Source organism: Anabrus simplex, chromosome 5, assembly GCF_040414725.1.
Source record: "Anabrus simplex isolate iqAnaSimp1 chromosome 5, ASM4041472v1, whole genome shotgun sequence".
Classification (NCBI taxonomy): Eukaryota; Metazoa; Arthropoda; class Insecta; order Orthoptera; family Tettigoniidae; genus Anabrus; species Anabrus simplex.
In genome coordinates, this window is record NC_090269.1 from 406,428,680 (window position 1) to 406,500,768 (window position 72,089).

Consider the following 72,089-nt stretch of genomic DNA (forward strand, 5'->3'; position numbering starts at 1 on the left):
TGCGATCAACAGTGTTCTGTAAGGAGGAAGTCAGCTCCCGGACGAAACTAGCTTTACATCGGTCTGTTTTCAGACCAACTTTGCTTTACGGGAGTGAAAGCTGGGTGGACTCAGTATATCTTGTTTATAAGTAAGAAGTAACAGACATGAAAGTAGCGAGAATGATTGGTGGTACCAACGGTTGGGAACGATAGCAGTAGGGTACTCGGAAAGAGGAGATAAAGGCTAAGTTAGGAATGAACTCGATGGATGAAGCCGGCTTCGGTGGTGGAGTCATGTGCGACGATGGAGGAGGAATGGTTACCTAGGAGAATAATGGACTCTGTTATGGAGAGTAAGAGGAGTAGGGGGAGACAAAGACGACGATGGTTAAACTCAGTTTCTAACGATTTAAAGATAAGAGGTATAGAATTAAATGAGGCCACAGCACTAGTTGCAAATAGAGGTTTGTGGCGATGTTTAGTAAATTCACAGAGGCTTGCAGACTGAACGCTGAAAGGCGTAAGGGTCCATAATCATTATATTATTATTATTATTAATATTATTATTATTATTATTATTATTATTATTATTATTATTCAGATGCATCTGTGGAACTGCAGAGGTGAAAGAAGGTGCGGGCTGGAATAGGTCTCAACTACAAAATTAAAGTTAATTTAAAATTTAACAAAGGTTATATTTTCTTTTCAAAATCAACAAATAACAACAACAGAGTAACAGTTACCAAGTAGCAGGAAAACAAGTTAAGAAATTACATTTGCTGGGGTTCAAGCCCCGGGTGAATAATTAATGAGCTCCAAGCTCCACTTTACCAATATGCAACCAGACTACCTGGGGCAGAATTCCCTTGAAATCAAAGAGCACTTGCTCTCACCTAACACATTCCGGCCTTCTAGAGGCACTCAAAACCTAATTCGAAACGAGCGAACCGGCTCTCAGTTATTCACGGCTATTTAAGGCATCCTCGACTTATCACTTGCCTGCAGGCGCAACTTACAAATTTACACAGGGGCATCATGCACCCAACCTACTGGGCCTACTCAGAAAAGGAACAGGTGAATTACATGGCCCAAAATACCAAATTGACTGGAGACGTAGCTTGCACTCCTAATACACTTTTAAAACCTACTTGGCACTAGGCCGCTTACGCAAGGGCTAATCCCATACTAAGGAGGTGACTCGTATAAGAAAACTTCATTACATTAAGAAAAGAAGAAAATCGGTTATGAAAACGTAGTCACCTCAAAACAATATGAGTGGGAGCTCGAGAGGGTTTGGCACTCTCTATCCCTATTTGTACTTAAAGAGACGGAATTTATACCAAATGTCTTTTACATTTTAAAGGTAGGTTACATGAGAAAAGCTTCGAACCTGCCCCGTGGGTTAAACTGCTGAGCTAGCAAGAAATAAAGTTACTAAACGGCCATTACCTAGTTGATGAACTGCTGCCCGAAGAAAGAGGCGCTTCCCGCGCCCTGCTACATATTCACACACTAAGCAAGATGTCGATGGAGAGGCACCGAGACAAGAAAATCAGCAGTTTTTATACCCTCGTAGAAAATTCGAGACTTTTCATGAATGATAAGAACCCGCCCACAAACTTTTATTGGCTAACAGCAAAAACTAATACACAAGACGAGGAAGAAACACCTTATTGGTGGAAAATTAATTACAGAAATTCATGTTTGGCTACATTCAAAACAGGCGGAAAGAAAGGATTTATATTGCTAACCCTCAAACCACAGAACAAGATTTAGTAAAAACAAAACTTAGGAATACAATATTTCTTCAGGAGAATACATTACTTTACCCCAGAGTGCGTTATTATAGTTTTGGTAGAGACATCTGTTAGAGAATGTCCAAACTTCTTGATACGGAGCAAACAAACACAAATCGAAATGGACACTGTTACGGAGATATCCGTGGTAGTTAGAGGTGAATGAAGGTGCGGGCTGGAATAGGTCTCAACTACAAAATTAAAATTAATTTAAAACTTTAACAAAGGTTATATTTTCTTTTCAAAATTCACAAATAACAAAGTATAACAGGTACCAAGTAGCAGATCAACAAATTAAGAATGTACAATTAAAGTTCCTTTCGAAATTTGGGCTTCGAGCCCCACACTCACAAACCTTGAGCTATGAGCCCAACTTTACCTATGTACCAAGTTCAAAAAAGGGGCAGAAAACTCCAATCATGCCAAGGAGCACTTGCTCCCGATTACCATGTTAAGCCTCCTGGAGGCACACAGAAATCAAATTTAAGAAAGAGCAAACCCGCTCTCAAAGTTCAAGCCTATCAAAGGCACAACAAACTATACCGCAATCTGCCCTCAAGGCACACCAAGAACAGGGGTAATAAATACCCAACCTACTGGGCCTATTCAGTAAAGAAACAGGTTAATTACATGGCCCAAAATACCAACTTGACTGGAGGCGTAACTTGCACTCCTAATACACTTTTAAAACCCTACTTGGCACTAGGCCGCATACACAAGGGCTAATCCCATACTAAGGAGGTGACTTGTATAAGAAAACTTTATTACATTAAGAAAGAAGGGAACGGTTGCGAAAACAAATTCACCTCAAAACAATAGGAGTGGGAGCTCGAGAGGGTTTGGCACTCTCTATCCCAATTTGTACTTAAAGAGACGGAATTTTTTACCAAATGTCTTTTACATTTTAAAGGTAGGTTACATGAGAAAGGTTTCGGACCTGCCCCGCGGGTTAAACTACTGAGCTAGCGAGAAATTAAGTTATTAAATGGCCATTACCTTGTAGATGAACTGCTGCCCGAAGAAAGAGGCGCTTCCCGCCCCCTGCTACATATTCACACTAGGAGAGATGTTACTGAAGTGGCCCCGAGACAAGAAAATCAGCAGTTTATATACCCTCGTGGAAAATTCGAGACCTTTCAGGAATGAGTAGACACACCCACAGCAGTTTATTGGTTACGGAACACAGTTACAGAGCAGGTTGGGGAAGAAAGCCCCTATTGGCCGAAAATTAATTCAAGAAATTCGGGATTGGCTAATTTCGAAACTGGGGGAAAGAAAGGATTAACATTGCCAACTCTCAAACCACAGAACAAAATTTAGTAAAAACAAACTTATGAATGTTAAATTTCTTCAGGACAGTTCATTCCTTTACACCAGAGTGCGTTATCAAAGTTTTGGTAGGGACCTCTGTTAGGGAATGTCCAAACTTCTTGATACGGAGCAAACAAACACAAATCAAAATAGACACAGTTCAGAACACTTCAAAATTTCCAAATTTACAGTAATGACATCTTCTGAATAACCGTTGAATTAATATAGTTTGTTAAAGTTCAGGCGTTCTCCTGTAGAGGAGTTTCAACTGGCGCAATATTTGAATTAGCGGCGTGGAGGTGTACCGCCCGGTACAGACACAGTTCAGAACACTTCAAAATTACCAAATTTACAGTAGTGACATCTTCCGAGAAACCGTTGAGTTAATACAGTTGTTAAAGTTCAGGCGTTCTCCTGTAGAGGAGTTTCAACTGGCGCAATATTTGAACAAGCGGCGTGAAGGTGTACCGCCCGGTACAATTATTATTATTATTATTATTATTATTATTATTATTATTATTATTATTATTATTATTATTATTATTGTCTGAAGTTTCCTCTTCCTCCATTACTCCTTCATATGCTGTTTCTTCTGTTCATCTGTCCAGGTTTTTCCCGTCCTAGCAGTTCTTTCGACTTGAAACGCTTCCAAATTTTGAATCACGGTCCGAAATGTTTTCCTGCCCTATATCTGAACTTCCTGGACGATGGACGTCTCTAGATCTTTATGAACTTTCTTAATCCATGCCGTCGTTGTATTCGGTAGTCGAATAACTTTTAGGTTAGTCTCTGGTTTTGTTCATTCTGTACAAATGTCCGAGAAATGATATCCTCCTCCTTTTCATGGTCTCCGAAATTTTCTCCACATTTTTGTAGACTTCATAGTTGTTCCGAAGTTTACAGCTGGCTTCAGTTTGGATAGGGCTCAAAATTTCCCGTATTCTTCTTCTTTCTAGGATCTCCAGCTTCTCCATCTTGTAATTGGCGGGCATACAGACATTCTGTTTTTACTACAGTGTTGTAATGCTTTATTTGGGCATTCCGTGAGGTGCATTTGTTGTTTGAGATATTTTAGTCAGTCTATAAGCTCTCTCCATTTTATTATTATTATTATTATTATTATTATTATTATTATTATTATTATTATTATTATTATTATTATTATTATTATTATTATTATTATTATTATTATTATTATTATTATTATTGTACCGGGCGGTACACCTCCACGCCGCTAATTCAAAAGGTGCGCCAGTTGAAACTCCTCTGCTGGAGGAAGTCTGAACTTTATTGACGGTATTAATTTTCTACTTTCTCAGAAGATGTCACTACCTGTAAATTTTGGAGTTTTAGAACTGTGTCATTTTTGATGTGTTTTTGTTTTGCTTGAAGTAAGAAGTGTGAACTTTCTCTTCTAGAGGACACTACTGAAGAACTACAATAGTGCACCCTAGTGCGAAGAAAAAGAACTGTTCTTTGGAGAAAATTTTATTTCAAAAGTTTGTTCTTTGTTAAATTTCTTTCAGTCATTGGTTAAGTTGGCAATATTACCCCTTTCTTTCCCCTTGTTTTAAATCTAGCCAATCCCGAATTTCTTAAATTAATTTTCCACCAATAATGTGTTTCTTCTTCATCTTGTGTAGGGGTTTCTCTTTATTCTCCAATAAAGTGATTGTGGGCGGGTGTTCTCATTCCCCTAACGCCTAGAACCTTCCGCGAGAGTATATAAACTACTGATTTTAGGGTCTCTGCGCCACTTCTGTTCCATCTGTTAGTGTGTAAAGTACATAGCAGGGGGCGAGAAGCGCCTCTTTCTTCGGCAGCGGCCAACAACAAGGTAATGGCCAATTAATAACTTCTTTCTTTGCTAGCTCAGCAGTTTAACTCTCGGGGCGGGTCCGAAGCTTTTTCCATTATGTAACCTTCCTTAAAATGTAAAGAAACTTGTATCTATTCCATCTTTTAAACTGCATATCGGGATAGAGAGTGCTTAACCCTCTCGAGCTCCCAATCATATTGTTTTGAGGTGAACTTATTTTTCTCAACCTATTCTTCGTTAATATAATGTAAATTGTTCTTTTCTGAAGTCACCTCTGTAGTATGGGATTAGCCCTTACATTAACGGCCTAGTGCCAAGTAGGTTTTAAATTAAGTGTATTAGGAGTGCGGAGAGCCTCCTTTTAAGTTGGTATTTTAGAGGCCATATAATTAACCTTTTCTCACGTAATAGGCCTCAGTAGATTGGGTATTTTACCCCTGTGTTTATGTCCGTTGAGGACAGCTTGAAGGTGGAGTTTGGTGTGGCCTGGGAGAGGCTTAAATTTGAGAGCGAGTGGCTCTTTTCCGGAAACTGAGTCTTGTATGCCTCGAGGAGGCTTTACGGTGTAATTTGGAGCAAGTGCTCCAGGGTTTGATTGGGGGTCTTCTGCCCCGTTGTTGAAATTTGTACATCGTAAAGTTGGGATAGTTGCTCAAGAATTGTGTTTTCAGGGCTCGAAGCCCAAATCATGTAAATACTGTAATTGTACTTTGTTGTCTTGCTACTCCGTACCTGCCATTCTTGTTATTTCTGAATTTCGGAAAGAAAATATAACCTTGTTAAATTTTACATTTAACTTTAATTCCGTAGTTGGAGACCTATTCACACCCGCACCTTCTTTCACCTCTACCTACCACGGAAATCTCCGTAACAAGTGGTAGCAGAGCGTGGTTGAATGGGACTCATTTTAGCCCCTTTTGACGGCTAAATACTGTTCTGTTCCGAACTCTAACCATTTTCTCAGTTGCTGGAATTTTTGAGGTTTTCAAAATTGTTCTGTCACCATGCCCGGCCCTCGCGATGTTCTCCATCTTAACTATTTGCGCAAGGAGGAGTTGATCTATGAGTTAACTATCAGAAATGTACAATCTGGAGGCACGGTTGCAGTAGACACAAACAAGCTTAGAGAGTCCCTAGATTTGCCCATTTCCATCCCCAATTTGGGAGAGAAAGAAATTGACGACTCTCTTTCCACGATCACGGAGAATACTACTGGGCTAGCTTATGTAGTTAGTTTTTTTGATGAAAATGATCCTTCTCCTAATCAAATTAAGCGTGTGCAAGCTAGGCTGTTTCATTTTTCAAATAGAGTTAACGATCTGTTGTCTCTAAAGTTGAATGACGTTCAGAAGAAGGAAGCTAGTACGCTGCTTGAAAATATTTCTGAATTATCTAGCAAGGTCACTCAATTGTTAACTGGGGAAGTTCCTCCCAAAACTGATCAACCCGCCACGATGAATGCTGGGAGCGAGGAAGGGCCTCCTAAGGGAGAAGTCAATAGGATAACCGTTGCTGCTCAAACACTCTCTGCCCCATTAGACAACGAGTCTGAACGCCGTAACTCATTGAATAATGTACGTTCTGAATTAACTTCTTTGCCACTTAAACCTTTACCGATTATGTCACCTGGGTTCAGTAGTTTGCCCCATCCATTGGCAATGTTGCTCAGGGGTATCTCTAAGTTTTCAGTTAATACCACCAGTGAAGTAATTTCATTTTTAAGATTTCTAGTTGAATTTCAGGATCATGCCCTTGTGTTTTCTCTGTCCCCATGTCAGATTTTGCAAATCATCTATCCCTATGCAATAGGTATTCTCTCAGACAAAATACTTAGAGCCATTGCCGAGCAATCATCAATTGAAGACTTCCACGCCCACTTGCTAGCTAACTTCATCCCGCTTAGGGCAAGGTCCTCCCTTATTCAGAAGTACTATTATCGTGTACAGCGTTTGGATGAAAACTTGGCTGACTTGATCCAAGATATTAAATTCTATACTAGGGTGTTTGCTCTTCACTTTCCGGAGGACCAGACTGTACAAGCCATTGTGGAAGGCATTTCACCATCCTATAAGTCATATTTGTGTTCGCGGCGTGCCCGCAAACCTTCCTTGAACTTGAGGCATTGGCCGTCTCAGCGGAAGGAGTTAGATACGCCGATTCATTGCGTGTCGCGAAAGAACCCCCGCCTTCTTTTAGTAATACTCGGCCTCCACCTCGCCGATCAGTCACACCTCGTAAATGCTACGCTTGCGGGTCGCCCGACCACCTTCGGAACAAGTGCCCATTGCTCAAATTTAGTGTGACAAGGAATGGAGCTGGTTCATCACAAGGCTGTTTTAAATGTGGGGCTTTCTCACTTATTGCCAAGAATTGTCCCAATTCGAATAGCACCCCCTCCTGCTCAACTTCTGGTGCAACTTCCAACAACAATATAAAGTGACTAGTGCCTTCGGCTGAGTCGATTAATCCATCTTCCCGAGACTCAGCCCCGGGTAAACAGATCGAAAAATCAGGGAAATTTCAATCTTCAAATCCATCCCTTGAATGCCCCAAGGAGTGTCTTAGGATTGCGGCGGATACCCCCGCACCGGTTCCTTTTCTTAAGATTGAGTTAAATAATGAACCTGTAACAGCTCTCTTAGATTCAGGCAGTGTTTGTTCGATTATTTCGGCTGAATGGTATTCTAAATTGAAATCTGTTTGTAAACTACCTGACTATGTCTCATCTCCTGTTCAATATGTTTCGGCTAATTCATCTCCATTAGAAATTCTAGGTTCCGTACAGGTCAAAATTCGTATTTTTAAATTTACATGGAAAACCAAACTGTTTGTGGCTAAGCATTTGTCTTGACCCATCATTCTGGGAGCGGACTTTATTTCTCACACTGGTCTTGTGCTCGATCTTCAGAGTAAGTCGTGCACATTCAAATTTGCGTTCAATTGTAAAATTCCCTTGTTAAAGTGTAATTCTGTATCATGCTCATCTATTTCGCCTACCCAGGATGAGATGTTGTTAGACCTTATACATCTACCTGAGGAGCAGGCTCATAGTATTCGTAAATTATGTCAGTCATTTCCAGAGGTGTTCTCTGATACTCTTGGTGTTACTGACCTTATTGAATACAAAATCGAGGTCACGGATTCGATTCCTGTCCGTTTTCCACCTTATAGGCTTTCTCCACCTAAAATGAAGGCTCTGAAAGAAATCATCGATCAGATGTTGAAGGACGGTATTATTAGGCCTTCTAAGTCGGCGTATTCGTCACCTATTTTTCTAGTCCCGAAACCCCAAGGAGGCTTCAGGCCTGTCATTGATTATAGGGCTCTCAATCGGAAGGTGGTGTTACAATCTGTGCCCCTTCCTGACCTTCATTCTTGTTTTTCATGGTTTCGTAAGGCCAAGTTCTTTACTATCTTGGACTTGAATCAGGCCTATAATCAAATTCCCCTTGCCGAAGAGTCTAAACATCTTACAGCGTTTGCCACGGATTGGAATTTGTATGAATACAACCGCGTGCCTTTCGGGCTCCCCACGGGAGCAGCTGTACTCACTAGGCTACTAGATAGGGTCTTCTCCGACATCAAATTTGAGTACTTATATCACTACTTGGATGATGTCGTCGTATTTTCAGAAACTTTTGAAGAACATCTGGATCATCTGCGAGAAGTTCTCGATCGCCTTCGTAAGGCTGGGTTAACTGTCAAGTTGTCCAAGGTTGCCTTTGCTAAGCCCTCTATGTCATTCCTAGGGCATATTGTGTCACCTGATGGTGTAGCAGTCGATCATTCTAGAACACAGGCCATCCGTGATTTTAAACCTCCCAAGGACATTAAAGGTATCGCCAGGTTCATTGGTATGGTGAATTTCTTCAGGAAGTTTATTCCTAACTTCGCTAATAGAGCGGCGCCCTTGAACCTTCTTCGTAGGAAAGGCATCAAATTCGAGTGGGGACCTTCTCAACAAGCCGCTTTTGAAGATCTGAAATTAGCTCTCTGTAATGCCCCTGTCCTTGCTATGCCTGATTTCTCAAAGAAATTCATCGTCCAAACGGACGCGTCGTCGTCAGCAGTAGCTGCAGTCCTTCTTCAAGAGACTGAACTAGGGAGGCGACCCATCGCCTATGCATCTAGGACTCTATCGGCTCAAGAAGCAAAATACTCCATATATGAGCTCGAAGGTTTGGCAGTCTTATTCGCCTTAGAGAAGTTCCGTCTCTATCTGGAACATGTCAAATTCGACCTGGAGACAGATAATCAAGCCTTAAGTTGGGTCTTAGGTAGGCCGCGTCGTACTGGTCGTATAGCCCGTTGGGCTATCCGTATTTCTGCCTTCCAATTCGATGTCAGGCATATCCGAGGTACCGAAAATATTGTCGCTGATGGACTCAGCCGTATGTTTTCCAACGACATTGAGAACCATGAACCGGTCGATAGTTCATCTCCTCCCGAGTCCATGTTATCTGATGTTAATGCCATCTTAACAGATGCCCCCATGCTTTTTAGGGATATCGAGAAATACCAACGTGAAGATCCGACGCTGGCTCCGATAATGGAAACCCTTTCTTCTGGGGAACGTGTGGTCCCTTATGTTCTGAGGAATGGTGTTCTATGTTGCCCTTCGAGGCAGGATAAGATGATGAAATTTGTCGTTCCAGCTGTTCTTGTACCTATGATCTTCAAGTACTATCATGAGACCCCATTAGGGGGGCATCTTGGAATCTTTAAAACTCGTGAAAAGATTCGTGAAAGGTTCATCTGGAAGGGTATGGACGGTGAAATCCGTGAACTAGTAAAAGCTTGTAAACCTTGTTTGCTTAGTAAACCAACCATGTCCACCAAGGTAGGCCTTCTGTCTTCGCATCAAGCGTCGCGCCCCATGGAACGCCTGTATATTGATTATGTAGGACCCTTCCCCCAGTCAAAGGGAAATGCCAACAAGTTCAGTGTGCGTAGATGGTTTTACAAGATTTTCCTGGTTATTTCCGACTAAGCTGGCTACCGCTCAGTCCACCATTACTTGCCTAAATTCTATTTTTGCTTCTTTTGGTCCGTGCCAATATGTTGTGTCTGATAATGCTAAGGCGTTCACATCAAACCTTTTTCGTAAATTCTGTTTTGACTTGTCTATCTCTCATGTAACTACTTCTGCTTATTACCCTCAACCATCTCTGGCTGAACGGGTTAACCGTAATCTCAGGTCCGCGCTTATTGCCTATCATCATGAAGATCATTCCAGGTGGGACACGTCCTTGCATTGGTTAGCTTTTGCTTTGAATTCGGCGGTTCATGAATCACATAAGTTTACTCCAGCCTCTTTGATGTTCAAGTTTGTTCCCAACACGCCGCTCTCTAACCTCTGGTCTCTGAGTGACATTCTACCCGAGACAATAGATCCGGACAACATCAAAGATCTTTGGAAGAAGGCTAAAGCCAATCTTAAAGTCTCTCATGAAAAGGTTAGGGAAAGGTATGATCGTGGACGGAGACCCACCCCTTTGAAGGTAGGTGACCAAGTTATGGTCAAGAATTTTGTTCCCGCGGGCAAGCTTGCCCCCAGATTCCATGGGCCTTGTATCATTCTCGATTTCCTTACGCCGGTCACATTATTATTAAGTAATCCAGCCACCGAGAGGATATTTAGGGTTCACCTGTCCCAGGTGAAACCAGTGTAAATTTTGTGTTAACTTGCTTCATATAATTTGAAAGGAATATGAAGGTTATATTTTTTTGAGTTTTCACTTTTAAGGCATTCTGCCCCTTCTATAATATTTTCTATATTTAAGCATTTTTGTAAACCTCCCCCGATTCGTTAAACTGCCATTCTGTCCTTACCACGGCCATTACCACGCTCCCGTCTCCTGCTATACACACTGTGGCTTGCTTATATTAAATGCCATGGATATCTGCACGCCGCTGGCCCCTCAACCTCTCCACAAAGTCTGTGCCCTCAAAAAGATGATGGTCCAACAATATTCTGCCGCCTAGCTTTAATGTTTCAGTGCCCCCGCAGCCGCGCGGCGCTGTGCCGCGACTGGGTTTGAGGATGGGCCCCCTCGACCCCAGCGAGGACGACATGTGCACGGCGAGCCGGAGCTCTCCTCCCGGCCAAGGCTGATGTGCGGCGCACGACCTGCTACTTGCCCGCAGCCTGTATATCTTCACCGCGGGCGCGGCGTGTTTCAACACCACTGCTCCCCTCATGGTGCCGGCGAGCGGTATCTCAGGGTACTTGAGGGGTCCGAGCGGCCTCTCCTGGACGCAAGCGGCAACGGCCGATCTGGCCATTCAACTTAGTCTACATCAACTACATGGACATTCCAGTTCGACATTACTACCTTCTCTTGGATTTTTCTGCAATACCTGGTGGACTTAGAAATTTTTTTTCTCAACTTTAAAAACTAAAGTTTATCTTCTGAATTCAATTTCTACAAGCATAAAGACTTTACTTCACCTGCAACAACAAAAATTTTGAAACTGAATCAAACCATATTAAGAAAATCTTAAAAATACTTCTGCAATTAATCTCCACATCTACATCAAAACTTGGACCTAGTTTTCAAACAAATTTCATGTGTCACCCCTGGAGGAACATTTGGGGGGGGGGGAGGTCTGTACCGGGCGGTACACCTCCACGCCGCTAATTCAAAAGGTGCGCCAGTTGAAACTCCTCTGCTGGAGGAAGTCTGAACTTTATTGACGGTATTAATTTTCTACTTTCTCAGAAGATGTCACTACCTGTAAATTTTGGAGTTTTAGAACTGTGTCATTTTTGATGTGTTTTTGTTTTGCTTGAAGTAAGAAGTGTGAACTTTCTCTTCTAGAGGACACTACTGAAGAACTACAATAGTGCACCCTAGTGCGAAGAAAAAGAACTGTTCTTTGGAGAAAATTTTATTTCAAAAGTTTGTTCTTTGTTAAATTTCTTTCAGTCATTGGTTAAGTTGGCAATATTACCCCTTTCTTTCCCCTTGTTTTAAATCTAGCCAATCCCGAATTTCTGAAATTAATTTTCCACCAATAATGTGTTTCTTCTTCATCTTGTGTAGGGGTTTCTCTTTATTCTCCAATAAAGTGATTGTGGGCGGGTGTTCTCATTCCCCTAACGCCTAGAACCTTCCGCGAGAGTATATAAACTGCTGATTTTAGGGTCTCTGCGCCACTTCTGTTCCATCTGTTAGTGTGTAAAGTACATAGCAGGGGGCGGGAAGCGCCTCTTTCTTCGGCAGCGGTCAACAACAAGGTAATGGCCAATTAATAACTTCTTTCTTTGCTAGCTCAGCAGTTTAACTCTCGGGGCGGGTCCGAAGCTTTTTCCATTATATAACCTTCCTTAAAATGTAAAGAAACTTGTATCTATTCCATCTTTTAAACTGCATATCGGGATAGAGAGTGCTTAACCCTCTCGAGCTCCCAATCATATTGTTTTGAGGTGAACTTATTTTTCTCAACCTATTCTTCGTTAATATAATGTAAATTGTTCTTTTCTGAAGTCACCTCTGTAGTATGGGATTAGCCCTTGCATTAATGGCCTAGTGCCAAGTAGGTTTTAAATTAAGTGTATTAGGAGTGCGGAGAGCCTCCTTTTAAGTTGGTATTTTAGAGGCCATATAATTAACCTTTTCTCACGTAATAGGCCTCAGTAGATTGGGTATTTTACCCCTGTGTTTATGTCCGTTGAGGACAGCTTGAAGGTGGAGTTTGGTGTGGCCTGGGAGAGGCTTAAATTTGAGAGCGAGTGGCTCTTTTCCGGAAACTGAGTCTTGTATGCCTCGAGGAGGCTTTACGGTGTAATTTGGAGCAAGTGCTCCAGGGTTTGATTGGGGTCTTCTGCCCCGTTGTTGAAATTTGTATATCGTAAAGTTGGGCTAGTTGCTCAAGAATTGTGTTTTCAGGGCTCGAAGCCCAAATCCTGTAAATACTGTAATTGTACTTTGTTGTCTTGCTACTCCGTACCTGCCATTCTTGTTATTTCTGAATTTTGGAAAGAAAATATAACCTTGTTAAATTTTACATTTAACTTTAATTCCGTAGTTGGAGACCTATTCACACCCGCACCTTCTTTCACCTCTACCTACCACGGAAATCTCCGTAACAATTATTATTATTAAATTGGGCTTATGGGTTCCGGGAAATAACCAGTGTGGTACTGTTCATGTGACGCAAAAAGTGCTTAGTTGAAAAAGTATTTCATATACAGATATGGTTAATAAATAACTTTGAAGCTGAAGTATGAAAACACAAGACGTCATCGCGGTTGCTGACGTCATCACAGGTTACTGCGCGATGTACTTTGGTGTGTAAAGTTGACGCAGAGATGATGATGATGACAATAATAATAATAATAATAATAATAATAATAATAATAATAATAATAATAATAATATCGGTATTGTTTTTTACGTCCTACTGATTGCTTTTACGGATTTCGGAGACGTCGAGGTGCCGGAACTTTGCACAGGAAGTCTTTTACGTGCTTGTAAATCTACCGACATGAGGCTGATGTATTTGAGCACCTTCAAATACCATCGGACTGAGGCCCCGAGGGCAGCAGCTTATAGTAGTAACGTTATGCAGGTGGACAATAAGTCCTGTAAAAGCCTATAGAAAACGTAATGCTATACACTTAAAAGAAAATATCGCCGTCCTATTCTCTTTTCTTAATGGTCCATCACTGTTGCCAATTTGATTAGTTACATATTGAGATTACGAGACCACAACAATCGAAAATGGCAAATGCGTGTTTTGAAAATGACACTGATTTCGAATCCACCACCGAAAATTGTGGCATAAGTGTTGAACGTTACTAACTATTTACTGTGGCAAATGTCAAGAAAAATGTATGAAAATCTATATTCGTAGTTCACGGACTGGAGAAAAATTGAATTAATTCACTTCGTTTGTAAATGCCTTACATTAAGGTTAAAATCTCGAGAATAACTGCGCTGGTCCGTGGAGGCCATCTGTTGAACTAGTCGGGGTCACTCATGGTCAGTATATATCATGCCTGCCATCTGCAGCAATAATTGAGAATATTACCGCCGAGCAGCACGGTTCTGGAGCCGATCTCTGCATTCGGGAGGATTCGGCTGTCCTGAGAATGGTTTTCTATGGTTATCCATTCTCACTTAAGGCAAATACCGGGGCAGTTCCTATTAGAGATCACAGCCGATCACTTCCCACCCTTCATCGCGTCTCAAATCACCACCATACTCATCCTGGCCAGAGAGGACAGTGCCTTCTAAGTGGCCCACATTACCCTTTCAGTGTAAGGAATGAAAACAAAAGAAGAAAAACCTTATTCGAAGCTGGAAACTGAACTGACCAGTGTGGCTGGATTCGTATATTTTTCAATCTATATTTCACTTTGCTGGATCATTTAGTAATTTCTCATAAAACCATTAAATATATTCTGTGAATATAAATATTTTAATTTAATTGATGTAGGCCTATATCTTGTTACGAGGTATTCCTTGTTGTAAACAGTGTTCGTTTTTAGATTTTATGAAAATATTCCTTGATGGTACTGTACCCTTCCAAATGGTACCTTATAGGAATGAATGGAGATTTGCTTTAATTTGCTTGAATTTTAATGCATACGCATGGATCAGGTATCAGCTGATAGACAGGCCGTCCCGTTGCGAGCCAGGAGCCGGAACTGGGTCGAGCGGTCAAGGACACCTGAGTTACGTCACAGCGGAGCGCTCGTAATGCAGCGGAAAGTTGAAGAAGGGGTGAGAGAATTCGGGAATAATCCGTACACTTGCAAGAGAGGACGAATCACATTTAAGAATTATTTTCGACCAATAAAAATCATAATCTGTAGATTACGTCACTTTTTACTCGTTCCTTCGTCGAGGGATGAACATTACAGTGTGTGAAGGAGTGAAAAGTCAGTAAGTTAAGTTGAGTTAGTGCAGTGTGAGAGAGTACACAGAGTATTCCTGTTACCTCAAAAACAGTCGCATATTCTAGTACTTTCTAGAGAAGAAGATGTCAAGGGACAAACTTGATCTTTTGAGAGAGTGTACATGATACGACTTCGTCCGAAAGAATATAACTGGAAACTTCGAGTACATTTTATGTAATCTTGTGGACTTAGCTTGAAATTACCGTAATGAGTTCGTACTTTGACTTTGAATTCGAGAATTATTCAACGATTTCATACGGACTATGTTATTCCGATGTACACTTGTAACAATTTAAGCCGTCAACAAGAGAACATTTTACCGAGTGAACTTGTGAAGACGTACGATATAGAAGACTACAGGGTGTGAGAATGAGTGACAACTTGAGTAGTTCACGACGTGTTGAGCCAGTGTAGGACATCTAATAAAATGATGAATGAAAGGTAGATGTATGGTACATCTATGGTACTAACGAAATTAGACATCAAGTGTTGTACAGCGTTGTATCGAGTGTTGGACAAGTTAAGTATGATAGTACACAACTTAGTGAGACAATACAAGTGGAGCAAACTTCTAATTTAATTTCATTTCAGCCCGACTACAATGGCTACGTCGGATGACTTCATCGAGAACTTTAAGGAATTATCACCGCAACTTCATATTGCCTGACTGCGCCGTCATCATGGACTTCTAAGCTGAAATTGTGGGAGTCAGCACAATGAATATATACGATCCGCTGTAATCGAGAGGAGACCTGTCTTCATGTCTACATCCCAGATGAATTTGTCCACATCGAAACCATGAGTACCATTTAAACTATATTCTTCCTTTCTGTAGATTCTTTGTAAGATTGTGTTCTTGACTGATCAATTTCTTCTATTAGTTAGAGTTGAATTTCTTTCATTGCGGTGTTGGTTGAGTAGAACATGTGTTTCATTAGTTCATGGATGGTGTATGAGCTACTTAAGATCTTCAAAGATTGTCATTGGTATATTGACGCAATAATAATAATAATAATAATAATAATAATAATAATAATAATAATAATAATAATAATAATAATAATAATAATAATAATAACGATGACGTATTAAATTTAAAATCGGGATAGTAATAATAAAAGTTTCAGTAGCCGACCTTAAAGCAATGATCTAAACTAGAATATTTACAGAAATGGAGATGTATTCTGATTATTTAAATCTGATCATGAAATGTATCTAATTCATTTGGCAGCCACGGGATTTACTTCTTCGGAATATTTCATGATCGAGAATAATAATCATGGAATTAAAAGTAATGATTAGGCCGGAAGAATTAATAATGTTGTTGAGATATAAATTTTGTTGGAAGTGATAGTTGTACTGCCGAAGACGCCCGATTCGACTGCGATGATGATAGAATTGAATCCATCCGGCGAACACGGTGCATGGTGGCTTATTGAAATGAGGAGCGTATTAACAACGTTGTGACCACGTTAGTCATGGTCATTGTTATTAGGGATAATATTAATTTGTTGGAATAACTCAACAACTAAATTTGAAATGTGTTGCTATGATTTAGGATTTGATTTCGTGATAGTGAGCATGTGTTATCCGATGTATCGTGATTCTAAGCGAGAGAGATTGTTAAACTTCATCTGATCGTGATCATTTGCCGTCTCATTATATTTCTATTCATAGCTATGAGTCGTGTATACCATTATTGTAGGGTCACCTACAGAATCCGATGGCTCGTGAATAATAATAATAATAATAATAATAATAATAATAATAATAATAATAATAATAATAATAATAATAATAAAATTATTGTCGAACTAAAGGACCTTTGTTGGTGATATTAATGCTCTATTTTTCCAATTAAAGATTTAATTTTGTAGATGTAAAGGTTATTGGTGATTAACTAGGGGAATACACTCAAGCAAGATCTGAGGAAGGAGAGAATAAGCCAACAAATCTGAGAATAATATTTAAATTATCGAAACCTGATATGTAAGAATCTGAAACATATAAAATTTAAGAGAAATGTGAGAATCTTAAGTGTATGAATTGAAGTGAGCTATTGGGTAACCTGAATAATTAGTTATTGATTCATGAGTGAATTATGGTATAAATTGAGCTATAGGGATAATAATCGTAATCCCATTTAATTTATTGAAGTGAATAGGACAAAGTTTCGTAATAAATTTAAACAATACAAAGAGTAGGGTTAAAATGGTAACATAAAATGAGAATAGGAGAAAAATTGCCCATAATTAGCTAGGAACTAGACAGGCTAACCTAGGACTTAAAAAGAAACATAGTTAAGAAGCTAATATAAAGCTTATGCATTTAAATCATTACTGATTTAACTCAAACTTTGTAAAAATGTATAGTAATAGTAAAAGCATGGTTTAGAATAGGAATCAAGATAAATTTAAATTAAAAATAAATTTAAATTAAAAAATTAAATTAAATTAATGACAACGATATTGAAATGGAACTATACTTGGTAAAGTGAACTGCTATAAAGGTAGAATGTTCAATTTCAGAAGTAATATGTCAGTGGCAACAAATGGATTCTGTGTGAATACACTATTATTAACTGAGTAATACGCATTTTCACTAAAGTCTATTTTTGATTTACAGTCTTAGCTTTCAAAATCGAAACCAGAAGTGGAGTATTCGAGAATAATGAGTTCAAAATATGTTCAGAATGTAATTCATGGAAAATCAAGAAGCACATACTTGTAAATGAGATTTTTCTTATACTCAGTGGATTGAATTCAGAAGTTCATTTTTAAGTAGATGTCCATATTTTTATATTATTAATAAATGTTCATTATTGTTTTGTTGTGCCTTTCATTGAACTAACTGTCACCTATCATGTCACCAATGCCCTGCGAAAATTATTTAAGAGAATGTCACAATATAGCAAATTCGGGTCTAGCAAATTGGGAATCTAGTGCAGCCGGCTGAGCGACGCCGGTAAAGGGGACAGTATACACTCGGTGTTACACATTAAGGTACATATTGAACTGTAACCAGCATTTTCCAGTCGGTATCATTTTATCAGCCAGCACATTTCAAATATAGCCCTATGTAGAGCCCAAACCATACATTAAGAGGAGGCGATCCCATAGCGCAAGTTAGAGACCGTACGATTGCTTGAGAAGACCCCGGACAGGAAGGAACGTTTATTTTAAATTTACTGGTAAACACCACGGAGATAGCGTCATCCAGCCACGGAGAGAGAGAAAGGAGATAGAGCTACGGTGACAAAGAGTAACCTCGAGACCGCTTGCCTAAATCAGAATGCCTAGAACAAAGTGAAAATATAGTCTTTATTAGAATGTAACCAGCCCACCCGAGCAGATACTGTGAATTGACAATAAATGGATTACATCGAGTTCGTAATTTTTAGTACAGTATTCGCAGGATATTTGACTAATGAACTTGTCTGTGACCGGTTTGTGACCGTAATAGGCTCCACTTGTAACGGGAATGACTAACTTAGAAGTAGGATATTAGCAAATCGATCTCGCCTAGGTCACAGCATTGTGCCCAGTTACGTACGAGGCTGTAACATTATTACATTAACAAAAATATTATTGAAAATCAGACTCTCCTCTAAAAACCGGTGTCTACTAAATTATATGTCTGGACGGCACATCTAACTTAAAATTCTGATGTGGATTGGACATTGTCAACATTTTCTTCTGCTCATTTTAAATGAGTCTATATTGGGATTTCATCGTCGTGTTTATTATGAAAGATCCATTCGTGGCAGCACGCATATGCTGTGTGTGGACTCTGAGGCTACCTGTCAGTGAATTAACTTGCTACTCTTTCGTACGGACTCTCCCACCAGAGCGCACATTTATTCGCCCGACACTAACGGCGGTACGGTCAACTTCTGAAAGAGATTGTCTGCCATTAGACTGAGGCGTGTGTAGACGCATGAAGCTATGCCTCCGCTCTCATCTGCTAAGATGAAGCCCAATAAAACAGCGGTCGAATAAAGACTTAAATTTTATCCCATTTTGCGATATAGATCATCAGGAATGTTATTCTTATATGTATTTTAAATATGTAAATTAGTTTAGTTATTAATTTGTGTCGGTGATTACCAGTGCCTGGGTCAGGACCGGTAAGTAGCGATTGCAATTCCTCACCACTCTTGTAATTGCTTCTTTCTATATTTGTTTGGGTCATGTAATTTGTTTTATTATACGTAAATCGTATTTCGTGGAGTTATATGGTGAGATTTTTATTTCGGTTCTCTTTTACGCCGTTTGAGCACCATTTTGGTGATATTTAATCACATGTCCATTGTTTGACCGATAAGTTTGAAATTCATATTGCTTATCCTAATTTTATTTTCCCTCTCTGATTATTATTTCTTCGTCTCGTGTATTGTGTTTTCTTGCTTTATTTCGTTTGGCGCGTGTCTTAGTTCTATTCATTTTGTAACGGTTCAAATCCCGTTACAAGGTAATATCTGTATTTTATAATTATCATTGCATCTGTGATATTATTATTATTATTGTATTATTATTATTATGATTATGATTATTATTATTATTATTAGTATTATTATTATGTCCGTATTATTATGATTTTATCTGTGAGATTACTATTATTTTGTTATAATTATTATTCAATTCCATAATACAATGCTTGTCGCTTGCGTATTTGTAATTGAGTGTATGCATATATACGTATATGTAGATTAACATTAAATACCTGTACAGTGAGAGTTTCGATGTATCAGATGTGGATGTGACGTCGTTATATTGCTATACTACTGGCGATTCTGCCAAGTCATCGCCACGTCATGGCTACGTCATCGTATTTAGTTAGCACTGAGCTCACTTTCTTTGAGAAGCCCAGCGAGCCGGCGGCGGTTTCACAACTGTATGTAATATTTGCCGCGTTGTGGGAGTATGTCATTGTTATTTCTGGAGATTACGTAGCTGTGTCAACCAACGTCTATAAAAGGTGGATGCATATTGTAGCGTCAGTCATTAGTTAAACGGAAGCTGAACAGTGAAGAAGTCTACTAGATGAAGAGGCCTCAGTCGGTCAGTCAACGAGTGTGAACGAGAGATGGAGAATACTCAGTGAGCCATTAATCATTGGTCATTGAGAGAGTGAGGCCAAAGTTGGTCCGTCACTTAGTTGAAGACACGGACGCAAGGGCTTACCATGGAGTCAGAGAGGGCAACCCTGGACCTGCCATGAGGTGATAAGATATTGACTTACAAAGAAGTCAGATGATATGGAGAAGAAGCAGTCACAAGGATGTATCACTAAGTTAGGCGTGACACATCTACAGTAAACACCAGATCAAAGGAATACGTCGTAATTACACTAAAAGTGTTGAAGGTACAGTCAAGTGAATCAGTGAGGGAAATATTTCGTGTAAATTGTTAAATGTTCGGTCAAGAAGAATTCAAATTCATGCCTAGTTTCTTTCAGTTGCAATGTCATAATTTCATATTCTCATCTGTTTTATCGCAACAAGACTCACTACTTTTTATATATTATTTAAAGAATATATTTTGTTCTATCAAACGAATTCGTAGTTTTATTTCAATGACAGTAAAATATCTTAACCTCAAAATTAATGGGGAAACCGAACGCCAATCTCCTTTTCCCATAACTTATATGGTATGTTGTCAAAAGTAAGCTTATTACCCCACACCCTAGAGATAGTCAAGATTCTCATTCTATTATTGCTGCACTGAGTGGTAGCTGGCGTCCTTCAAATAACGTATGTGTAAGTAAGCAGGTAACAAGTAAGTGTGAGTACAAGGTTCGACGATTGTGTATTTTATTTAATGAATGTTAATTTTCATAATTTTCATGTTAAATGCGGATATTCAGAGTTTTCAATATAAATTCAGATTAATATGTTTCAAAAGTTAGTCAGCGACTTAGGAAAGTCTCATTTTGGCCCCGCAACGTGGTGCACGAATAAATTCAGAACTTGGTCTGAATGACAGCATATCATAGGTTCATTTTGGGAACAGTATGCACATTTAAGCCAACGAAAATTATTACCGGTAAATGTCAATAGTGTAATTTTGTGATACATATTTGTATTTTGGGGATATGTCAAAGGATCTGAAGAGGGAAATTAATTTGAGATCGCGTACTATCACTAGTGAACCAAAGATGGACAAGGAAGACAATAACAAGTCATGTGACGACGAGGCCATTGCTTCTGCGGACATCCAAGGTGAAATTCAGAGTAGGGAGCAGGTGAATACGATGGGAGCTTCTGAGGAAATTCAGGAAAGTGCAAAAATTGAAAAGCACACTGAAACTGAAAAGGAAATCGCGGACGGAATGAACCAAGATTTTAAATTTATTCATGGCCAGAATGACCGAGCTCAGTGAAAATAGTCAGGAAAGATTGGAGGAAAAGATTGATATTAGTAGCGAAAATAGTAATAAACTAATGGAACAAATAATTAGTAGTAACGAAAATAGTAAGGAAGAGATGAAAGAATTAATTAGTACTAATAATGAAGATAATAAGAGATGAAAGAGATGAAAGAATTTTTTAGTAGTAGTAGTAGTAGTGAAAATAATAAAGAGATGAAAGAATTAACTAGTACAAATAATGAAAATTGTAATAAACAGATTAACTCTCTAAGTAGTAAAATTGAAGAATTGATTAATGGTAACAGTGCGATCATTAGTAATATAGATTCTAAGATAATAGAGGTAACAGAGCAAACATGTAAGTTAGAAAGTAAGTCAAATGCGTTGAAATTGAAGATGAAATGAAGTTGAATCGGAGCGATCTTCTCACTCAAATTGAGCATGTCAAAGGAACATGTACAGAGAATATCAAAGAGTTAAGTAATAACATTTCTAGTAATCTAGACGAAATTTATGAGGGAGTGGAGGAAAGATTGGATAAGATTTACAATGAAGTTGGGGAAGATACGAGGGAACAGATTAGTAGTAATGAACAAATTGAAAGCAAACTTGTGGAGGTCACTGAACTACGAAACGAACAGGAAACGCTATCACAGCAGGTGAGAGAGAGAGAGGAAGAATTGCAGGAAGAAGTGAGAATAGAGGAAGAGAAGGCTGAGAGAGAAGCGGAAGAAGAAATTTTGAGTTGCCAGGAAGTGATACGGCAGGAAGGTACAGGTGAGTCGGCGGGTGAGGTGATAGTAGCGAGTGGTTTGTTCAGTAGGGATCGTGATTTAACCAAGTTTTCTGGAAAACAGTGTAATCCTATAGAATTTGTAGAAGTAGTTGAGAAACGATTTGCAAGTACGTTGAATAATAACGTTATTGAAAGGGAATACGTGCCGGAAATTTTGTCGAATGTTTTTATTGGTGAAAGTAAAATATGGTTTCGAGTGTACTGGGATAATATGTCTAATTTGGGAGAATTTAGAGAAAATTTCATTGACAGGCTTTGGAAGGAATGTGTGGAGGGGCGCGCGCGAGAGAGAGAGCGAATGTATGGGGAAAGTAGTATAGTAGAGAGAGGGGGAAAAATGTTAGCCGTGTATCAGAGGAGAGGGGGTGATCATGATCCGCAGAGGATTAAGAGTTATGTTGATGGTGATAGGGGTCAGAAGAGTAATCAGAGAGAATCGGAAGATGGGAGGCGTACGGATTTGAGTTATCAGAGAAACTATGATAGTCTGAATATGAATGTTATCCAGCTGTCTTTAGCGAGCCAGATTATTTCAGATTCACAGGGAATCGGGTAAGTTAAGTAGACAGGCTGAAGGTAGTAGATGAACAGGTATGTAGTATAAGTAGTTATGTAGTGAAAGTAGATTTAAGAGTAGTGTGAGTGTGACCTAAGTAATGTTAAGTGAGATATTTAAGTAATGACGTAGTCGTAGATCATGAAGTAATTAATGGTAGTAGTAAGGTAGACGTAAGAAGTGTTCTGTTAAGTGATGTAAGTACTTATAATACTGAGAATATGATGTAAGTAGTGAGATAGTAACTCCGATGATGGAAATTGTGGTATGAAGAAGGTAAGTGAAGGTTCTATTAGATAATATAACAGCGGTTGGGTAAGTCACAGTGAGTAAATAAGATGGTAGTGGTACCAATCATAATTGAAGATAATTGTAAGTTTCAGCCACGCCTTGTTGTACCAAAACTTGTGTATTCAGTTATTTTACCGGCTGACTTGGCTGCAAATCATGGAAGTAGAGTAGACTTTAATTTCGGTAGTGTGTGTTTGTTCTGTGAGGAAACTAGCAAAGAAGTACGTGTTAATTATGATGGTCTGAGGTAAGTGTTTGGTAACGTGTGTTCTTTGAAATATATGAGAGGTAAGTGAAGTTGTTCCTAGTGAGAGGAAATGTTAAGGTGTGTTACGTGTCTATAACGACCAGTATCCGCGGGATATTCGGTATGAGGCAGTGACGTGAGGTAATTTGAGTGTATTACAGGAGGAGTAATTGTGTTCGATGTTGGGTAAGCATCGACGTGTATTTAGTGGTAAGTGAGAAAGAACACGTATATGAACATAAATTTGTAGTAAATGACCATTGATCGTTTGTGGGAGGTAAGTACCCCATTCAACTTAAAAATGCTAGTGACGTCTAAGAACAAATAAACATTATGCTGGATTACGGAATAATTGAACCATCTTGTAGCCATAGTATTGATTCTTTAATTATTGTTGCCAAGTAGGATGTGATTTGTTGAGATATGTAAATTAATTAGGGCAAAATTATTTCAGTTTGAGTGACGGAGTGCTACTCAGAGTTCCATTTCATCATCTGCAGAGGCGGGAAATATCTTGAATTCTTTCTTTTGTATCAGGGGTATTTCACTATTGTGAACCATATCGGGAATTGTGCATATTCCTTAAAAGATCAGGAAGGGAAGATTGTCGGTACTTACAACATTAAGAATTTAAAGAAATACGTCACGTGAGATTTGTTGATATAATAATAAGATGATTAACTTTGTGAGAAACTGGCAAAATAAAACTAACATATATGAATTTGCGTGTGAACCAAGTGTCGTATTGGTGTATTGGAAGAATAAGTGCTACATTGTCATGTGTTGTGTGGCAAAACGGAGAACAGGACATTGTACAGTTATCTGCGATAACAATATGCGAGAAAAGTTCTCATATAAGTGAATTTTCACAAAATGTTTTGATATTTAAAAAAAAGAAGATTGTAGTATAATCAATTAAAATTATTTGTATGTGTTAAATTGAGTGCTGTACTCATGTGATTTGTATGAGAGAAAAAGAGAATGGGACACTGAACAGTTATCTACGATGTCAATGTGCGAGAAAAATTCTCATATTTGTGATATTTTATAAAATGTAAGGATGTTGAAAAATAAAATTATTGTTGTATACTCATTTAAAGTGTTTATCTGTGTCAGTGTTATATATATAATTTTGTTCATAAATCAATCGATTCTTTGTTCTTCGATTTATTTATGAGGGAGGCGAATTGTAACGGTTCAAATCCCGTTACAAGGTAATATCTGTATTTTATTATTATTATTATTATTATTATTATTATTATTGCATCTGTGATATTATTATTATTATTATTGTATTATTATTATTATTATTATTATGTCCGTATTATTATTATTTTATCTGTGAGATTACTATTATTTTGTTATAATTATTATTCAATTCCATAATACAATGCTTGTCGCTTGCGTATTTGTATTTGAGTATATGCATATATACGTATATGTAGATTAACATTAAATACCTGTACAGTGAGAGTTTCGATGTATCAGATGTGGATGTGACGTCGTTATATTGCTATACTACTGGCGATTCTGCCAAGTCATCGCCACGTCATGGCTACGTCATCGTATTTAGTTAGCACTGAGTTCACTTTCTTTGAGAAGCCCAGCGAGCCGGCGGCGGTTTCACAACTGTATGTAATATTTGCCGCGTTGTGGGAGTATGTCATTGTTATTTCTGGAGATTACGTAGCTGTGTCAACCAACGTCTATAAAAGGTGGATGCATATTGTAGCGTCAGTCATTAGTTAAACGGAAGCTAAACAGTGAAAAAGTCTACTAGATGAAGAGGCCTCAGTCGGTCAGTCAACGAGTGTGAACGAGAGATGGAGAATACTCAGTGAGCCATTAATCATTGGTCATTGAGAGAGTGAGGCCAAAGTTGGTCCGTCACTTAGTTGAAGACACGGACGCAAGGGCTTACCATGGAGTCAGAGAGGGCAACCCTGGACCTGCCATGAGGTGATAAGATATTGACTTACAAAGAAGTCAGATGATATGGAGAAGAAGCAGTCACAAGGATGTATCACTAAGTTAGGCGTGACACATCTACAGTAAACACCAGATCAAAGGAATACGTCGTAATTACACTAAAAGTGTTGAAGGTACAGTCAAGTGAATCAGTGAGGGAAATATTTCGTATAAATTGTTAAATGTTCGGTCAAGAAGAATTCAAATTCATGCCTAGTTTCTTTCAGTTGCAATGTCATAATTTCATATTCTCATCTGTTTTATCGCAACAAGACTCACTACTTTTTATATATTATTTAAAGAATATATTTTGTTCTATCAAACGAATTCATAGTTTTATTTCAATGACAGTAAAATATCTTAACCTCAAAATTAATGGGGAAACCGAACGCCAATCTCCTTTTCCCATAACTTATATGGTATGTTGTCAAATGTAAGCTTATTACCCCACACCCTAGAGATAGTCAAGATTCTCAATCTATTATTGCTGCACTGAATGGTAGCTGGCACCCTTCAAATAACGTATGTGTAAGTAAGCAGGTAACAAGTAAGTGTGAGTACAAGGTTCGACGATTGTGTATTTTATTTAATGAATGTTAATTTTCATAATTTTCATGTTAAATGCAGATATTCAGAGTTTTCAATATAAATTCAGATTAATGTGTTTCAAAAGTTAGTCAGCGACTTAGGAAAGTCTCAATTTTCTTGAGTCTTGTAGTATGGTATTCCTTGCCCCGGTTCTACGGGGTTTTATTTTCTCATTTCGTTTTGGTTCATTAATACTTTTTGTGTTTTTGAGTCAGTAATTACCTCGTGTTGGCTTATACTCTGTGTAAATCACAATATTCATTTACCTTTTTCTTCTTAGGTTATTATTATTATTACTATTATTATTATTATTATTATTATTATTATTATTATTATTATTATTATCATTATTATTATTATTATTATTATTATTATTATTATACTTGTTTCGTTAATGTTATTTTCTCTTGGATATTTCGTCTCCAAGTTACTTAATATTTATTATTATTATTTATTAGTTCAGGTTTGGTATAATTTAATTTCCCTTTGTTATTTTCAAACCTTTCCTTTACCTATATGTACTGTATATGTCATTTTAAAAATATGTCTACGTATTGTTCATTTATCACTGGGCGTCCCAAATATTTGAAATATGCACTATTTCAAGCTTATGTTTTAACTGTAATATTCAAAAGAGTGGTGGTTAACTTAATATCCATTATTTGGTGGGGGTTTATGCGTTCCATAGTGGAGTGTTTCAAGCGTTTAAAATCCGTTTCCTAACTTCTCATTTCAGCTGTTATTTTGCCTCCACTTTGTCCCATTACGTGATGTTGTCATTGTTGTCTGATCTTGCTCATCTTTCTCTCGTTTTCGCGTGAAGACGCTGATTTGTTATTGTTTTGATCTTGGCGTTAGATCGTCGTTGATACTCAGGGTGTGTGTGGACGCCTTGAGTTACCGAGCCTGTTATGATTTCTATTCTATTGTCCATGGGATTTAATTCAATCGGTTTCCTAATCAATTTAATTTTATTTTGCGATCTAGTTTGGTTTATCTGTGATTGATATATTTTTCTTCATGAATTTTAGGCTTGTTGTGTGTTTAAATATTTTTCTTCTGGGTTTTCCATACGTTCTCATGTCATTTTACCGTGGATGAACCTATGCCTTAGCTCATATTTTGGATGGGTGATACCTCCACTAGGAATTGTCATTAACTCTTCACCTTTGTTCACCCTAGGTGTTCGTCCCGGAATTTAATTTTATTAACTTTGAGAATGTTAAAATGTTGTTTAAAAATTGATGTAATTTATGGTTCATCATTTCTAGTTTTTATTAGTTGGAAAAATTATTTTAAATTCCTATATTTATTTTAATTTCATTGATTTATTTATTTTGCAGAAATTTTATTATCACTAACTTGATCCTAATATTTTCAAATTTGTATTTATTTAAACATTTTCCCTTGGGTATAATATGTTCTTATAATTTATTATATGTTAAACTAAAAGTATACCAGTGTTGTTCTTTAGTAATTTTGCTCAGTATTATCCCGGGATCCCGAGATCTTTATTTTGATGGTGTGGGTTTTCAGCACAGATTCCATTGCTTCCGCTTGTGTCTGGGTAAGCTAATTTATTTAGGGGTGTGTGTTGAATATTTTCTTGAGCTCCTTTCCATTTCCGCTGTTAACGTAACCCTATGACAATTGTTGAGCGTAACGTCATTCCTTTTCTCCTTGAGGTTACGATACAAGGCAGTAAAGAAGAGTAATTTGCAGCAGCCAGTTTCCAGGACGAGCAGAGGACAAGAAAGAAGGAGAAGGCAGCAATGATGTCGTTCCCAGGAATCGAGTGCCAGGATTCCAGATTTAATAATAATAATGCTATTTGCTTTACGTCCCACTAACTACTTTTACGGTCTTCAGAGACGCTGAGGTGCCGGAATTAATTCCCGCAGGAGTTCTTTTACGGGCCAGTAAATCTACCGAGACGGGGCTGTCGTATTTGAGCACCTTCAAATACCACCGGACTGAGCCAGAATCGAACCTGCCAAGTTGGGGTTAAAAGGCCAGCACCTTAACCGTCTGAGCCACTCAGCCTGGCGATTCCAGATTTGACGTCCACAGAACCATGATGGCTTCACTCTACCACGAGACCCAGATGGTAGCCGGAGTAAATGGCGGTGGATATCAGATGAGTTAAACTGCAATTTTTAAGCATGACATATGACATAGGTTCGTCTCAGGCCCTCTTTCTCTTTTGATTACATTTTTATATATTTCATTATGTAAGTGCACTACCTTAGGCATAGTCTCTTCTAGTTACTGTAATTAATGTAACTTGGGGCTGACGATCCACGCTAGCCATGTGTTTTATTACCATTGTTTAAGAGGTTATGAGGTTATGAGTGGTTATTAAGTGTTTTGTTTTATTTTTGTTCCTTTAGCGCCACTTTTTGGTGCCAAGATTGGGTATGTCACTGTCGTCAGTTATATTCGGAGCTAGGATGACCTCTAGTGTTTCGTGTGGGGAATACGGGACCTAATACCATGAAGTTAAGGTGGGGATGTGCATGAGTTCCATGAAGCATTCTTTCAGCTTGGAGCCAGACCCGTGAAATAAATTCCACCGTTGTGAACAGCGAGGATCTTTTAGATTAATATGCAACAGACCGATCCGTAGCCTAGGGTGAGATCTGAACCCAGAGGGGTAGATTGTGAGGCCGGAATGAGCTGATATATTTATGTGTACTACCGCCGCGAGATCGAAGTGGATTAGCTGTGTGAATGCCTAGCTGACAGAGTGAGCCGAGATTCTAACCTGTATGTTCGAGATATGAGACGCCAGAAGCGTTAATAAGTATATATGTACGGGCTACTGTGCGCCCTGACGTGGCGTTTTTTATTATGCAAATGTCTGAATGATGAGGTCTTATTATTGTCGCTTTTCTGCCGAGATGGCAGTTGAAGCTTGGTTTTGTAAGCCACAAGGACAAGCATTTGTGTGGAATGCGGGTAGTCTCAATGGTAGCGAGCCAAGACGTGGTAGTTGAGTGTACAAACAGTACCGTGATTTTTGAGACCGAGGCGAGTGGAGCTCCGTCTGCAATTAAAGCTAAAATTCCGCTGCTCATTCACTTCCGCAGCACGGCTGGTAATGTTAGCTTCGTCGACTAAGACTTGCCGTGTGGGCAGGATACAGCTGATGATATGCCCAGTGCGCGACCAGCATGAGACGACATCAAGTGTATTTTTGTGTTTCCTTTTACAGGATGTGTATTCAGTGCAATGTTTTTCTTGTGTGTGTATTTCGTTTTTTATAATTTGTTAACTTTGTGTGCGGCGTTGTTTAACGAGTATACAGCACAAGCTACATTTATGGTTGCGTGGTTCTGACCTCTCCAATTTATCCGGGCGGTTCCCTTCATGTTAAATTCAGTGGTCTATTGGGTCAGTCCCAAGACAGTGTTTTTATTTATTGTGTTTACCGTCTTATTTGTTAATATGGGACGAGGCATGCGAGTCTTTTCTTGTATGTCAACTGCAGTTTACTGTAACCATTCAATACCCGGCTAATAGGCATTCCATGTGGCCCAACAAGAATGAAATGCCGTTTTTTGCGTCATTCTACGACATATTTGTTCGTAATACGCATTTTTCGCCCGGTCCGGGATACGAGTGGCGCTGCGCTCGCTCGGAGGTCAAGGCTCTAATTACGCGCGAAGAGGGAAAGAGAGCTCAGTACAACGAAACCTTGAAATGACACTCTCTATTTCTCAAGCGAGATGGATATAGCACGCCACGCGCAGAGAACTCCTGGGTCAAGGGGTGGAGTTTGTTTTGCATAATTTTTACTTGAGAGCTGGAGATTCTCAGCGATTTCCCTGTATATTCATGGACTCCAATTCACTATCTTCAAGCGTCAAGAATTTTTGGTACAAGCTTTAGAAAATTTCCACTAAGGATTCGTTGGAGTCAGCATAATTTACGCTATTAAATGATGTCAGAAGATGTACTACTTGATGAAAGTATTGGCAATAACACACATTAGACAGATGTCCATAATGACAACCAGATGTCGGGCGCTCATATCGTGACGGAAAGGAGGGAGTTCCCAGCTTATACTGGCTTGTGCGTAAATTCCTAACAGGATGTTTCTAAGATTACCAGAGATTCAGCGATTCGATTGACATGAAATTAGATCAGTGAAAAGAAGAGTTTAAGATCTACAAAATGAATATTCTCAAGACTCTGAAAGATCATTGCTAACGGAGCGATTTGTCACCTGTGGGCGGAGTTTACCCTCTCTCCAGCCGGCGACCCGGCTTTACGATAAAGGGAACGCAGACTAGCCTTATGTATTCAATTCTTCACTCATTCGTTGATGAGACCGTCAGTGTTGCTCAACGAATACTCTAGCGTTTAAAATTGTGTTGGAGAAGAGGTCTGTTCCAAGTCAGGCCGATAAACGTATAACGTTATCAGATATTTCTTGTGTGAAAAGAATTGTGGTGTTTGAATATAGATTCATCTAATTCCAATATCTATTAAGGGGATGCAGACTAGTAAAGTTAGTATCGGCTCAAACGATTAATATTCAAAGAACGAGTGAGATTCCAATGATTGCCAAGGCGCTAGTGAGTTAGTTACTATATTCTACCAATAATTGTTTTGCCGTAATTGAGGCATGCGCAGTGTTTGTGTTTGAGTGAAGCATTGTTAAGGGTGGAATTGATACTGCAGCAGCCTTCATCATTTATTCCAAGTTTGATTATTTGTGATGGATCTTCATAAGTTTCCAAACGTACATTATTTCAATACTTCACGACTTAATGCATGTGTTCAGCTATCCCACTTTTAAATCTTAAGGGTGCTGACACCTGGAAGAAAGAGATGATGGCTGGAGGTGCAATCGTGATTTTTATAGTTACGCGAGTGAATGCTAATTAAATTACCCGTCGGTTTAGTCACCTTAATGCGTATATAACATGAGTATGAGATACACGTGTGTGAAGTTAAGGATGGAACGAGATGTGTGATAGTGTTTAAGATGACAGTGTGAAATATAATAATAATTGCGATGAGAAGAATAAGGCTGAAAATGGTCCGAATATTGATAAAAGATATTAAATAACAGATATTAGAAGTCAGCCAGGTATGATTATTTGTCAGGAGAAAGGCGAGAGGATTAAAAGGGAATTACGTACGTATATCTGGGTACGACGTGAAAGTCTTCTCCCAGCTGACGAGGACAGGCAGCTCCTTAGAGAAAGATTCATGTCCCTCAAAATGAAAGGAATGTCAGGCGTAAGCGGTTAGTCGTGTTGTCTGTCAATGTTCGTAACATTCACATAAGAAGTCTCCCTCAATTTAGCACCGTATTGATTGTTCATAAGCCAATAATTCCTTACCATCAGCGTTGTATGTTCTATGAACCGATAGGTTACGTAATCCTCCCACCTTTATGTTCACGTGATGTCAGAATAGGCTTTTCAGCTGCACCTCGAGGACTAACTGACACGGGTTCGATACCGTGTAGTATCGACGGCTTTAGATCGACACCAAGTGACCTGTAAAGGATCACAATTTCGGAAGGCATATAAGAGTGTGAATTATATCGTATGTTGTTGTATTTACAGGTGATTGCTTCACTTTTCATGTGTCCGTATTTACGCGTGATATCATTGTATGGTGATTTATGGTGACCTTATACCAGCGTTGCATGGGTTCGCTTTGTAAAATAGTAGGATAAGATCGTACCCCGGAGAGACGCGTATACGCGATAGGATGATATATAATTTGCGTAATTAAGTAGAATTCATTTGTGGCGAGCGACGACATGATTTTCATGGTTATGGATTTGTAGCTTATAAAAAGATCTCAAGACCATGATGAATGTTGTTACTTAATATTGTTGCTTCGCGAGAAATCCCATCTCTGTGTGTAATAAAGTATGTGTGATTAGGTATTAACATAAAGGATACCAGCGGGTACCGATATTAGGCAAAGGGATATACCCCTATTTTATTATGAAGTGCAGGATATGTGTCTCCAGTGTTAACATAAGATGATTAGGGAATGACAAAATGATATTCAGAAAACAGACTGGTATTGACGTTATCGGCATTTCCCATAAAATTGATTTCTTCCTGTGTTTAATAATATGTCATTGTCTCGTGTGTATCGATTTATCTGTGACTCAGTCAGTTTATTAAAATTTCTGTTTTATTGGGAACAAACATCCATCTTATTCCATAGTATAGTTTGTTCCTCCCTATTATAGAACACCCTACTTTCAATATATTAGATTAAATGCCCACTTAGTTTCGAACAGACAATTGACCCGTATGCTCTTGAGCTTACCCGTTGTGCCAATGAAAGTAGAGGGGATGGGACTTCGACGCCCGGGATTGACTTCCAAAGTTCCTCATCCAGAATATTTCCATCCAGATATTTTATTTGTAAATTTAAGTTCTATAATCAGTGCCCTGCCAAGCACGGGACAGGTACAGTGCAGTTAACTTGCGACTTCGTACCATCCGTAGATTAACTCATCTGAATACTCCGCGTAAATACATGATTCCACCGTAATTTTTCAATTACGATGTTTTGATTTGGTTTCGGGACCCACATTGCGACTCACATTCGTGAAGTCGAGTTTCCATGTGTAAATTTGTAAACTTGATATGTTTTAAATTTTATTTTTTATGATTATCTTATTTCTCATGCGTTTTTGTAATTAAATTGGTTCCACACTTTATTTCACGACTTCTCGTTTACTAAAATGTGTAGCCTTGATCCTGTCCTATTCGATTAAAGTAAATTTTCGTTAGAATTTAAGACCCACTTTCCAACCGAACGTTCCACGCACTCACGATAGCGCGTTTCCTCGCTGTCTCACGGCGATTCTCAGTCCACAGAATTACACGAGCAGTCAGTACAGCCTACCGTTCTGTCGCCTCCAGTTACACATTCAGACCTCGGTGGGACACTAGCGACGGCCAACATCTCTGTCGCCCTCAGCCCAACACAACACACAACACACCGATTCTCTCACGGAGTCCAACACTGACTCTGAGTCCAAAATTGACTGCGAGTACCTCACTGGCTGATTGTCCGCGACTAGCCTGCCTTTTTTATAGCTCACTTGATTTGACGCAGAAATTTCACGATGTCACTACAAGCGTAACATTCTCGTTGAATCTCCAAGGAACTCACAGGTAAGCCGGCCGCCGAGAACAATACACGAAAAGGCCGGTCCCACTCTACAGGCCGCGTGGGAGATTCCAGTTCGTCTGAGTCAACAGCCCCTTCCTGGAAGTACCGAAAGGAGCTACCATTGGGCTGGCATGTAACATGAAAATAAGAAAACACCACGCACATTTTTGTCGAGAAAGGCGCCATGATTTCGAGGTACAAACAACAATACTCTGGAGTATTATTGTAATAATTCAGACATTGTACGAAGCAGGAGTGGGGGATATACACCCATGGGTCGTCAACGACCGGGCGGGCATATATGGTTAAGAGTGACAGTTACGTTGTTATCTGAATACCAACAATGTAAGTTAGGCGGTTTTCAGCTTGCGATGAAGGGCTGCAGCAAAGCTCATCTATTAAATTAGCAGCCAGAAGAAGAGTGAGAAGGCCACGATTGCTCAGGACCTACGAGGCTTCATTCCTAAACCTGAGGTGGAAAGCGATCGCTCACTGTGTTAGTAGATAGCATGTTACACACCTCTGCTCTTACTGAACTCTCGAAGCAGAATGCTTACGCAGAGCGTAGGCCTACTACAAGGTAAATATATTCCAGCGGCATTATAGAAATGATAATCCGAAGGAACTTTGAATCCAATTTTGTCTGGCATTGTGAGATGAAGGGGCGCCTGCTTGCTCTATACAGAGTGGTCGGAGACAACGTGAACCGGGTGTATGATCGTTACAGCGATTGTTATACTGATAAATAATTGGAAAATAATAAGTAGATACCCCGCACCGTTGCCATTTTATCAGCTGCTGAATTTAGCCAATCAGATTGCTTCGCGAACGACTTCAGGTAGGCTTTCCCAGGCAGTATTTCTGAATTTGCACGTAGCTATGACTGGCTTGAGAGCACCAAGAGAAGAAATTAACTTCTCCAGGGCAGGGACTTGAACAAGGACCTACCTGCTGATAGGCTGGGCCCATAGCAAGCACGCTACGGTGCAATTGGCTGAAGCTCACGGGGGTGTTAGGGTTTGATGCTCATTTCTCGGCATGGCTCGCAACTCCAACGAAGCTTCGTGCAGATTTAGCTACACCGCCTCGTAAAGCCCATTTGAATTCAACCGCGAAGCCTCCTGACTGGCTAACTTCAGCAGCAGATAGAAAGACAACAGCTCAAGATAACGACGTAACTAGTATTACCAACACTCTAACGCTCATATGCTCGGATCACGTTGTTTCCGGGCACTCTGTATACGCCGTAGGGCTACCCTCTGAATCCGGCATTTAGAGCTTTTTAAATAGGGAAAAACTGATCAGGTGATTTGAAAAAAGAAACAATTGGGGGAATTTTGTAGGCTAAAATGGAAAATTCTATTTTTTGCTGAAAAATCACAACATTTCAATCATGGCTCCCCTTAAACACTAACCATCATTCCTACCAATCTTGAATTTCTGGCAGTATTGGGAATAAAACCTGGCCCCGGTGGACGGAATTATTACCTCTAGCTGTTATCGTACGGAAGTTACCACACAACCGTGTAACATTTGCTCGATCCTTCCTCTCCCTTATCACTGATCAATACATCAAGGTATCATGGGAGATCATTTGAGTATCACAATCGTATTGCCAGAAGCAAGTGAACCGACATTTGAACGCCACTGGTTTGTGTTAGCACACAGGCATTTTTTTTCTTCACTCTTCCGGTCTTTTCAGTTGTAGGTTAGTGTCGGGTGTCACGCCTAACCTGTTGATTATTGAATGCGCTCTTGAGTGACAAGAGAAACGGTATAACACTCTGAACATCTAAGTGAATATCACCCGAAATACTAATGTAATGCAGAGACAAACTTTATTTAAAAATAGACATGATATGGGATTTTGGGCTTATCCTGTGTCAAGAAAACAAGATGAAAATTTTTATGTTTCGCAGAGAATTTTGCTCAGAAGAAAATCTGGAATGTTTACGATTAAGACTTCTATATACATTCTTTCTTTCAGAGTCTGTTTCCCCTCCAGGGTTGGTTTTCCCCTCGGACTCAGCGAGGGATCGCACATCTACCGCCTCAAGGGCAGTGTCCTGGAGCTTGAGATTTTACGTAGGGGGTAAAACTAGGGAGGAGGACCAGTACCTCGCCCAGGCGGCCTCACCTGCCGGGAATAGAACACGGGCCTCCGGGGGTGGCAGCTAATCACGCTAACCACTACACCACAGAGGCGGACTCTATGTACATAAAATCGGTGATTCTCTCTGTCATTCGCAGCGATATAGAGGATACGACAAGGTTTCAACACTTGAAATTGTTACAATAACAATGCAATGATGTCCATCATATTTGTACCGTTCACTGAACATTATTACCTTACAGCGAAATGAATGAATCTTTTTTCCATCCTGATGTTTTTTCTTTTTGCTATTTGTTTTACGTCGCACCGACACAGATAGGTCTTATGGCGACGATAGGTCAGGAAAGGCCTAGGAATAAGAAAGAAGTGGCCGCGGCCTTAATTAAAGTACAGCCCCAACATTGGGCTGGTGTGAAAATGGGAAACCACGGAAAACCATCTTCAGGGGTGCCGACAGTGGGGTCTCCCAGATGCGAGCTCACAGCTGCGCGCGCCTAACCGCAGGGCCAACTCGCCCGGTCATCCTGATGTTTATCTCTTCAATAAGCACGGTGGTGGAATGAGGGGGGCACGTTAATTAAAATATGACATGTTTACAAGAAAAACACACGATCGCACAGCTATATCATTCGGCATGATGTCAAACTACGTACATCCTGGCTTCTGTTGCCTTCCTCAGATATATTCAGTGGTACCAGATATGGGTTATAATAACAATAACAATGATGTCCAGCACATTTGGACCATTCAGTCAAAAATATTATTTTACAGCGAAATGAAAGAATTTTTTTTTCATCCTGATGTTTATCTGTTCAACAAGCACGGTGTGGGAAGGAGGGGCGGGGGGCATGACCGGTGTGCACACGTTAATTAAAGTATGTGTTGTTCGTTCGTTCGTAGTCGGTTTACCCTCCAGGGTAGGTTTTCCCTCGGACTCAGCGAGGGATCCCACCTCTACCGCCACACGGGCAGTGTCCAGGAGCTTCAAACTCTGGGTCGGGGGATACAACTGGGGAGGATGACGAGTACCTCGCCCAGGTGGCCTCACCTGCTATGCTGAACAGGGGCCTTGTGGGGGGATGGGAAATTTGGAAGGGATAGACAAGGAAGAGGGAAGGAAGCGACCGTGGCCTTAAGTTAGGTACCATCCCGGCATTTGCCTGGAGGAGAAGTGGGAAACCACGGAAAGCCGCTTCCAGAATGGCTGAGGAGGGAATCGAACCACCCTCTACTCAGTTGACCTCCCGAGGCTGAACGGACCCCGTTCCAGCCCTCGTACCACTTTTCAATTTTCGTGGCAGAGCCGAGAATCGAACCCGGGCCTCTGGGGGTAGCAGCTAATCACACTAACCACTACACCACAGAGGCGGACGTAGGTGGTGTTTACAAGAAAAATACAATGGACCTCTCACGATCACGACTTCTGTACTTTTTTTAATAAAAGTACGTTTCTATCAACGAAGTCGTAGTCGCATATTCGTCATGATAGCGTAGGTACACAACTATATCAATCTGCATGATGCCAAACTATGTTCATCCTAGCTTCTGTTGCCTTCCTCAGATATATTCAGTGGTACCAGATATGGGTTACAGTAACAATACAATGATATCCATCATATTTGAACACTTCAGTGAAAAATATTACAGCGAATTGAATGAATCTTTTTTCCATCCTGATGTGTATCTCTTCAATAACCACCAAGGAGGCAAGTGGCCAGGCCGTTCGAGCCCCATTCGTTGTAAATACTTTTACCATCAGAATGTTATCTGCAGTGGCGGCTCGTGAAAATATCGTCCTACGTGCTACAAAAAACAAGCTAAATACGCTGTTTTAAATCTGCATATTGCCATGATGAACAACGCATACTTCAAACTTGGTAATACTACTACTACTACTACTACTACTACTACTACTACTACTAATAATAATAATAATAATAATAATAATACAACTTTTCTCACAATTTATAACTCAGAACAAACAAAAACAACATTAATTTGGAAGCAGATGAATTCTTCGACAACTGTCTACGAGATAAATAATTCATTGGAGAAATATTGTTTTTACTAACCTAATGGCGCAACTTACATCAGTGCAAATAGAATCGTGGGAATATAGATCCCCACTAAGAACACTAATTTAATTTCACTTTATATACACTGCGGTGGATAAATAATTTGATAAATCTTCGTATAAACTTTAGCACTAACACAATGACAGAAAAAACACGCACCAGTAATATAACCGCGAGATTAAAAACCGCACAAAGCAACTGAAAGAGCTGCCAACTGATTCATTGAGACCTCCCCTATTACCAGAGTAAATGTCCGGCTCCATGGGTAAATGGTTAGCGCGCTGGTCTTTGGTCACAGGGATCGCGGGTTCGATTCCCGGCAGGGTCTGGAATTTTAAACATCATTGGGTGTACGTGTTGTCGTCATCATCATTTCATCCTCATCACGACTCGCAGGTGGCCTACGGGAGTCAAATCGAAAGATCTGCATCTGGCGAGTCGAACATGTCCTCGGATACTTCCGGCACTAAAAGCCATACGCTATTTCATTTCACCTGAGTAAATTACATTGTAATGCGGATAACATTTAGGGTCAGTCAAAGATTCTTTGACTCACCTACCAATTCCTTATTTTTGACACAAAAGGAAGATGGATATTTTAACAAGCATGTGTGAGATAGATTGCCTCCACTTACGCTTTACTTTCGAACCCAGACGATGCTACTCTCTATTGGCAGATTCGCTTACCACGTTCAACATAAGCACGGCCGACTGGATCCCTCGCTGCGCTCCGGGTAGCGGGAGACATCGAGTACTTCTACCCCCTTGCGGGAGAGGAAGTAACTATAAACGGGATCGGTGAAAGTTGATCCCGGTTTACGGTATACTCCGCCGGCTAGGGGGGGTGTTGCAAGCTTGGCTGCGCCTGCGTATTGCTTCCTTCAGGCTACAGACAAGGGCTCACTTCACATGAGCACGAGCCTTGTTCCCCGGGAGAACGGCGCTAGGTGTTCGACAGATCTCGTCCTGATTTTCACAAAACACAAATTCATATCGTACTCAAAACAACGAAAAGGCACCAGGATAATTGTACTGTACATAAATAATATTCCTTACAGTTCCAAGCTACGTGCTGGAGCCCGGTAGCACGTACTGACCGGCCGCCACTGGTTATCTGTCAGGCTATGGGAGGTAGTGGTGTACAATTTCTAATCACTAGAATGCGTGCCAAAAGCCAGGATTATATTCCGAAACCTCTCCTCAGTGTTCATATGGAGAGAAGGTGTAGGACGCTGTTGACTTTGAAGCGTTTTGGACAGATCTATGTAGCTTTCGCAAGAGTATGCAGATCCATAGACATCAAAGTACAACTGCACTCAGTATGGTGTATAAGAAAATACTACAATACCTGTTTCGATTCCATTCGAATGTCGTATAACATATGGAAAGTGTAACTTTTAGTCCGGCTCTGTGGTGTAGTGGTTAGCGTGATTAGCTGCCACCCCTGGAGGTCCGGGTTCGATTCCCGGCTCTGTCACGAAATTTTAAAAGTGGTATGAGGGCTGGAACACAGCCTCGGGAGGTCAACTCAGTAGAGGTGGGTTCGATTCCCACATCAACCATTCTGGAAGTGGTTTTCCGTGGTTTCCCACTTCTTCTCCAGGCAAATGGCGGGATGGTACCTTACTTAAGGCCACGGCCGCTTCCTTCCCTCTTCCTTGCCTATCCCATCCAATCTTCCCATCCCTCCACAAGGCCCCTGTTCAGAATAGCAGGTGGGGCCGCCCGGGCGAGGTACTGGTCATTCTCCCCAGTTGTATCCCCGACCCAAAGTCTGAAACTCCAGGACACTGCCCTTGAGGCGGTAGAGGTGGGATCCCTCGCTGAGTCCGAGGGAAAAACCGACCCTGGAGGGTAAACAGATTAAGAAGAAGAAGAAGAAGAAGAAGTGTAACTTTTATTCATAAGATACCCTGGAGGGTAAACAGATTAAGAAGAAGAAGAAGAAGTGTAACTTTTATTCATAAGATATTATTCATTAATTCATAAGTCCATTTAGAATTTTATAAATAGTAATTTCAAATGTCGAAGACAGGCTAATGTACTAGTCTACAAAATGACGGTTTGAAGTTAAGAATGATTTACTGTTGGAGCTGTAGTGGTACGCTCAATCTTCACCACGTGGCTCGCTGTATGCTGGCACAGCGCTCCAAGCGGGAGCTGACGGTAACACTAAGCTCCAATTTAGATGTTCCATCACACCGTGTGTGCGTGAGAGGTAACAGAGAGGACATCAGACGAATCAGGGACTAATGCGGTAGAAGAAATAAATAGAAATGATTAAAATAAAACAAAATGCAACGAAAGACACCAGGATAGAATAGGACAGAGATGAATAATGGGAAGAAAGTATGTGGAGAGATGCAGAAGATGAATAATGCTGTGAGTCAGTGTGGGAAGGAGGGGGTGGGGAATAATCGCTGTACACACGTTAATGAAAGTATGACACATAACACATAGCTTAACATTTACACATGTAATTATCGTAATAGTTGTACCACAGTCTAATATATACAGTCGCGAAGCTCTAATAAGAGGAAGGTTCATCCATTTGACAGCTGGAGCGACACTAGTGCCTCCAGCGGCGAGGTAGAGGCAACTTGCTAGCAGACAACAGGGAAAGTATTACCAATACTGTCTAAATTAGTCATAACTTACGAACCATTCATGCAAATAATGTCCTGACAAGGTTATTGTAATCCTTATAAAATACTGCAGAATGACAAACAATTTATTCGATGAAGAACTCGAGGATAATCTCGAAATATTTATTTAATTTTGAGGAGTGTCTTTTTAGCGCGGACTATAACATAAGTAGTATAGCAATGTGTTCTGACTCTATCATAAAAACAAACATACGCCAAATACGGAATTGACTAATACCTAGAAAAAGAAAAAAGGCTTTACGTTTCAATCCGACGCGACCTCCCCTCTTGAATAAGACAAAGCATGCTGTTAATCAAACTTTTTAAAGAGGATCGAAAAAATGCATTTCTCTGTGACCTCTACTAAGGGCAACAATTTTTTGTGTATAGAACATATATATGCTGTTTTTATCTTACAGTAAAGATTTGAATAGTCAGCATATATTCCCATCGTATTATGAACAGTAAAATCTTACCTTGATTATAAATATATGATAGGAGGAGGGCGCGGTACATTGGTGACAAAAAACAAGGGAAATCGGCACGCAGGCAGATGATAATTTCATGGAATAGAACTACCTCTCTCTCTCTCTCTCTCTCTCTCTCTCCTAATTTTAAGAATATAACACCTTCATGACACAAACAAAATAGTTACCGTAACAAAATAAAAAATCATGCATCGAACTCTGATCTCTCTCTGTTCAGCTGTAGAAAAATCCTCTATTATATGCATCATGGATTTAAATCATATTCTCTCTGTTTATCGTCAGAATAATAAAATATCACAAATGCATGCAACATATTGAATCGAACCCTAATCTCTCTGATTAATGGTGGAATAAAAATATTAAGTACATAAGCACTATAAAAAATCACTCTCTTAATTACTGTGTTGGATTCGAACACTGATCACTCTGTTCAAATAAAAAATTATCTAAAACATGCAACAAAACAAAATTTGTATTACAGATATAGATTCGAACTCTGATCTCTCTCTGATTTAGTTTCTGTAACAGAATAACAAAATCATGGATCTAACCCCTGTTCTCTCTGTTCAGCTTGAGAATAAAAAACTCAAATACATGCAACACATAGAATCGAACCCTGATCTCTCTCTGATTAATAGTAGAATAAAAGTACCTCACTCCTTATTTTGTATGCTGTTTACACTTGATTCATGATAGAAACACACTTAGCTTTACGAGAGCGAAAGCTGGGTTGACTCAGGATATCTTATTCATAAGTTAGAAGTAACAGACATGAAAGTTGCAAGAATTATTGCTCGTACAAACACGTGGGAAAAATGACAGGATGTTAGTCAGAATGAGGAGATAAAGGCTAATTTAGGAATGAACTCGATGGATGAAGCTGTACGCATAAACCGGCTTCGGTGGTGGGGTCATATGAGGCGAATGGAGGAGGATAGGTTACCTAGGAGAATAATGGACTCTGTAGAGGTAGACCAAGACGACAATGAGGCCACAACACTAGTTGCAAATCGAAGATTGTGGCGACGTTTAGTAAATTCAGAGAGGTTTGCAGACCGAACGCTGAAAGGCATAACAGTCTATAATGATAATGTATGTATGTATGTTCCGGCGATCGTAGTTACTTTTTAAAAACTCCCTCATGCCTGTTTTATTAGCCATATGGTACTGCCTACTAGTCCTAATTTTAATACCTTCCTTTCTTTCATTTATTTTAAACTACGACAAAAACAGCTTTGTGATCACTAATATTTTATCAGCACCACATCCAAAATATTCTTCCCTCTAGTTGGTTCCATCACTTTCTGAATCAGCTGCCCTTCCCATTTTAACTTATTTGCCATTTGTTGGTCATGCTTCCTGTCGTTCGAATTACCTTCCCAATTAACATTTGGTAAATTGAGATCACCTGCTAGTATCACATTCCTTTCTATATCATTTACAACATAGCTGATTATCTTATCGAATAATTCTGAATCAGCATCAGCACTACCCTTTCCCGGTCTGTACACTCCAAAGGCCTCAAGTTGCCTATTATGTTTAGAGATGAGCCTTACACCCAGAATTTCATGTTTTTCATCCTTAACTTTTTCGTAGCTTACAAATTCTTCTTTCACCAGAATGAATACTCCCCCTCCTACCATTCTTATCCGATCTCTACGATACACACTCCAGTTCCGTGAGAATATTTCTGCATCCATTATATATATTCCCAGCCATTATTCAACTCCTATTACAATAATATCTGGTAAGTAAATATATATATATTAAATCACCTAATTTGATTCCTTTGTTTACAATGCTTCTACAGTTGAGCACTAATATTTTTGTGTCATCCCTACTTGATTTCCAGTTCCCTGTTCGCTTAACACCGCTCCCTAGGCCATCCCGTTTCCCTGAATGTACCTACCTATAACCCTTCTAAACAAGTTTCCTAACTTACGTGTACCACTACGGTTTAAGTGAAGGCCATCTGAGTGCAGATCCCTGTCTCCTACCCACCCATTACGATCTAGAAATCTCACTTCCAGTTTCCCACATACCCACTCCATAGTCTCATTTAAATCCCCAATCACCTTCCAGTCAGTATCCCTCCTACACAGTATTCCACTGATAACAATCTCCGCTTCCTTAAACTTCATCCGTGCTGCATTTACCAGATCCCACACATCCCCAACTATGTAGGTACTTATACCTGCTTGCCTGAGATGAGAGGATTTGTCGTGCTAACCACACATCAACCGCCGCAATCTGCAGGCCTTCGGGGGGTAGTGTAGCGGCTGCTTAGTAGGCCATGGCCATTCTACCCCCTACCAAATCGCCTTGACCGCAACGTTACAGCCATCCAGTCAACTATAATAATAATAATAATAATAATAATAATAATAATAATAATAATAATAATAATAATAATAATAATAATAATAATAATAATAAAAGAATAGGGAGGGTCTGCCTTACTAATGCCTGACAATGTCACGTACTGCACGAGAATTGCTGAGCTATTACATCTGATCATGCCAGCGAACAATGTACTCGAACAGTGTGTGCTTCGTTCATTTGCTTCTATGACTTCACGCAGACTACACACCCACAAACAAAAAAGCTTAAAAAATATGATTTTATATTTTCCCCCCTTTTCACATATAACTATCTCAGGTAATCAGAACTGAATACTAAAAATGTAATTGCTATAATCTGTTAATGAAGTGTGCAGAGAATTAAAACTCGTGTGTTTGCGCATAGTGATAAAATATATGTGTGTCAGCGGCTTTCTCACAGCATTTGCTTGTCCTACAACCAATTCCGTATTTTGCGTGAGGGCTGTTTGCGTATATCACTAAAGAAGTGTACTACTTAAAATAGGAAGTAGTGCGTTTGTTGTCATATAGTCTGTTATCATACACATCAGAGAGTTTCAGTGTTCGAATCCACGCATGTAAATTTTACGGTAACTCTGTGTGTGTGTGTGTGTGTGTGTGTGTGTGTGTGTGTGTGTGTTTGTATCATGAATTAATTGTAAACAGCATACAAAATAAGGAATTTGGTATTTTTATTCTACTATTAATCAGAGAGAGATCAGGGTTCGATTCTATGTGTTGCATGTATTTGAGATTTTTTATTGTCATGCTGAACAGAGAGAAACGGTTTGGATCCATGCTCATATTGTTCTGTTACAGAAACTAAATCAGAGAGAGATCAGAGTTCAAACCTATATCTGTAATGCAAATATTGTTTTGTTTGATTTATTAGAGACTTTTTTATTTGAAAAGAGTGATCAGTGTTCGAATCCAATAGAGAGAGTGATTTTTACAGTGCTTATGTGCTTAATACTTTTATTCTGCCATTAATCATAGAGATCAGGGTTCGATTCCATGAGTTGTATGTATTTGTGATTTTTATTATTCTGGCGATAAACAGAGAGAACAGGATTCAAATCCATGATGGATGTATTACAGATATCTTCTAATGCTGAACGAAGAGAGATCAGAGTTGAAATCCATGATTTTTTATTCTGTTACGGTAACTGTTGCGTTTGCGCCATAAAGTTGATGTTATATTCCCAAAATAAGGAGAGTCAGAGAGAGGTAGTTTAATTCCATGCAATTATCATCTACCTGCGTGTTTCCCTTGTTTTTATCAGCAAGGTACCGCGCCCTCCTCCTACCATATATTTATAATCAAGGTAAGACATTTTCTGTTCAGAACAGGATGGGAATATACGCTGACTATTCAAGTCTCTACTGTGAGATGAGAACATACTATTATATGCTCTATACAGAAAATAAATTGTTTCTCTTAGTAGAGGGCACAGAGCAGTGCACTTTTCGATCCTCTGTAACAAGATTGATTAACATGGGACCCTCACCAGGATTACCTGATTCAAGAACTGGAAAAAATCCAAAGAAAAGCAGCTCGATTTGTTCTGGGTGATTTCCGACAAAAGAGTAGCGTTACAAAAATGTTGAAAAGTTTGGGTTGGGAAGAACTGAGAGAAAGAAGAAGAGCTGCTCGACTAAGTGGTATGTTCTGAGCTGTCAGCGGAGAGATGGCGTGGAATGTCATTACTAGACGAATAAGTTTGAGTGGCGTTTATAAAAGTAGGAAAGATCACAATATGAAGATAAAGTTGGAATTCAAGAGGACAAACTGGGGCAAATATTCATTTATGGGAAGGGGAGTTAGGGATTGGAATAACTTACCAAGGGAGACGTTCAATAAATTTCCAATTTCTTTTAACTCATTTAGGAAAAGGCTAGGAAAGCAACAGATAGGGAATCTACCACCTGGGCGACTGCCCTAAATGCAAGAGAGGAGGTCACGCGTCGGATTGAGACGTAAAGCCATTTTTTTCTTTTTCTATGTATTAATGAATTCCGTATTTTGCGTGTGTTTGTTTTTATGATAGAGTGTGTTGTGTGTGCGTGTAACACCAAATAAAGCGAACATGCGAAAATAAGTAGTGCGTTTGTTATCATGTATAGTCTGTTGTTATCTTGCACATCAGAGAGTTTCAGTGTTCGATTGCATGCATGATAATCAATGTTAGATTTTTCTGTTTAGAACATAATGGGAATGTATCCTGACTAATCAATTCTTTACTGTAAAATAACAACAGACTACAGATGTTCTAAAATACAAAAATGCACTTAGTAGAGGACAGAGCACAATGCTTTTTTCAGATCTCTGTAACAGGACTGAACCTGAAAGATTAACCACATGTTTTATCTTGTTCTAGAGGGAAAGTCACTCGTCAGATGGAGACGTAAAGCCTTTGCTTCGGTGTATATAGGCTTCCTCCAAAAAATAGAAGAGGGGGAGGACCATCTAGGGCAGGAGGGCGTCTGTCCGTAAATTTGTGTCAGATAATGGTACAACAGTGAGGAAGAGGAGGAGGAGGAGGAGGCGGAACGTGTCTAATTCTCGTGAAGATAACTGCAGTGAGATTAGGGTTCGTTTGGGGGCATGTCAAGAAGGGCAGCTGTCCTTAAATCTAGCGTCCTTACAGTCCTCCAAGATTGTAATGGGGAAGGGACATGTCGAGAAAGACAGCTGCCCTTAAAACCAGAGTCCTTAGACCCCCTCTAAGATGGAGTCGGAAAGCGCCATGTCAAGAAGGGCAGCTAGCCTTAAAACTATAATCCTCTAAGGTTAGGCCCCTCTAAGATGGTCTTGAGAAGGGTTATGGCGAGAAGGTCAGCTTGCCTTAAAGCTAGGGTCCTTAGGCGCCTCCAAGATGGTGTCTGGAAGGGGTATGTCGAGAAGAGCAGCTAGCCATAAAACTGCAGTCTTTCCAAGATGGTGCCGGTGAAGGGGCAATTCGAGAAGGTCAGCTAGCCTTAAAATTACAGTCCTTCCAAAATGGTGTCGGCGAAGGGGCATGTCGATAAGGGCAGCTAGCCTTAAAACTAGAATCCTTCCAAGATGGTGTCGGTGAAGGGGCATGTCGAGGAGGGTAGGTAGCCTCAAAATAGGGTCCTTCAAGGATGGTGTCGGGGAAGGGGAATGTCGAGAAGGGGCGCCACACACTTATCAAAAAGCACATGGCTAAGTCCCCGTCCAGATAACAGCAGTGAGGTTAGAGACGATAACTTTTCCAAAATTCCGAGCACGTGGCTAAGTCCCGTCTAGATGACAGCAGTGAGGATCGTTCGAAATTCCGCGCTACAATAAAGCATGTGGCTAAGTCCAGTTAAGATGACAGTTGTGAGTTTAGCCATGCACACTGTTTCAAAATCCACGCCAATGAAGTGCACATGGATAGGACCAGTCAAGGTGATGGCTGCCACGTTCACTCGTTCAAATTCCACGCCAAAAATTGCACGTGCTTAGGACCTGTTAAGATGGTGGATCTCAGGTTAGCCACGTTCACATGTTTTAACTCCGCGCCCACGTAGCCAAAATGTCAGGTTAGGACCTGTTCAGATGACGGCTGTGAATTCAACCATGTGCACTTGTTCAAAATCCGCGTCAAACAAGTGAACATGGTTAGGATCTGTAAAGATGGCGGCTGTCAAGTTAACCACGTTCAATTGTTTAAATTCGGAGCCCACGTGGCCAAAAAGTAGGACCAGTCAAGATGACAGCAGTGAGGTTAGCCCCGTTCTCTTTTTCAAAATCCGCGCCAATCAAGTGCACGTGTTTAGGACCTGACAGGATGGCGGCTGTCATTTTAAGAGCTGTCACTTATTCAAATTCTGCGCCCACGTGGTTAATATGGCAGCAGTGAGGTTAGCCACGTTAACTTGTTCACAAAAATTGAGGTTAGAACATGTCAAGATGGCAGCTGTAAGGTTAGCCGCGTTGTCCTTTTCAAATACGTGAGGTTAGGGTCTGTCAAGATCACGTGGTTTTGTTTGTAAACAATTGCACGTGGCTGGTCACGAGACCGTGACGTCACGGGGTCAATGACTTTGGCCGGGGTCAATGACCTCTGGTGCTGACTCAGTACAAGAATCCTGACAACGTGTTTTAGAACATACGATGCGTTACCACTAACATAAAATCGCTTCTAGAGGGCAATCGGTGGGAAATATGTACTGTACCAGGAACACAAGGCACATGCCGTATTTTTTAAGATGAATGTTATTTAATTATCACGCACGACATTACTGCAAGCTTGGTGTATCAACGCTTAGCAGAGCGAGCCAGCGTGAAGCACGAACAGCTGTGAGTGACGTAGGCGCAGGAGCAAGATAGGCTACCCGCCCGTGCGGCCACGTGCCAGACGACATGGACTAGTATTCCAGAATAAACGTCAAGCCTTCCAGAATCTTCGATTCAGAAATTTTCAAAACTTCTGTGAGAATGGTCGTAACAGCTTTAGAGATATGTCATTTTGCAGGGAATCACGTGAACGTCTCCAATAATAAGTTTCAATCAAATCCAACCAGGAATTCTTGCGTTATTTCACTCTTAAGGAATCACGACATCTGATCATGTATGAGCTCCAATCGTATATAAGACGAGTCAACTAAGCTTTCCTCACCACAGTCTCCACAGTTCCTACAGTCTCCGAAGTCTTGGTCACAGCTGGGAGTTCTGATGTGTCAAACTCACCACGCTACGTCGTTATTCTGTTCGTCGGGACATAGTAATATTCAAAGTCTATATCCAATTCTGCGGGTAAAATGAGCTTAGGTTCTATGAATAAATTGGACTTAGAATTTGTGTACGAGTATGAACTTCGATATTTGTCAAGTCTCTAAAATGTTTCAATGGGTTGTGGAACTTAGATTCTCACCGCCAATTGTTATAAATGTAACTTCGTTATTTGTCAAGTCTTTAAAATTTTTCAAGGGATTTTGGAACTTCGATTTCTAATCATCAAGTGTTATAATGTGCTAATTATTGCAAAGTAACTGCAACTGTGAGGTTTTTCTTAGAATATCCCTAGTGTGAAACTCGGTTCAATTAAATCATTTACTACGCAAAAGGTGATATTGAAAGTGCCTAAAGTGCTCCGCTATGATAATACAAGTGTTTGCCTATTGCGCAATTCATACTCGAGTGCTCCGATACAAGTGATTGATTCTGTGTCGAAGTGAACAGTAATCAATTCAAACTGGATTGAATTTATAACTTTACATAATCATTTCTAAACTGTGTTATTTCATCAGAGTGATTAATAAATTATTTGTTCGTTGCTAACAGCAGTGTCCAGTGGATACACTCTTGAGCAATCATTTATTTATTTTGCCAAGTGCAACATTATTTTCTCCGGAAAAGTTACTACGAACAGTGCATAATACGTAAACAAGCTTTAATTTCATTATTTCTATAAGCTAATCTCCATGAACTGTTTCGTATTTATTTCCTAATTCGATGCTATTCGCATTTTCAACTTTATTTAAATGACATTTAAATTATACTATCTACAAGTTACAAATAAAGTTCTAACTACTTCAAAATTTGTGTTACGTCAATATTACAGTCAACCGTTGGTGCCGGATAAATGTGTCGGGAGACTGTGTGAATGTGGACACTCGTGTGAGTAAAAGACGAGTGATTACCCCGCGGTAAGATCGTCGGAGAACTTCGAGGCCATGTAGCTTCAGGTACGAGATACTATTTCACCCCCACGTTGAACTGACCTGGTTGTTCCAGCTCCATTTCATGGTGGCGAAAAGGGCCTGCAGAACGAAGTCCATTCCATGGCAACAAGGAGACCTGGGAGTACGAGGTTACCTGGTAGGCGATTCTGAAGATGACGAGTATACACACCAACGTGATATGCAAGTGAATATGCATTTAATTTCAATAAACTAATTTCTTTAAAGAAATCTCAATTTTCTTGTGGATAGGACCTATCCTCCTGTACCAAGCCCTAGCTATAATTCACCTAGGATTGCACTGAGAAAGATCTTGTGCGCTTTTAAAATCAACAGTAGAGTCGGGCTATATTTTACTGGTACAGAGAGGACAGGTAAACGTGGCCCCCTACATGTGAGGGAACGATAGCTAGGAAAGACAGTGCTATCAGAATTATCAGAGTTAAACCGACAAATACAACACCCTGGACGTGGTGTTTGAAGCCCGGAGCGGCTTCTCTTGAATATCAAGAGTACAATCGAAGATACAACACCTTTGGTCAAACCTTAGATTCCACAGGTGCTGTTACAAAACAGAACTTAAAATTTTGTAAAACCAGATTGCTTGAAAACGAGGAGGTTGGGCCATTCTATGTTGACATAGTCAATTATTGGCACATTTTCGATGCTGGTTTACTGTATGAAGACGAGTCACCTATTCGTCAACATGTACAACGAAGCCTACTAATTATTAACGTTACCAATGGGGACTTCCAAGTTTCGTCATTAGTGGATTCAGGTGCGCAAATTTCTTTGATCTCTGACAAATTAATAATGACAATCAAGGACAGACATAACATCCTTATTCTACCAGTGGCACAAGTCAAGGTTAAGGGTATCATTCCTGACAAGAATATTAAATGCGAGCAACAAGCTTTCTTTTTCGTTTGATATAAACCGAGAACTGTTTGAACACGTTTTTCTGATAATCTCGCAAATGAACTTCAACCTTATTTTAGATTCAGATTTTCTGAAGGAATATAAGGCAACGATAGACTAATCCTCCAACATTATTAATTTATATAGGGTTGGATCCGAAGAATTGCAGCTGGTAGATGGTGAAGACCATAGACCATAGACCACAGACTCCGAGGGATTAATTTGTCCAATACAAAAGTCGATGGTGTGATTGGCGATGCCGCCTTAGTCGACTAGGTACTACATGAAGAGGGTGATCCCGAGGAAGAAGAGGGACCCATTGTGGAGATTTTGTGTGATAAATGGCCTGACTTTTTCACCTATATCGCCAGTGTAATTGAAGCCCCAGAATACCACCCAGACATCGCTGCGGCAGAATAAGTTATTTATCGCTCTTATCCAATGGAAATGATGAGAAGTTCCTGAGAAGACTCCGATATTTATCTTAAGCCCGACGGAGAGATCATAGGTTCCGCAAGATCATTCGTTTCTTCGAGGGATTGATTCCACATCAAGATCCAGACTACGCCCGGATTAGGCGAACATCTCAATCTTTTTCATTTGAAGATAACTTTCTCTACAAATATCTCGATTCAACTAGGCCCAAGCAACGGATTTATGCTCCTACTAATTTGCGGGAAGCAATCATGTGGCATTGCTATACCATCACAGGGCATGCTGGAGTGGATAAGGTCAACAAATTAGATGACAGTTTCGAAGACATTTACAATGCCTCTAATCTGAAAAAAAAACACTTCTAGAAACATAATTAAAAAAGAAAAATCCTCGTAAGTACCTTTTTTTCCCTTATAGGGAGGGGCGTGTACCAGGAACACACGGTACATGCAGTATGTTTTAAGATGAATGCTATTTAATTATCACGCACGACATTTACCGCAAGGTTGGTGTGGCAACGCTGAGCAGAGCGAGCCAGCGTGAAGCACGAACAACAACGATTGACGTAAGCGCAGGAGCAATATAGGCTACCCGTCCGTGCAGCCACGTGCCACACGACATGGACTAGTATTCCAGAATAAATGTACACCTACTCTAACCTGTACATTGTTTGAGGGAGGTCTATCTTCCTTCCCATCTTCTGTGAGATTATTAATTATCTCCCTCAAACTCTCCAACTCCTCCCTCATACCCCTCAATGCCTCGCCACACCCACAGTTACTACACTTGCACTCCTTAGTCATTCTTTACGGAAAAATGGAAAGAAAAGGAAAAATAAAATTAAAAAATGAACGGAGGGATACTGTATATTGTCTGGGATAGTACTCGAAGATCACACGATAATAAGGTAATTAATATACGACTACACTACAATACTACTTAGTCGAACTCTATTTTTATCCTACAACACCCTAACCTGAAACAAACTGCTGTTAATTACTGAACACCGAAAGGAATACACAAGAATTACACTATTCTAAACTGCAATTAAGCCTATCCTAATTACAACAACAGAATTTTAGTTAGAGAATTTCTAAGGATACCTCTACTATAACGATACTACACAAATATTTTGCAATAATGAACCCGACAGGAGCATGATCCAAGGACTTTTGGTTGATATTGATCTTCGTAATTACGCACGCAATGCTATTTAAGGGAAACAAGGCTGAAACTGATTAATATTCATATCATCGATAGAGGTAATACCGAAACTAATTAATATTCATACCATTGAGATGGATAAATTGTGTCTTTTAAAAATTATTCTACGAGATTTATTTGTCTGCGACTTATTGCGCAGTATTGTCCTTTGTGTAGCGGGGGCCCGCAGAGGAAGCCAAGCCACCTTAGACCCGGGAGGGGTTATGAATGGGGATTCCCCGTGACATCACTCGAGAGAAGACATCCCTCCTTAAGACTCAGAGAATGAGGGGAATCCACCTTTTTCGAAACGAAATATAGGAGCCATCTTGGATTCGGACTAGCCAACTTAATTACCTACGATCTAGAAAATTAATGAGACTCAGATTATGGAGTCGTCTCCCGATTTAAAAGGGATAAATGTCATTGGGACATTTATTTAGAGTGTTTAATGTCCCTTTTTCTTGATAACTTTCAGAAGAAGAAAGAATACTGTGTAGTTTCTGCGTGGAAAAGTACTGGGCCATCTGGTTATTCTCATGACACGTCCTCGAAGAAGGGAGTTCACTACGCAGGGTGGGGGAAGCCGGACAGATTTTAATTAATTGAAGGAGATCCATCGAAGGATAATTGAATGGTTATGTCTCAATCGTATCAACTAAGTATTGGTCACCGATTAGCTGTACTATTATACCTCGAGTATGCCGTGAATAGGCAATACGCAAATTAGTGGAAGGGGTATCGCTCCCTTGTAAAAACCACTGCAGTAAGGGACGAGCGTCATTCGGGACTCGCGGCTCATCGACGGCGAAGCTATGCTCGGTTAAGCCCTCGTTAGTTCTTTGTTCAAGTGAAGCTAACTCCCATTTTAAGTGAAATAATATAATTCGCACAAGCAGTGTATAGTTTTGGTCTCTGTGACGCCAGTGTTAACTTTTTATAAAGCCGTAATGTGTAAAGTAATATTATTATCATTACTGTAGCCCGATAGTATTACGTAGCGGCGGACTGAATAGTGGCCGAGAGATAGACGGGATTCGGTACTGAACCGCGGACTAAGTAGTCGCATACGAGATCGTGACCGGACGTTCACAGTGAACGCTGTTAACCGGAGTGTGGAATTAAACAGTGGCGTTGTGTGTGTACAGGATTAACTGCCACCGGCTTCACCAGCACGGAACCATGTACCCTCAACTTCAAGGTGGTATGGAAATGCAAGTAATCACCGCGGTGCCCATGGACCAGGAGTAAGTCCAGGATGGACCTCCCGGGCTGACGAAGGTGTCATCATGTGATAGAGATGAGTACAAATTTTCAATATCTGGCATGCCTAATGGGGATGGGAATATCTATTGTAAGCTGACGCTATAAAGGTTTAAAGATGTAGTCTAGTTGAAATAGAGCGCCGAAATGGGCGCGTAGTTATTAATTCTTAGTTTAGGAAACCGACGACAGGTCTGAGTAATTGATTGTAAATAATTTAGGGATTATAATACTTTAGTTTTGCATGTGGTAGAGATTTATTCAATTATTTCTTTCTTGGGAGATTTTGTTTGATTATTTGCGTCAGAAGACCAGGAGTAATGAGTTTAGGGGAGTGCAGTGAGAGTAGTTATTAATTAGAGTAATTATTATTTTGATAAGTGCATGGCAAGTAAAAACGGTAAATACTATAGTGTGTAAGGCACGTAACTACGAGGCTCAGCGGCCGAACTGACAGCCAAAAATCCCCCCCTTTGAAATACTTAGATAGGAAGCGTTATGGTTTAAATTGATAATGTGATTAAGCTTACCAGGATGTGATCATAGTGCGAGTGTCAAATATCAATCCGTATGAATATTAATTCATTAAGGTATTGCCGTGTGACGATAAAGTAACCAAGTGCTGACCATTGATTAATTAGCAGCCAGTAATCAGATGTTAATTGCCGTGCGAGTACGTAATTGTGTTGTAATTGTTGAATAGATTCCGCACGATGACCATGTATGATTAACGCAACGGGTAAGTCATGTAGAATGGCAATGATAATAATAATAATAATAATAATAATAATAATGATCGGGCAAATATTAGCATTGTAATACTGGAGCCGCGTTGTGAAAGTGACGTGATACTGTTGGGAAAATATGTGTTGAATTCGAGTTGATTTGCGCGAGTGTTTGAGACCTCGGTTTATTGTAGACGTATTTCCTAGTGGAGTGGTCTTGTGTCCTTATGAAAGGGAATGTTACGCCTGTTAATGGTGGGCGGTCGACCGCATGTGGAATGGGGAGCATTTCGTCTGCCCCTGCCACCAGTCGTGTTTTTTCTTTGTGTATGGCCCAGCTGTGTGGAAAGCAAGGGCTTTTTGAAGTAAAGAGAAAGAGGCCTGTTTGACGGTAAAATATGCGATTCATTCAACACGCCAGAGTAGTGTATTTATTAACAAATGGCCCGGCCGATAATGCTAATGTTTGCTCGTGAATAATTGTTAATTGTTCGAGTATAATATAGATAGGGATTACAGGACCCTGTCTTCATCGCAAGAGGTTGTCAGTTCGATGCTCAACGGAGACATTGGAGGTTTACGGCGTTTGAAGGAGGATCAAAGTGCCTTACATATCTGTTGCATATCATGTATGATTTATGTGTTCTTTATATCATGTGTGGTTGTAAATAAGGTCAGTGGTGGTTCTGTCCATCAGCCTGGCGATGTCTATACTAGTGAGGGTCGGTTCGAACCCAGGTGTTGTTTCATATGTGTGCATTTTTCTTTTACGTCTTTTCATTGGGAAATCTAGGTCTTCATTAGGGATTGCTCAGACACGTTGTCGGTGCATGTTAGTTTTATGTGTTAGTGATAATATAGCCTCAGTGTTATGATGAAATTTCCATTCGCTACATGTCACGATACAACGCTTCGTGATAAACGTACTCGTTTCTATCAAGCATAATGGACAGATGTCCATATAATAATTCACAACAAGTATGTGTAGTAATGTATTTCATTAGTGTTCTTAATGCGCCATTTCCCATCATCATTAAGGTTGAATAAACCGGTTTGTGAGTTAAATTTTTAATTCGAATGTGTTCTCATTGTAGTTAAGTATGCCCGTCATCCTACCCTGTACGCCTTTAAGATAATGTTAGATAAGCGCCTATTTTAATATACTTTTTACCCATGTGCGTCCCTGTAGATTCCATGCCGATGCCTTAAAGGGTAGGGGCGGGTGCAATAATAAAATGAGCACGCTAAATTCTAATAAGGTATTACTCGTATACTACTGAACAGAACACTACAATAATTTTAAACTACGTTCAGACGGCTCCTAATTACAATACCGGTACCGAATGTCACTACTAAGCACAAACAGAAATGAAAATTGCAAGTTTGAAATTTGCAAGAACTACTGTACTCAAAGATTACCAACTAAACTAAATGCTTAGACAGGTTATTATTAGAACTATGCTCTGATAGATACACACGAAATGTACACATGAATATAGCAGGCAAGGTAACGGTACCATCTAAATATACTGTATCTACACTACAATTCTCAGCTGAAATGTGGTTATATAAATTTTTACCGCTGGTTGATTACTATTATTTTCCCTACTACGCGTGACGGAGAATGAAAGTGTCCTTAAGTGCTGAAAAATACGAGGTTGTCTACAATAACTTCTGTCAAAACTACGCCGCGGGGTTGAACTGCAATATTATTCATCAACACCTGACCATGAGGAGCTGGAATATGTGTGATGTTTACATACATATATTCAATTATTTTACAGTCGCCCTCTATCGCTGAATCCCTTTCTATGTTTTTGTCTAAAGACATTATTATAATCTAAGATCACATTCCCTATGTGTTGATCCTGTCATGTTTGTGATGCAGATAGCCGCCATGATGGATCACACTGGCGTGATCAGTAGAACCTTGTGCTCCTGTACATTCTCTATACCAAGTTTTGTTTTGTTTTTAACACAGCATAAGATACCTACGTATGGTTCTCAGCTAATTTCTTATCTTCCCCCATTTTACAATTAATATTTCATCCTTCATAATTTTGGCTTTACTCGATAAAACGACCAGGTAGAGGCTGAGTATAACGTGAAAGCGGAACCCAATAAATAAATTAATAACGAGAATCAGAAGAAGAAGGAGAATCATTTGACAATGCTGTCTTCAGATGATTCTTTTTTAATGCCATAATGTTCGGGAAGAAATATATGCTTGTTGTTGGCTGCGTTGATAGATACTGTGATACAGAGGTACTTTACGATCTCATGAAATGCAGTTGTAAAGCCTGTGGATCATAGCAGTAAATCGCAAGAAGTAATTCGGGATTTATACATTTTAATGAATTCAAAATTTTAACCACTTTACAAACAGATACACATTGTATATTTTGCCATAGTCTTAATTGTAATCAGTATAATAATAATAATAATGATAATAATAATAATAATAATAATAATAATAATAATAATAATAATATATCGTACTGTACTACAGACCAAAGTGTGAAATTTTATAGTATTCCGCTACAACCTAACGAAATGGAAAGGCAGGAGACAAATATAATTACATAAATATCAGTAGCTCACTGAAATACCGTATTTTTTAACCGTACATTCATGTCCTCGTCCCGAGGTGGTGCACTTCTTTTGAAGCACACTCCTAATGGAAATGAGCTGCATGCACCGTTTTAACCACGTATCAAACTCATGCCAATCTTAGGATTCTGGCAGTGTCAGGATTCAAACCCGGGGCCCCGAGGAAGGCAGCTAGTAGCGCCAACCTTTATATTACATATGTGGGCTTCATCATATTATACATACAGACACACAATATAAATAATCAGTTATTGGCAACTTTAAGTGATTCTGAACATTCCTTCTCATGCATAATTTTTGATAGCGTACAGCGGTATCAATATCAGGAATTTCAATAGGTCCAACATCAAGCCTGAGACTTTTTATCAGAAAAAGTTCCTCTACTCTCTTCCTCCTGTTGTAGTTTTCTTTCTCTACGTTGGGATGCTAGGTCGAGACCATTCACACGGTCGATCAGCACACGAGGTGACATGTTCTGAGCAAACTGCATAAAAAACGGCTGAAATATGCTTACATTTCCTGGAAATTATTCATAAAATTATTCGTGAAATAATAACGATTGTTACCAAGGCCTTCCTTAGAAAACATGGTTATGTTTAAAATTAATTAAATTTTAAATTTAAAATTAATCGCCTCCCTAGCAGCATTAACCTACGCTAACATAATATCGTATTAGAAATAGACCAAGGATATTTTTCTGAAGACATTGTTGAATGTGTATATGAACACTAATCTACTTATCACCACTCCACTACTAATGCATACATTACTATGTTGCCTCTACCGTGAAATAGTAGGATATCTAGTGAACCAATGTTACTTTCTGATTACATTTGCAGTTATTGCTTTGGTGCTATTTCCTGCGAACTGTTCTTCTTGTAGATTTATTGCATGACCACTTTCGGCGTCCGGCTCCATGGCCGCGGTTAGCGGTCTGGCCTTTGATCACAGGGGCCCCAGGTTCGATTCCCGGCAGGGCAGGAATTTTAACCATCATTGGTTAATTTCGCTGGCATGGGGGCTGGGTGTATGTGTTATCTTCATCATCATTTCATCCTCATCATGACACACAGGTCGCCTACGGATGTCAAGTAAAGACCTGCAACTGGCGAGCCGAACTTTTCCTCGGACACTCCCGGCACTAAAAGCCATACGCCATTTCATTTTTTACCACTTTCGGCAAGTTCGGAATAATGTTGCCTATTGTTGTTGCAAAAAACACTCTGAAATCCCACTGTTATTATTTAGTCCGCCATAGCAGCACGCGGTCATGCGACAGCGGATATGTGCACGGTGAAACGCATTAACTTACCATGTTCGTCACTCGCAGCGCAGCGGTGCATTTCTCCCATCAGAGCACGGAGCCTATAGTCCATTTCACGTTCAGAAAACAGTACTGATTTTATGACAACAGGGTTGCCATATCGAATGGCTCTGCTCAACACCGTAACGGCAAAACGGTGGAACATAACTTTGTAAAATTCAGTATTGTAGGTTCTAGATAAAAAGGGGAACAAACTAAGTTGGAAATTATTTTTATGAACTAAAGGGGACGGGGTTTTACAGAGGCTATTTTTGATTTGTACAGAATAAGAGGTAAACTACAGCACATAAGGAACCTCGGTATTGAAGTGTAAGGCAAATTGGGGGGGAAAATAGAAAAAAAAAAAAGAAATGGGCTCGAGGGGTGGAGGATGCATTTAATAAACTTCCCCATGCAACGCGGGGTACTACTGTGCTGTCGTATCGCTAATAAAAACAACAGTAACAATTAAATGCGGTCGTAAAAAGTAAGTGGTAAAACTAAATAGCACTTGAGATTGAACTACTAAACAACAAAACCAAGCACAAATGAAACGCACGACAATAAGTACAAGTATGCCATACCAAAACACCAAAATCTCCAGAAACAACTCCTGTACAGTACGAAAATAATAGAACACACACAAATACTACGCAATATACAACCAACTCTCACTCAACACAAGACAAATACTCACTGATTTAAATCCTACAAACACACACGCCGCAAAGAAATACTGTAGATGACTTCACTGCGGAAGTGGCAGTGCCGGCGGTTCACAGAGTGAGGGACTACAGGATGCTTGTACTAGATTACCATTAGAAGGGAAATGAAGGAAGGCAAAGAAGCGATGGCTGTTTCTGCCATCGTGATTCCTCCTACGAATATATTTATGAAGAAGAAAATGCCATGTAGTTATTTTATCTGTCTTTCAAAATTCATTACAAAGTACAGTAAAACATCCCTTAATCACGAGGAATTATGGGTGTCTCAGAGGCAGTGCGTTCACTCCTTGTAAGTCCATGAGAGCAATACTGTTTTCTTAACGTGAAATGAGCTACAGATTCTTGTCAAATCCATGACAAACATGGCTTTAAAAGTTACGTTTGATTCCATTAAGTATCACGTCCCACGGGTTAAACTGGCTAAAACATAACGTATGCTTGCAGCTAATGAGGAGCCATTTACATTGTTGTGTTCGATCATTTCAGTTAATATTATTTAACTAATCAGTGCCTTCACTGTCAATAGTTTAATTTTGATCATTGTATTTTTAAATGCGGACAGTTTTCAGATTATTGCAGTGAAACTTTGACTTTCATACGGAAGTATTTTGAGTTTCAGTGCTGACAATTAACAAATCCCTCCTTATCTTCTTTAAATTGAAGTTTTATCAGAAATACTTTGTACAATAATGGGGTACGATGCGCATTGGTATCACTCAAATATCACTGTAAAATTTGTCACAAATGGTACATAATAATTGCTTTTACACATATCAAGTGAAAAATCCCTGGCAAATTAAGAAATACCGTCGTTATTTGAGAAATATGAAAACATACTTAAGGCTTGTAGACAGGACTGGTTTATGTCGTACTCCGCTGCTGGTGCCGTCTTTTGTTACTTTCTTCAGGTCCAGGGCTAGCACCGTGGAATGGGAGTGCTATGTCTGTGGATTCTCATTATCTTTGTCCATATGACTAGAGCGGCCAGTTCAAACAGCAAAATGGAGGTCAACAGAAAAATAGCATGATCCCTGGACCAATAAATATTTTTATTTCTGTTCGAACGAATGTAGCTCGATCCATGGACCAATAAATCACTAGTTCACTGAATTTTTCTTATGTATATTGGCCATACCATTTTGTCGCCTATTAAATATTTCATATCGCGATACAATTCATGAAATGATGAAGTTTGACAAGTAAAGCAATGAAACGAAAGCAAAAAAAAGCAAAGAACTTCAGTGAACACAGATATCACACACGAAATTGTTGAAAGTGTAAGACAAAAGACATACGTGTGTCACTGTGAACGCAACACCAAATGTACTTGTAAAGTGGTAAAGTACATATTCATAATATTCTCCAAACATCAAATATTTCTTAATTTGCCAGGGATTTTTCACTTGATATGTGTAAAAGCAATTATTATGTTCCATTTGTGACAAATTTTATAGTGATATTTGGGTGATACCAATACGCACTATACCCCAATAATGCATTTATTCTATCTGAACACAATAAAAGTATTTTAGTGAATTTTTAGTTATAATTTTACACTCTGAGAGTTTTTCCTTCTCCTGTATAATGTTACTTTTGAATTTTGTATATTTTGCTAATAATTGAAGAGTTAGTATTATGCCCGCCTGGTGGCCACGATCGTTAAGGCGTTGAAGCTTACGGTCTGACACCGTGGTTAGCCGGTTCGAGTCCCGTTGCTCGAAAAAACATTTCCGCATGAGAATGTTGGCCGGCAGGGTAGGGGAGTTGGTGGTACACCATTTCGAAACACTACATTGCGTTCCAAAACCTATATTAAGTTCCGAACCTCTCCGCAGTGTCCATGTCGAGTGAGGGCATATGAGGCTGTTGATGGTGATTCGTCCGTCGGATGGGGACGTTAAGTCTTGACAAGCCCCCTTGGTGCTATTCGACAGGAGTAGGCTTTGTGCCGACACCGGATGTCACCCTCTCCCTTCTAGTATAATATACCACATCTCCATTTCATCTTATTAACTCCTCTCATGAGGCTGACGTCAGGAAGGGCATCCGGTCATAAAACTCGCCACGACAGATTCATCTCATCTCACATCCGACCCCGCAGAGAAAAGGGACAAGGGTTGGACAAACAAACAACCGAAAAGTAAGTCCTATAACACAATACATCCAACAAAATGAACTTCACCCTATGATGATGATGTTTCTTGTTTAAAAGGGCCTAACAGCTAGGTAACCGGCCGCTACTTTCACCCTATCAGGCAGGCTCATTACGACATGGTCTACTCACTGAAGTTGGCCTCCACATCCCAATATCAAGGGTTCAAACCCATGAAATGTGGTTGGATTTTTGAAGGATGGAAGAAAATCAATTCGCCACTCGACGTCACATGTTGTCGGGATGTAAAACATTTCTGGTGATACATTAACGCAGAAAAATTAGGCTAATTAAAACCCAACCTTAGATCACTCAATAATAATAATAATGAAAAGGAAAACACTACATCGAGTACAAAGAATACACACAATGATAATTGTGCTAAAGTAATTTTATGAGTGTTACTTACTTTAGGATTGACAGTTAATCTGGCGTAATCAGATAAAGACTAGTGTGCATGTATCATTACTAAGGAACTTGGACGTTTTGGCAAATAATTTGAAATCCGTGTCACATAATTAAAGTTATAAAGGAACGTAGCCGATGTGCATCGCAACGCTGCCTGCTGGTGTAACTAATTACTAAATTCTCATCCAGTTGGTGGCGCTCCTGGCGGCTGCCAGCTTAAACTGCGACAATGAAGTAAATATTGAGACCATCGCCCTCTACTATGACTGCGCTATAGTAGAGGGCGATGATTGAGACAGACAGACAGACACGTAGTCTGTTGGTAGTCGACGCTATGATGGAGTCAGCATCAAACGGAATGCAATGTTTCTCGCTAAAAAGGATGGCAAGAGGAGTGAAATATGATCCTGGTTGAGGATCGTTTATGGAGTAAGGGTTGAAGACCTTTCCTTTTACCGGCGCCAGCCGCCGAAGTGTTTTTCTACAGTTATTTAATGTTGGGCTAAGTTTTTTTCCTACGCCATTTAGGCCTAGTACTGCTTTTATTTCATGTGATTCTGCTGTATTTATTCCGGTACTTCTAACTAAATGTTGTGATAGAATTATTATTTTTGTTATTATTATTATGTATGGCAAAATTCCGTGTCAGTTTTATCGGGCTGTGAACTATATCTGATATTCAGGTGTTATTCAATTTGAAATCGGTGGTTTTCGCTAAAATGAAAGTTTTACTTCTTCTAACATCATTACTACTAATATTTAAAGGCTGTTCCCTTATTTAATCTTGGGTAAAGTTCACTCAAGGCCTATTGATGTCCTTGTATATGTGAGGTTATGCCTAATTATTGAATGCTATTGTATATCGTCATATTCATTTCTTCTAATGTAACTGAAACCTCAAAATTATTACGGTAACTGATTTTAGCCTTGTTTTTCGATACGTTACATTTGGTTTTAGCTATTGTTCTGGTTGTTGCCAGCTTATTACAGTTGATGATGATTAGTTTTTTTTTACGCCTACCCATGTTGTTTTTTTTTTTTTTTTTTGTAAACAATTAGTGACTTCAGATGTTACTGATTGAAATGAAGGATGGTTACTGGATAACTATTTCTTGAGGTCTTTAAGCTTGTGACCTCGTGGTAGAATCCTAAATGATTATCCATTAGTTGTGTATCAAACTTAAATTATTTTCACCTTATTCTTGAATCTTAAAAGTTGGGAAATTGTTACTTTAATTCAGATCTTACATTACTGATCTCACCGAACTGAAATAATTTTGGTGTTCCAGATGTTATGCTTTATTTAGGAATAATCTATATTCTTCTAGAGATAATTTAAGTAAACGGCTTTTTGATCGAGGTACCTCACGTAAGTTTTTAATTTTGATTATCAGAAAACTTTAACATTCCAAGTTAGTCATTTAAGGACACTATATTTTTTAATTATCAGCAAACCTTAGCAGTTAAAGTTGTTCATCTAACTACATATGTGATACTTGTTAATATCAGATATATTTATTAAATTATTTTTCTAGATCTGGTATTGCTCATTTCGTGAGTCATAGATAAGAGAGCTGAATCTTTAATACTAGTTCCGGGCCTTACCTTGCTTTGGGATGGGTTGCTCCACTCTACATATAATTACTGTCATTCGTAAGTACTATTTGTTCTGTGACAGTGCACAATACTGCTATCTTAAATGTATGCGGTTATAGTAGTAATAACAACATCAATAATAATAATAATACAATAACAATACAGAACAGTGAATTGAATTATACATCTAGGCTTTGTTATCTTCCTTACCACTTCGTAAATTATCTTCATGCTCTCCCCATACAACAGAGAGATCATCGTCAATCGTCATCATCAATCACCACTGATCTACATTTAGGGCAGGTTCCCAATCTATTGTTCAGCTATTATTTTCTTAAATAATTGCAAAGAAGTTGAAAATTTATTGGACATTTCCTTCGGTTAATTATTCCAGTTCATAACTCCCTTTCCTATAAAGGAATGTTTGGCCGAATTCGTCCTCTTGAATTCAAACTTTATCTTCATATTGCGATCTTTCCTAATTTTAAAAACATCACTCAGGCCTATTCGCCTACCAATGCTATTCCACGCCATTTCTCCACTGACATCTCGGAACAGAACACTTTGACGAGCAGCTCGTCTCCTTTCTCTCACACCGTATAAGGAAAAGGGGTCTTTGTAGAAAAGAGAAAACGTGGTTTACATTTTTTAATAATTCATCAAAGATACAAGATATTCACTTTCTTATTAACAATGTAGTACAGTTTGCCATTACAGTACTATATACAATTTGATAACAAAATTAACATTTAATTTCCTGTGAATGAAAGACAACAATCGAAGTTCAGCTTTGTACATCCTATCTGTCACACGTATACGTAACAATAATGTTTCACAATTAAAGTAGTTGAGATATTACGATACATTGCCATGATCGAACACTTTATAAAGTAATGCAAATAAGCACTAAAGGAAAATGATAAACAAGAAATAATAATTTGGACAATTTCGCTTAATTACCTTTAACAATACATCTGATCATACATTCATCAATAAATACTATACAGTTTTGAAAAATACCTTAATCATGCAAAAATCCAATTTTAGTATACATCAGATTTACAAATATACTTTAATTTACATTTAGTTTATCATTGTAGGGAAGTGAGAATCACACGCACTTCAGGCATTTTCATGACTGAAACGCAATGCATAAAGCAAAAGTTTTGAACTGATCATGTATTTCTGAACAGCAATTTTTCAAATTCAATAATATGGTACTTTCGCCGAAATTGTGAATCAGATATATTTAAGTGGGTATGCAAAATTATTTTTTCATGTGCTTGATTCCCCAGCCATTTGGGTAATGATGCGCAAAGTTTGGGTAATTGTACGTATTAAATATATTTCTCATAATTATAGACATATCTCACACATTAAATTACTTAATACTTTATTCTTAAGTAATGGGAACAAATGAAAGATTGAAGGGAGAAAAGATTCTACCAGCACTTTCCACCAAACTGAATGTGTTAATCCTATTCAGGCTGGCTCCCAGAGGTGACTCGATTATATTTCAGGATAACGTTTCAGGAAACCAGCCATACCAGCATCTTTATTATAGTTACTATGTGATCCATTTTCTTCGCCGTACTAAAAATTATACCCCTGGTATTTTCTAGAGATCGGTTAGTATAAGAATATAATTTTTCAATTAGTTTTCAATCTGATACGATCAGAACGAAGCTGTTGGTATTGATTTGATTTCAGATACTTCTTCACCGTCGACTCAGGTATCCTTAAAATTGTGCCTAAATCTCTAATTTTTCTATCGTTCCCCTAATAGCTCCCTGTTCATTATTTGAGAATTTATTTTCAATTTTCTTTATTAATTATAGTGCATCTCAGATCTTCAGCGGGAAGTTACTGATACTAATCAGTTCAAATTTAAGTAGGATAATTGTGCGCGGAATGAGAATAATTATACCACTCCACTTTAAAACGTCTTTTATATCAGCTGACGTTATAAATAAGTAAACATGTAGACACACAATGTAATAGTACGTACTATAAACACAATCCGTTACAAGATGTACGATGTTATCATTAATTTCTCAGGCAAGGAAATAACTATGAGCAGTTCGGTTTCCGTCATTTCCACATGACACTAAACAAAATTGCTCTGAAGTAAGGTTTAACAGAACGCAGGGCTGGAGCTGTCAGACTAACTTCCCTTTCCAGCTGGCATCAAGACACTTATGCGTACCATCACCCAACACCCGTTTCCTCCACTTTTTCATACTTCTATTCAAAGACACTAAAAAGTAATTCAATAGAGCGTGCTTAATGAATTCATTTAGAAAATGTAACCATTAGTAACATTTACCAAAAATATGCTGTTGTTCTATATGTTGTATTATACAGTAGTTACTTAGGTTACACCTAGAGATAATATAACATACTAAATCACATACAACACTTAAGTCAGAAATTCTTAAGTAAAAAACTGTGCAAGTCATTATCGAAACACATAGGAGGGTAATTTTATATTAACCGCATGTACGAGGAAAATATATACTTTGTAACAAGCATTGAATAGCCCCAATAAGAAAACTAAAATACAATATAGCTTTTGGATGGTTCCGAATTTTTAACACTTATTTGTGGTTCATTTTTATACAAGGACGGTGCATATGCGAAAGGTTTTGGTAACTTTATTACTAATCTTCAAAACGGAAGTACAACATTTCTCGATTGGCTTCTTGTCCTTCGTGCACTTGATTTCAATCAAAATTCCAGACGAAAAATAATTACATAATAACCAGCCTTAGATTAGGTGTACTGGCATATTTAGAGCTAGGACTTAATTTAAGTTTAGAATATATTTACTTTCAAAAGTTTCAAGTATCAATAGATAGATTATTGATCTATTTGCCTTAAGAAACGTTTGTATATTAAATAAGTATATTGTAAAGTGTACATCTTCTTTACTGTACAGAAAATCTTCCTTCCAATACAAACATTTTCTAAACAGCTGAATTATAACAAGATATTGAACATATGAATATACAGTATTTGGTTATTACAGAGGGGTGTCAAATGAATATACTCACCACAATCCAACTGCATTTGATCTAAATTTAATTACCTTAAACGAGAAAAAAATCTGCAGTTGCTTCGTTGGTATTGCTTTCTCTAAAAGTATTCTTTGAAATAATCTTTGGTAGTTATATAAAATTAAACAATATTGTAGTAACATAGCTTATATGACCTGTGACAAATTTTCTGGAAATATATAACGTTTAGTTTAGCGTAGTGCTTTGTGGTCTACCTGGTGTCTTTTAGAATAACGTACTCCACCGTATTCAAAGCAAAATATTTAATGCTTCACCATCATATGGGTAGAATTGAACAAACCACCTTATTCCTGTTTATTACAATTTTATTTATTTATTGAACGAATCAATGACTTCTCGCAATTACGGGTTGCCGCAATGGACAAAGTAAAGCGTATCAGGATACAGAATGTTTTATAGAAAAATAGGGGTAATATGGAATACTTAAATTTTAGAGGTCCGAAAAATTAAATCTCGGGATGTAATTAAGAGTTTTGATGTAATATGCGAGGTAAAGAGTCATTCAATAATATTAAAAACAAATTATGTTCAAGGTAAATTGGTGCTATATGCTCTCATAGAAATACCATCATACTTGCACAGTGAGTGTAAGTGTATGACATCCCTCTGTCCCTCTGTTTTTCTAAACCTTTGCTGTCTACTGTAATCGTAATAGAATCAGATATTTGTTGAATGATTTACTTTGAAGGGATTTCTTCTCACTAAAAGTTACTTGTACTTTCTGACACTATTACACAATCTAGGCCATGGTTATGATCCGGATATCCATACCCACGTAAAACTTGCTTACTTGCTTACATTTCAAGATGAATTACTCGTACTATAATTAGAAAGAAAAAGAGTACACTAAAATATGATATTTACTTGAATGAAGTTAACAGAAACCGTTTTGCACCATTTCTGAAATATAAGGACAGAATAAAATCGTAACGATGGCATAATTGGCTACGGTAATTTGTTTTGGAAACAATCGCGTCAATAAGGCAAAATGTAGAGATACAGATTTTAGGAATATCACTGGTATTACTTATTGGAAATACGATTGCATTTGGACGAGGCAGACCTGGCGTTTGTTTATAGTGCTGGGCAGAGGACAGCTGGGTGTAGTAAGGGCGTATAAATCTTCGATATGACCTCAATTAGAGTATGGGACCCTCACCAGGATTACTTGACTCGAGAACTAGAAAAGATCCAAAGGAAACAGCACGATTTTCTCTGCATGACAGCAGAGTAGCGTTACGAAATGTAGCAAACATTGGGCTGGGAAGACTCAGGAATAAGGAGATGAGAAGCTCGACTATGTGGTATGTTAGTAATGTTTTATTTTACCTGGCAAGAGTAAGGTTTTAAAATAGGAAAGATCACAATATGAAGATAAAGTAGGAATTGAAGAGAACAAATTGAGGCAAATATTCATTTGTAAGACGAGGAGTAACCGAATGGAATAGTTTATCAAGGGAAATGTTCGATAAATTTTCAAGTTCTTCTAAAACGTTTAAGAAAAGGCTGGGTTAACAATTGATAGGGTATCTGCCACCTGGGAGACAGTCGCAAAATGCAAATCATTAATGACTCATTGATGACTGAGCGGGGCGAGCAGTGGGCACGTCGGTGGACCGAGTAAAGTAGGCACACAAGTCTCTTGTTACCGGCAGGAAAAGATGAAGTTCAGAGAAAAGATATTGAGTTCTACGAACGCAAAATCAATAGGGAGAATTCCGAATGGAGTATGTGTTGTTTGTTCAAGGGCTAGCGCCACTAGATCAAACGGAAGAAAGTCCTGCATCAACAGAGACTCTTATGGATTTAGCACGCCCCTGTACCTGGCGAAGAACAAATTAACAGAGCACCCGTCATGCCGCCTGAAATTATATTTTAAACATGTAATACAATTTATCATACCCTTCCCAATAGCTACTTGCTACAAACCAATCTGAAGTTATATTTGATTCAGACAGCAAAGGATCAGAATATTTTTCACAAACCAGGTGAAAAATTATACTCTTGAGGTAAACTGACATCAGGTAATGCTATTTTTAAATATATAATTTTAAAATGGGGTTACCCAAGGCCGTACTTCGGCATGTTTTTCGGAGGTCGTTGGGTATTTTGGGGTGGTCTTCCGAAAATAAAAATTACAATAACAAAAGTTTTTTTTAAAACTTTCAAATAGATTTTATAGAAAGGAAAAGTCTGAAATAGTTTTAGAGCAGTACATTTTATAACTCAACGGATGAAGTAGAAAGGTTAATTTATTGCGATCTGATGGACAGAACACGTGTGTGCAGTGCTAAATAAAGGTTTCTATCATTTGTTTAAAAATGGAGGTACTAATATGTTTCACTGTGAGTATTAAAAATATTTAGAGGATTTTACTTATTTTTTAAAAATCTTGTAGAGGCTCGACAAAATATTTCTATATGTTTATTGAAATTGAATGTTATGGTGCAAAATACATTGAGAAGTTAAAAAACAATCCGTATATCTTACCAAAAGGAAAAGATCCATTTATATTTTCAGTAAATTTGTTAACTATATTCATAGAGTAACATTTAATGATGACACACATTTTATATATTAAAATCAATTGTTTATTTTACAAATGATTTTTTAATAATATTTCTAATTTGTTGTAGGCTATTTCGAAACCCGTGCATGCTGTTAAAACTTATCAAGTTCACATTTATATGGGAGGGTTTCGAAACCCACTAACCTTCCTCGCTGGGTACGGCCTCGGGGTTGCCAACGATATAAACAAAGTGTCACTCTAAATAAAGAGTACAATTGATTTACGCCTAATTATATGTAGTTAAATATACTCGTCATTACTATAAGTACTCTTTCTTTTATTCAGATGGCGTAAACTAAGGATCTATCGAATTTCCAAGCGTATATTTACAGTGGAAATGATTTCCTCTACTACTTAGGGAAAATTCCCTTACAATTTGTAAGGATAAGCCGAGATTGGATTAGAATAGATTATAGTTATAACACATTATTGTCAGATCTTAACCCAGAAGTGTCCATATTGAAATTGTCCTCTAGCAGAAATCATTAAGGAAAGGAAATAATAATAGTATAATGGAAACCTAACAAAACCTTGAGACATACACAAACTATTGAAGGTCATGGTCAACCAAGACAGCTGCTACTCGAGAAAACCTTTAAATATTGGAGTGCTACGTGGTCAGCAATACACCATTCTGATCCGTATTGCTTGGATTTCTCGACAGAGTTTGCTCCAGGGTTGGTCTTACGAGGCCGAATAATCCCATTCCAGTTCTCATCCCAGAGTTAAAATCTTGAACTCGAACTCGGGAGCTCTTGGTAGTAGATACAAAGATTTCGCTTCTTATTATTATTCTTTTGCTGCCGCATTTTCCCACACCTGTTGGGTTGCGGGTGCGAACTGCGACGCACATGTGGATTTGGCTCTGTTTGACCGCTGGATGTCCTTCCTGACGCCAACCCTATATGGAGAGATGTTATCACTATTGAGTGTTTCTGTGTTGGTTGGTAGTGTGGTGTGTTGTCTGAATACGAAAAGGAGAGTGTTGGGACGGACACTAACACCCAGTCTCCGAACCCAAAGAATTAATCAGAAGTGATTAAAATCCCCGTCTTGGCCGGGAATGGAACCCGGGACCCTCTGCACTGAAGGCCAGTACGCCGACCATTCAGCCAACGAGTCGTACCTACAAAGGTTTCGCTTACACCAATAATAATAATAATAATAATAACAAGAGAGTTGGGCATAAGTCGTGGTAATTATCTTTTTCGTCGAAGTTACGCGATTGTATCGCTAAATGGTGCAGTATATCTCAAGCAAACTTGGCTTTCACAGTAGGTATCTACATCATAAGATGACTCTGTGATTTGCTTTTCTGACTACAGTTAAATTTATGACATGTTAAATAATTTCTGTGATTGTTTGGTATTTCGTCCGAATACCCATTAAAGGACTACAGGATTTAAATGCGTGAAAAATCTATAAAATTCTGCTTAGTCCCATATCGACGACCTAATTAGAAAACCTCATATCTCCAAATGTTCTTCATTTCCATTATTTTCCTTAAGACTGGTCATGCCTTCCAGCTACATATGGATAGGTAGTCCATCACAACAATTCTCGTTGTGTTCATTTTCCTATGCTGATGTGTAAAGAAAAATGAATCTTAAAAGCATTATAAGGGAGGAGAGCATAAACACGTCACGCAAACATAATTTCATATAGTACGGTGCACAAGGTTAATTTTCCTTTACACACCTGCAGAGGAAAATGAACCCAATGAAAATTGTTCTGATGGACTACATATCCATAAGTGGCTAAGAGGCGTGACTAGTCTGAAGTGAAATAATGGATAGGAAGAACATCGGGAGATACGAGGTTTTCTAATTAGGCCATCGATATTAGGCTAAGCCACGAGTAGAAAATTTCGGTTTTTAAATTTCGCTTTTTATTTACAAAACTTCTCTCAATTGAAGGTTGTCACAATGGACAAAGCATAACGAAACGAATGAGATCATATTTTTATTACATTATTCTCCTATTGTCTTTAAAGTACAAGTTATTACACTTATAAATGATTTCTCGGTAATGAAATTGAACCTGCTAAAGCTAACAAAGAAATAGTTTGCAATTACGGAACGTCTAAATTAAACTATTTCCAAAATTTTACAATGAATCGAGGAATATTCCTGCGAACTAATACCATTAATCCTTAATGTCTTTCAGTCAAAATTTATCATTAAGTGTTATGGTCGGTTCATAGATCAGCTTCATTTCCCTAACAACGACTTCTGGCTGGTCTCTGGATATTTCTAAACGAACTATTGGGTCTATTATATATCCCACACCCTAGGATTCCTTGAAAGCTGTGATGTCAATTCTCCTACTGTTTCCATTATCGGCAAGACCGCATGCCTCTTCGGCGATCATGTAACTTCCCTTTCTGAGGGAATTTTCTATGTTCTGTTTTCTTTTGTGTTCCGCATGAGGGCAAGATCCCAAAACATGAGGAAGGGTTTCTATCTCTCTTCGGCAATGCCTACAGAGCTTTCGGTTCTGGGACATGCCAGGAATAGATCGAACAGCGCACACATTAGCAATCATATTTATTCCCTCACGCCATTCACTGACCGATAAACCAGTATGCGTTCTAACTCATTTATTTGCGAGTTTATATTCTTCAAATAGCACCACATCCTTTCCTTTTTCATGTAATTTACACCATATCTTGAAATCACAGTTTTTGAAATCTGCTGTGATTTAGGAAGTCAAAAGTAACAGCGTTCTTCTTCCTTTAACCGAAACTCCATGAGGCATTTGTTGCTTTTTTTTTTTAAATGACATCTCTTGTTACAGATATGCAGAGTGGTTGGAGGTGGTAGTGGGGAGTTTTCATTCCTCACCAAAGTGAGGCGGGCCACTTAGAGGGTGTCGCCCTCTCTCTGGCCAGTGGTTGGAGACAACGTGAGCAGGGTATATGAGCGTTAGAGGGTTACCAGCTGCTGAAATTAGCCAATCAGATTGCTTCGCGGGCGAATTCAGATGGGCTTTGTGAGGCGACGTTGCTAAATCCTCACGTGGCTTACGACCGGTTTGAGAGCGCCTGTAGAAGAAATAAACTTCTCCAGGAGAGGGATTTAACAAGGACTTCCCTGCTGATAGGCTCTGCCCACAGCAAGCACGCCACGGTGGTATTGGCTAAAACCCACGGTGTGTTAGTGTTTGATGCTCATTTCTCGTCATGAAGCTCAAGCCCGACCAACCCACTTGCAGATTTAGCAACACCGCCTCGTAAAGCCCATTTGAATTCCCCCACGAAGCGATCACATTGGCTAACTTCAGCAGCTGATAAAATAACCACGGCGCGGGATATCGACGTAATTTTCTCAAATCACTTATCAGTATGAGTATGACCAACGTTCAAACGCTCATCATACATTCGGTCCACGTTATTTACAACCATACTTAGGTGGGTTCCTTTCCATACTGTGATTCGTTATTTCAATTTTATTAATGTATATTTCAAACTAAATGGAAGATGTTAAATTTCCTGGTCTCTAACCTGGCATCGTGGAAATTATGTTAAATATACAGTAAGCACTATACTATCTCATGGTCAAGTCTTCTTGCACATCGGAATAACATCAAGCTGAACTAAAAAAAAAAAAGAACTGTTTTCTGTACATTGGTGAGTTACTGAAGTTTCTGGTAGCGAAAGGAACTGGGAAGTTGCGAGATAGGTGTTAAATATATTATATATTATCACGGTTCATTGTTGACAGCATGTTATAACATGAGATTCATTCAATAATTAGCATTTATGGATTTTTCCTTTCAATGCGACAATTTACTAAAGTGTAGTCCGCAGGTTGGTGTTACCATTTTAGGATATATTAACACTTACAGGACCAAATGACAATGTATCGCCAATGCCCATATTTATGAAAAAGACCGTCTGGCGATATATCACCAGTTGCTCCACCAGCCACTGCAATCAGCTGACGGTATCTCGTTGATGGAATAAAGTTAAACGTGGTTTGAAATATTCTTCTTATTCACAATAACTTTTCTTTTAAATATTTCTCGCTAAAAAACGGACAGTTTTCTCAATATTGTGGAAGAAATGCATACCAATATATTGTTTGCGATATATGCAATGGGTTAATAACGGAGAATTTCAAGATATATCTTGTTCTTCTTCCAACACATCTATTAAAGAACTGGTCTTGTTAGGCCACTGTGGGTCTTTTTGGAGACTGTACTAAAAATGTTTAACAGTTAGCTTATTCGTCAGTTTACTATTCGCTGGCCAGTATGATTTGGTACCAATAAAAATGTGATGCAACTCCATTTTCTGTCATCTTCATATTTCAACTCAAGGTAAATACTGGGGTTTTACATTTCCCTAGATCACGATTCCGATGATCATGGTGGTGATAGTTTTTGACATAAATATGGCTTATGGCTGACGGTCACCTGAAATTAGCCATACCATACAGAAGGTGGGGCGCGATGTTACCTAGCAGCTGTTGATGGATGGCCATGACAAAGAGAAGTGGTGGTGGTGGTGGTGATGATGACTAGGCAACAAACCTCTATCAACACTAATCAAAAGGAAAAGAAAGGAAAGGGTTCGCAATTTCGATAAATAAAGGTATCGGCCAACGAAATACAAGGGCCACGAAGGGCGTGGAAAGGAAAGACTAGCTACACCTCGACACTTAATACCGTCGGGGTCGGAAATGAACAAAAGTTAACGAAGGGAGGTCGGGTAGGATAGATGAAAGTCAGGAACCTGGCTCAAGTAAGTGGAAGTGACGCCAAGACTCAGCTAAGGGCTTTGTGGTCGCCAACGCACCCTCCCAAGTTAAAAGCCCAAGGAGCCATAACAGAGAGACATATTTGTTATCATAAAATTTTCCCAAAGTGAAGTTTGACACCATTTTTTATAGAGGAAGTACAACCATCCTCTCCTAACACCAGTCACAGGAGAGAAAGACCTC